Here is a 72,089-nt window from a genome sequence, read left to right on the forward strand (position 1 = left end):
GGTCTCCTGTATGACGGTCCTCTGCCTGCCCCCCTTGCCTGAACTGGTGAGCTTTGCTAGTAAGTCAGTTCGGGCATTTTGTTCTTGAGGGACATGTGCCAACTCGAACACCGCGAAAGTCTCCTTCAGGATCTAGACATACTGCAGGTACGCGGCCATCTGGGGGGTCTTTGCTTTGGTATTCCCCTGTGACCTGCCCTATTACCAACAGGGAGTCACTTTTCGCCATCAAACTATTTTCCCCCATCTTTTTGACTAGCAGCATTCCAGTTATTAGGGCTTCATACTCAGCCTGGTTGTTATTGGCCTTGAAAGCAAACCGCAGGTCTTGTTCGATTAGCAAACCATTTGGTCCTTCCAAAATGACACTAGCTTCGCTACCCTGTTGGTTAGAAGATCCATCTACGGAGAGGACCCACCTAAATCTTCCATCATCTTGGTTTGTGGGTGCCGATGAGAGCTTTACTACGAGGTCAGCATAGACCTGGCCTTTGATAGGTCCTTTGGGTTTGTACTATACATCGAACTCTGATAACTCCACCGCCCAACGCACCATTCGTCCTGCCACATCAGGCTTTTGTAAGACCTTGCGAAAATGGGCAGGTTTGTCATCACAATCACAGTGAAGCTCTGGAAGTAGTGGTGAAGTCTCCACGCTGAAAATTCTACCGCCAAAGCTGCCTTCTCTATGGCCTGGTACCTTACCTCAAGCCCTTACAAAACTTTGCTTACGAAATATATCGGCCTTTGTACTTAATCCTGCTCCTAGATCAGGACCGAACTGATCGCCCAATCTGTGACTGCGAAGTACAAGTGAAGCGGGGTGCCTGGTTGTGGCTTGCACAATACTGGTGGGCTGGCCAAGTACTCCTTTAATTTGAGGAAGGATTCCTTGCACTCCTTGGTCCAGACGAACCTGTTATTTTTCTTTAGGCACTAGAAATAGGGATACCCCTTATCTCCCTCTGCTGACACGAATCTGGACAAAGTGACCATCCCCCTGTCAACTGCTGCACCTCTTTCACCGAGATTGGACTGCGCATAACTATGATGGCAGTGCACTTCTCAGGGTTTGCTTTTATCCCATGCTCAGTGAGTAGGAACCCTAAGAATTTGCCTGCCTCTACCCCAAACACACATTTTTCAGGGTTCAGTTTCAACCTGTACTTTGCTATTGTAGTAAATAGCTCTTCTAAGTCAGTGACGTGTTTGTCCCTCAACTGAGAGGTGACCACCATGTTATCCACGTACGCTTGGACATTTCTCCCTATCATGGGCGCAAGTACTCTGTCCATCAACCGCTGGTAGGTTTCCCATGCATTCTTTAGCCCAAAGGGCATCACTTTGTAACAATAACAAGAAAGCTTTGTCATGAACGCCGTCTTGTATTTGTCCCTGGGATGCATGCGAATCTGGTTGTACTTCGAGAAGGCATCTAGGAAGATAAGGAGTCTACACCCTGAGGCACTGTCTACCAGGGCGTCGATGCTGGGCAACGGGTAGGAGTCCTTTAGACAGGCTTTATTGAGATCTGTGAAGTCCACGCACATCCTCCACTTCTCGCTGGCTTTCTTAACCAACACTACGTTCGCTAGCCACTTTGGTATTGGATCTCCCTGATGTGGTCAGCGCTCAACAGCTTTTGGGTCTCTTCTCTGATGACCTGACACTTATCATCATTGAACTTCCTCCTCCTTTAGCGAACAGGTCGGACCTGTGGGTCCATGGTGAGGTGATGACCTAGGAAATCGGGGTCTATGCCAGGCGTGTCTGAGGCTGACCATGGGAAAGCATCCATGTGTCGTGCTATGACCTCAACAATCTGTTCCTGTGCTCTTTGCTCAAAGAATTGCCAAGTTTGAACTTCTTACCCCCGATCTCCCTCTCCAGCACTTCTTCTGTAGGCTCGGGTCGTCTCTCCCGGGCGATCTCGAGGCGGGTGACCCCTTCTTCCCTTGGAGGTTAGGTGGTGACTTCGCACACTTCTCTTTTGGTTTTGAGGCTATTCTCGTAGCACCTTTTGGCCTCCTTTTGTTCAGACTTCATGGTGATCACTTCTTCTTCAAGGGAAGACAACTTGATGTGAATGTAACTACAAGAACACATGATTCTTGACATTCTTAGGATCAACTTGAGCTGGATTTGAAAGGCACTTTACTTTAGAATTGGATCAATGTTCTAAATTTGGTGCCAAGTTTCCCCCATAAGGTCCGCCAAAAGTGACTTAAGAACTTAGAATCCCTATCAGATACTATACTTCTAGGAAGTCCATGCAAACGAACAACTTCCTTGAAGAAGAGATTTGCAATATGGCATGCATCATCCACTTTGTGGCATGGAATAAAATGAGCCATTTTAGAAAAACGGTCCACTACCACAAAGATGGAATCCTTACCCTTCGATGTCTTGGGTAGTCCTAAGATAAAATCCATAGAAATATCAACCCAAGGCATTGTATGGATAGGAAGAGGGGTATATAAACCATGGGGTTGGACCTTAGATTTAGCCTTCCTACATGCTATACATCTATCACAGAAGGTATGTACGGATTTGCGCATGTGAGGCCAAAAGAAATGTTCATGCAATGTTTCTAAGGTCTTAGCTACCCCAAAATGTCCCATAAGCCCACCCTCATGAGCCTCTCTAACAAGAGATTGTCTAATGGATCCTTGGGGAACACAAAGTCTTTTTCCTTTGAAAAGAAAACCATTATGTAAGAAAAAGTCTTTGTGACCTCCCTTGGAACACTCTTGATAGATTAGAGAGAAATCTAAGTCATCATGATAAAGTTCCTTTATGTGATCAAAACCTAAATATTGAACATTTAAAACATTTAACAAGGTATATCTTCGTGAAAGAGCATCGGCCACTACATTAATTTTACCTTGTTTATGTTTGATCACATAAGGAAATTGCTCAATAAACTCCACCCACTTAGCATGTCTCTTATTAAGCTTGCTTTGGCTTTTCAAATATTTAAGGGACTCATGATCACTATGAATCACAAATTCCTTTGGAAAAAGATAATGTTGCCAATTTTGCAAAGCTCTAACAAGAGCATAAAGTTCTTTATCATAAGTGGAGTAATTGAGATGACTCCCTTTGAGTTTCTCACTAAAATAAGCGATGGGGTGTCCTTCTTGAAGGAGGACGGCCCCAATGCCTATATTAGAGGCATCACACTCTATTTCAAATGTCTTAGCAAAGTTAGGAAGGGCTAGAATGGGGGCTTTAGTTAATTTATCCTTCAAAGTTTGAAAAGCGTTTTCTTGCTCTTGTCCCCACTTAAAAACCACATCCTTCTTTACTATGGCATTTTAAGGTGCGGCAATTGTACTAAAGTCTTCACAAACCGCCTATAAAAACTAGCAAGTCCATGAAAGCTTCGTACTTCATTGACATTGGTGGGTGTAGGCCAATGTTGAATTGCTGCAACTTTTGTTTGATCTACATGCACCCCTTTATGACTAACCACAAACCCTAGGAAGTCTATATGATCTAATGCAAAGAAACATTTAGCATGGTTAGCATACAATTTCTCCTTCCTAAGGGTTTCTAGAACTTGTCTAACATGTGACTCATGATCTTCTAAGGACAAGCTATATATAAGAATATCATCAAAGTAAACCACAACAAACTTGCCAATGAATGCTCTTAAAACATGATGCATGAGTCGCATGAAGGTACTAGGAGCATTAGTCAAGCCAAAAGGCATGACCAACCACTCATATAAACCAAATTTGGTCTTAAAAGCGGTTTTCCATTCATCACCATGTTTAATTCGAATTTGATTGTAACCACTCTTAAGATCAATTTTGGAAAATATTTTAGACCCATGTAATTCATCCAACAAGTCATCTAACCTAGGAATGGGATGCCTATATTTGATGGTGATGTTATTTATAGCGCGACAATCCGTACACATCCTCCATGTCCCATCCTTTTTAGGGACAAGTATGACAGGCATAGCACATGGGCTCATGCTATCTTTTATCCACCCCTTAGCTAATAAATCCTCAACTTGTCTTTGAATTTCTTTGGTCTCTTGGGGATTGGTCCTATATGCAGGGCGATTTGGTAAAGAAACCCCGGGCATGAAGTCTATTTGGTGTTCAATCCCTCTTAGAGGTGGTAAGCCTTTACGAGGATCTTGAAACACATCTTCATATTCCTTTACCAAATGGTCCAAACATGTGGGACTATCCTTAGCCGACTCATATTCAATAGGTCTAGGAATAGCTAAAAAAATAGGCTTGTGAGTAACTATTACCTTTTGAACTTGTTGGGAAGATATGAGAAGGCTTCTCTTGGAATTTTTAATTTCTTTTTCTTTCTCTCTCTTTTCTCTCATTTTGACTTGGTCCTCATGTAGCTCCTTTGGAGAGAGAGACTTGAGAATGACTTTGTGTCCATGGAAGTTAAAAGAAATTTTGTTGGTAAAGCCATCATGAAAAAATTTTCTATCAAATTGCCATGGCCTACCTAAAAGGATATGAGTAGCTTCCATTGGAACAACATCACACAAGACCTCATCTTTATATTTGCCAATGGAAAATGTAATGAGGACTTGTTTGTTCACCACTATCTCACCCACCTCACTCAACCATTGTAACTTGTAGGGCTTGGCATGAGAGATGGTAGGCAATCCAAGTTTGTCTACCACTCTTGTGCTTGCCACATTTGCACAACTCCCCCCATCCACAATCAAAGAGCAAACTCTATCATTAATAAGACACCTTGAATGAAAAATATTTTCTCTTTGAGTTTCATCAAAAGGTTTTAACACTTGTCCAAGCATGCGTCTTATTACTAATAGGTCACCCTCATGTGGGCTTTCACTTTCACTCTCACTTGGGGATCTAGAAGTTGAGGAATGTCTAGAAGATTCGGACCCATGCTCACTACTATCTACCCCATCATGCATATACATAGTTCGTTTATTTGGGCAATTAGAAGCAATATGTCCATAGCTTAAACATTTAAAACACTTCTTACTAGACGATTTTTGTGGTGATTTAGGCCTAGCATTGGAAGTGGAAGGCTTAGACTCTCTAGGTTTGAAAGTAGAGTCCTTAGAAGGGATGTTTGAAAAAGAGTTTTTATTTTTCCAAGAAGAGTGGTAGTAGTTATCTTTAGAAGAATTTTTTAAAGCATTTTTCCTTGCAAGTTGATTTTCAATTTTGCTAGCAAGGTGCACCACATTTTCCAAAGAAGAATATTCTTGTAACTCTACCACGTCTTGAATATCCCTTCGAAGTCCACTCACAAACCTAGCTATCTTAGCCTCCTCACTCTCATCCATATTAACTCGAATTAAAAGCGTGTCTAGTTGTTTAAAATAATCATCCACACTTAGCGTGCCTTGATGAAACCGTTGGAGTTTCAACATAAGGTCTTTCCTAAAGTGTGGTGGTACGAATCTAGCGCGTAAACATGCTTTCAAATCGTTCCAAGAGACCACGGGCGGCCTCTTGTGTAGGTCAATGTCCATGAGGTATTGATGCCACCATTGCATGGCATAGTCCAAAAATTCTAAAGAAGCTGTTCTCGAACTAGGTTGGGGACTGGGAGAACTATTGTCTTCGAGTGTCGCTCGGTCGGTCGTATCTCACTTCCTCCTTCGGCTCTCCTTGCTGGATGACTCCTCAGGCGGGTGGGGTACCTGCAGATGGCACTCCAACGCTCAAGTCAGTGGGGTATCGTATTCGGCTGGCTGGAATACTGTAGATAATGACGTACCTTATTCCTTGGAATGCGTGATATTTATATTACCTTGATGGGCCCTCGCTGTTGGGCCGGATTAGGGGGTTGTTTAGCAATTAGGGTTGGATTAGGCCGTTTCCTAACCATGGGTTAACCTTCGTTAATTGGGTCAACCTTTGACTTGAGCACTCGGTGTCGGTCGGCCACGTGTGACACATGGAAAACCTTGTACCTTAAAGTATGGTCTTGACATGTGGGTTGACCGAGTCCTTGGACCGGTCGGTCATCCCAGTACAGTTGCCTCCCAGGCTCGAGAGGTGGTACAGCTCGAGAGGTGGTACACCTTGGCCGAACCGTTATTGTCGTTCGTTGTATACACTTATATGTGAAACGCCTCGTTAAAACCTCTCCGACCGATGGACAGGCCGGGCGAGGAAAGAGTGCGTATATTTTATTCATGTTTAGCTGAAATAAAATTTTAGGTGCGTGGCATTCCACGTCCTAGGTACAATTTTTCCCGATAGGTGCTCTAAGTGGTAAGCTCCCCCTTCTCCCACTTCTCGGATTCGGAATGGTCCCTCCCAATTTGATGAGAACTTGCCGTCCGACTTCCTAGCGTTGCTGCGCATTCTCCAGACGAGGTCGCCTTGTTGAAAGCTTCTGGGCTGGACCTTCGAGTTGTATCTCCTTGCCGCTCGGAGTTTGCACGCCGCTTCTCGTATCTTGCTCTTATCTCGAAGCTCGTTCAAGAGGTCGAGGCCGACCGCCAGACTTTCCTTGTTGAGGGATAAGTCGAAGAGTTGGCGTCGGATGGATGGCTCCCCGACTTCTACTGGTATCATGGCCTCGGTGCCGTACGTGAGGCTGTAAGGGGTTTCTTGTGTGGTGGATTGTGGGGTGCAGCGGTATGCCCATAAGACCTCGGGCAGTTCCTCCGTCCATCTTCCCTTGGCCGTGCCGAGCCTCTTCCTTAGCTCGTTCAACAGAACCTTGTTGGCCGCTTCAGCTTGTCCATTCGTTTGTGGATGCTCGACTGAGCTTGTAAGGGATTTGATGCCGAGGTCGTCATAGAAAGTTATGAGGCCCTGATCGATGAACTGCCGGCCGTTGTCGGAGACTATTGAGTGTGGTATGCCGAACCGGCATACTATGTTTTTCCATACGAAGTTTTGGACGTTTCGGGCGGTGATTGTGGCTAGCAGCTCGGCTTCGATCCACTTGGTGAAGTAATCCACCGCGACCAGCAGATGCTTCGTCTGGCCTTTGCCTGGTGAGAATGGGCCGATGATGTCCATTCCCCACATAGCGAACGACCAAGGTGACGTCATGCTGTGCAGTTCTTCTGGTTTTCGGTGGTGGAGAGGGCCAAACTCTTGGCATTTTTTGCATTTCTTGACGTAGTCGGCACTATCTCCGTGGACGGTCGGCCAATAGTACCCTGCGCGGATTATTTTGGCTGCCATCGTTCGGGCTCCGGAGTGGCTCCCGCATGCCCCTTCGTGGATCTCTTGCAGCACATATTGGGATTGCTCCTTGGTGAGGCACTTTAGGAGCGGCGTAGAGTACCCCCTTCGGTATAGATCCTGACCGATCATGGTGTACCGGGCGCACTGCCGTCTGATATTCTTCTCTTCCCCCGGTTGGCATGTCCCATGCTCCAAGTACTGAGTGATTGGGGTCATCCATGTGTGGGTCTCGGTGACTGTCATGCACTCGGCGTCACCCACACTCGGTTGTGCTAGTCGCACCTGGACGACCGATCGATGGTGGCTTTGTTTTTTCGTTGATGCCAGGCGAGAGAGTGCATCGGCGCGCTCGTTTTCCTCTCGTGGTATGTGCTGGACCGCCACCGCGTCGAACTTGGCCATGACGTTACGCACGGTGTGCTAATATCGTTGGAGGAGGGGCTCCTTGACTTCGAATTCTCCTTTGATTTGGCCGACGACCAGCTGGGAGTCGCTCTTGCATGCGACCTCTCGCGCGCCCAGGTCGTTCGCCAAGTTGAGGCCGGCCAGTATGGCTTCGTATTCCGCCTGGTTGTTCGTTGCCTTGAAGGAGAACTAGAGGGCTTGCTCAATCAGTAAATCCCCAGGCCCTTCAAGGACGACCCCGGCTCCGCAGGCCGTTTTGTTTGAAGAGCCGTCCACGTAGAGGACCCATTTGGTTGAGACTTCTGTGTTCTTGGGGAGCTCGACTGCAAAATCCGCTAGGCATTGGGATTTGATGGCGCCCCTCGGTTCGTACTTGATGTCGAACTCTGAAAGCTCGACCGACCACCCTATCATTCGTCCTGCAAGATCGGGTTTAGACAAAATTTTATATATGGGATAGTTGGTCTTTACCCTGATTTCGTGGTTCTGGAAGTATGGGCGCATTCTCCTTGCCGTCAGCACTAGGGCCAATGCCACCTTCTCTATCATTTGGTACCTGGTCTCGGCTGCATGGAGCGTCCGGCTGACAAAGTATACTGGGTGTTCTTCGCGGTCTACCTCTTGGACAAGGGCGGCACTGACTGCCTCCTCCGATACTGCCAAGTAGACTACTATGGGTAGGTCTAGGCGGGGCTTTTGGATGACGGTCGGTGAGGACAGGAATTCTTTGAGGTGGCCGAAGATTTGCTCGCACTCCTCGTTCCAGCTAAATTTCGAAGTTTTGCGGAGCATTGCGGCTATCGGCCTGATCCGTTCGGCGAGGCGGGGTACGAATCTGGAAAGCGCTGTCAGTCGGCCAAGCAGCTGTTGAATTTCTTTCAAGTTTTTCGGGCTCCTCATCTCCGTTATGGCCTTGCACTTGTCGGGGTTTGCTTCGATTCCTCTGTGGGTCACCATAAAGCCGAGGAACTTGCCGCCTTCGACGCCGAACGCGCACTTCTCGGGGTTAAGGCGCATGTTGACCTTTCTTAAAGCGTCGAAGACTTCTTGTAGATCTTTGATGTGTTGGCTGCACGAGTCGGACTTCACCACGATGTCGTCCACGTAGACCTCTACGCTTCGGCCAATCATCCCTTTGAAAATTTTGTCCATGAGCCTCTGGTAGGTAGCCCCGACGTTTTTTAGGCCGAACGGCATCACCTTGTAGAAGTAGTTCGCACCGTCCGTCGTGAAGGCCGTTTTACCTCTATCGCTATGGTGCATGCTGATCTGGTTGTAGCCGGAGTAGGCGTCCAGGAAGCTCAATATCTTGTGGCCGGCCGCTCCGTCTACGAGCCGGTCGATGTTGGGAAGGGGATATGAGTCCTTGGGGCACGCCTTGTTGAGGTCCTTGTAGTCTACGCACATTCGCCATTTGCCGCTCGGCTTTTTAACCATCACGACGTTGGCTAGCCAAGTAGAGTATCGCGCCTCGACTATGAAGCCGGCTTTCAAGAGCTTCTCGGCCTCACTTCTGGCGGCCAGCCGCTTGTCCTCTCCATGATTCCTTTTCTTTTGTGCGACCGGTCGGGCTTCTTTATATACCGAGAGGCGATGGGTGATGATGTCCGGGTGGACGCCTGGTACATCGGCCGTCGTCCACGCAAAAAGGTCTACGTTTCTTTTGAGGGTTTGGTGAACGAAGTCCGCATCGGCGGCGGCCATTGCCGTGCCTATGCTTATATACCGATCCTCCCCGTCGAGTTCGGCTTGTCGCAGCTCATCCTTGGCTTCAAGTCTCGGCTCAACTTCTCTGGGATCCAGGTCTGCCATGGTGATGCCCTTCTTGGGTTGGGGTGAGTGTCGGCGGGGGCTTCTTCCACGACCGGCTATCTTTCGCCTGGGCGAGCGGCTGCCGCTGGGCCCCTGTTGTGTGGGCTCGACCCGCAGGCTTTCGGCGTAACATTCTCGGGCGACCTTTTGATCTACATGTATGGTCAGGATGTCGCCCGAGAGGGAAGGGAACTTCATTGCCAGATGGGGTGTGGAGACAATCGCTCCAAGTTTGTTGAGGGACGACCTGCCGAGGAGGATGTTGTAAGACGTGTTGGCGTTTATGACCAGGTATCTGATCTTGAGGGTTTTGCTGGCCCCTTCCAGGCCGAACGTCGTGTACAGCTCTATGTACCCTCTCGTCCCTACGCGCTCCCCTGAGAAGCCGACCACGTGGTCGTTGTAGGGCATCATTTCCTCCTCCGGTATTCTCATGGCTTTGAAGGTCTTCCAGTACAATATGTCGACCCAGCTCCCCTGGTCCACGAGGGTCTTTTTGATCGTGAAGTTATCGATGTCGACCGATATCACCATGGGGTCGTCCTGGGTTGGGTCTATCCCCTTGAAATCTTCATCTGTGAACGTGATTGGTGGCATCCTTGGTCGAACGGAGACAAGATTTACTTGGTGGACGGCGCGGAGGTGCTTCTTGCGTGCGCTGTTGGTACTGCCTCCGCCACCGAACCCTCCGGCTATGGTATTAATCACTTCTCGGCCTCTGCGGGTGTCAGTTTGTGGGGGGTCGTCTCTTCGTCCCCGTCGGTCTCCCCGCCTCTCGCCATCTCGTGGGCCTGGGGGGTTCGGTCTCGTCTCCTGACCGTTTGCTCCTTGCATGGGGAGCGACGCGTTTCTCGGGTTCCGCGCACGGAGCGCCTGAGGTGCCCGGCTTGGATAAGTTCTTCAATTTTGTCCTTCAGGGCTTGGCACTCCTCGGTTGAATGGCAGGTATTCTTATGGTACCGGCATCGTTTGTTGCGGTCGGCGTTTTCTGGGCTCAAGGCCCTTCGGGGCGGTGGTATTAACTCGGCGCTCAGGGCCTCTTGTAAAATTTTGGTCCTCTCCGCGTTCAAAGGTGTGTAGCGGGAGAAACGGGGTCCGCGATTGTCCCTTTTCTGGTCCCAACCGGTTCGGGACCTTCCTGGCTGCTCTCTATCTTCTTTCTTTTCCCCGCTTGCCTCGGCTCGGGCGTTGTTTCTGAATTCACGAAGTTCCTCCAGCTGCATGAACTTGGCCGCTCGGCGTCTAAGGTCATCTAGATTGGTAGCAGGCTGCATGCACAGGCTGTCAGCGAACGGGCCGGGTCTGAGGGCGGTCAGCATGTGGTGCATCGCCACCTCAGGGCTGAGGTTGCGAATGCTCATAGCGGTCTTGCTGAACCGATCGATGAACGTTCGGAGGGACTCTCCCCTCTCTTGACGAATGCCGACCAGGGCTATGGATGTTAGATGGTGGGGGCGGCTGGTTGCGAACTGGATGTCGAACTTAGCTACCAGTGTTTCGAAGCAGTCTATTGAGTGTGCTGGGAGTTTGGTGAACCAGCTCAGAGCGCTGCCCTTCAGTGAGGTTGGAAAGACTCGGCAGAATACTGCGTCGTCCGTGGTGTACAGGCTCATATGGGTCGTGTACGCGTCCACATGCTCATCTGGGTCGGTCGTCCCATCATAACGGTCCCTGTTAAAGCCTTTCCATTTGTCTGGCAAGGGGGTTTCCATGACACAGTCAGTGAAGGGATGGCGTCGGTCCGGGCCCGCTGGAGCGGTGGTGTTGATGGTCTTGCTGGGGTGGGATTCCCCATCCATCTCCAGGGTGAAATCATTCTTGGTGTCTTTCTCGGCCTGGATGCCGGCCCCGGTATAGTGGGACCTGCCGGCCTGATTAGTCACAGCGAGGGATGGCACCCCCTCGACCAATCTTTTCATCCGCTTGTTTTCTTCTTGGAGGTTTTTGATCTCCTCTTCATTCTTCTTAGCCGTCTCCTCATGTGCCTTCTTCATCTCTGCTAGCTCCTTCTGAAGGGCCATCATCATTGTTGTTTGGTCTGCTTCGGTCATGCTTGCCATGCTGCGGGTTGATACCATCTACTGCTGTGGTTGTTGCTGGCTCTCCTCGGCCCCACGGTGGGCGCCAATTGTTCTCGAACTAGGTTGGGGACTGGGAGAACTATTGTCTTCGAGTGTCGCTCGCTCGGTCGTATCTCACTTCCTCCTTCGGCTCTCCTTGCTGGATGACTCCTCAGGCGGGTGGGGTACCTGCAGATGGCACTCCAACGCTCAAGTCAGTGGGGTATCGTATTCGGCTGGCTGGAATACTGTAGATAATGACGTACCTTATTCCTTGGAATGCGTGATATTTATATTACCTTGATGGGCCCTCGCTGTTGGGCCGGATTAGGGGGTTGTTTAGCAATTAGGGTTGGATTAGGTCGTTTCCTAACCATGGGTTAACCTTCGTTAATTGGGTCAACCTTTGACTTGAGCACTCGGTGTCGGTCGGCCACGTGTGACACATGGTCGACCTCGTACCTTAAAGTATGGTCTTGACATGTGGGTTGACCGGGTCCTTGGACCGGTCGGTCATCCCAGTACAGAAGCTAGAAAGAATATGAATGAAAGACAATCAAGAAAAATAAGGAACTCAATGAATAAAGAAGGTACACAAAAAGAGTCCTAAAGAAAAGTGCTAGAGTAGATTAAAGAAAACAGAAAACAGCTACTGGAATTTTTTTTTAAAGCAAACTGTGCTATGTTTACAGATTTAACTGTACCGACTGAAAGCAAACTGGAATGTGAAAAATTAACCACAGAAACTTCAATGTCTTAACTCAAAAATGGCACTGGAATGAGGTAAAAACAGTAAGCCAATTGAGAGAAATAAATTTTTCAAAATTGCTGCCCAATTACCGTATTCTTTTCGGCAGTATTGTATACTTTTCGTATTTTATTTATCATTTTTTTGTGTACTTGGAATTTTTGAGTAATTCTTTTTTCTATGCTTTTGTAACACTTTGAAGTATGTAAATCCAAATTTTCACAAATTTCCTATGAGCCAATTAATTGCAGTAAATTGAAAACTGTAGCACGTTTGTAAGAAAACAGAGGAGCCTATTTAGGAATGAAAAACAGTATGATGAACTAGCAAAGACATAATGGAAATTGTGTAAAGGAACTTGTATAGAATGAAAATACAAGCATGAACTCAAATCTAAAAATGAAAATGCACAAAGGATCAAGCAATAAACTCAAAAAACAGAAAGTAAACCAAAGCAAGAAACAATTAAAGCAATAAAAGTACTACTAGAAGTAATGACAATTATGGAATAACATGACTAAGACAAAACTTGACATGATTACAAAATTAAAAGACATATAACAAGATATAACCACAAGTGAAAGGAAGCTTAAGGTCAGCTCTAGGAAGGAGAATGCCATTCCAAAAGAGCAGCCATACTCATATGAACAATGAGTGCTAGAATCCTTTTCACAAACACATGGTGTAACAAAAGAAAACAGCAAGAAAACTCAAGATAAATCCTAAAACAGAATGCTAAACAACTTGAATTAAAGAGCTCTTGAAATGTAAAGTGCAATACAACTCAAAATTTAAGCAACAACAAGCCTAGACTCTAGATACCACATGATGTGAATGTAACTACAAGAACACATGATTCTTGACATTCTTAGGATCAACTTGAGCTGGATTTGAAAGGCACTTTACTTTAGAATTGGATCAATGTTCTAAATTCAAGAACTCACCAAAACTAAGCACCAACCAAGACTCATATGGAAGTCCATGTATTGTCAAATTGAATCAACACAAAAGGAAAGAAGAACAAGAATTAAACTGGACAGAATTTAAAAGCTAGCTACTGAACCAAAACAGAATTAAGAACACAATGCTGGAAACACAAAAATAAACGGTAGAAAAAGAAGTAAACTCTAGGAATCAAAACTACCGAATGGAAAATTGAAGAAAAGGGAAGAAGAACACTTATAGAAGAAGATGCTTGCTGGATTTTGAGAATTGGAAGAAGCCATTCACACCACTTGGAACCTTGAACCAAGATAAGTGATGGAGTGCCACCACTTGAAGCTCACCATAGCTCACAAGATAAGGCAAAGAAGAGGAAGACTCAAAACTCACAATTTCTCTCCAAATTTGAGTATAGTCTCTCTACTATAAAATTCCAATCTGAATTATACAAGCTAAGCACCTTTATTTATAGCCTAGAGGTGCTGAAAATGCAAGCCAAATGGCACACAAATGAAATGAAATTCGGCGCCAATCTAGACAATGAAGGAAGTGTGACTTTCCTTCCTGGATTGGCACCCCCTAGGCTCCTATCTACACTCCCCCCTAAACTCCCTTACTACTTACACCTTTTTATTACATTCACACCCCTATTCTACAAAAGAAATAAGAAGAGCCATTTTATTATACTCTTGTCCCAAAGCTCTTGCCATGCTCCTAGTAATTCGTTGGGCTTGGCCCCTTGTTGGGCTTGGACCCCTTGATGGGCTTGGGCCCCTTGTTGGGCTTGGGCTTCATGGCCTTGAGCATCCTCTACTTGGTTTCCATCACAACTTCATCTTCATGTGCCTCAAAGAGGCTACCGCTTCAATCTTGTTCAAAGTAGGCCTGCCCAAAAGAATGTTATAGGTTGAGGGAGCGCTAACAACGAGATACCTGATGTTAGCAGTGCGGGACGTTGTGCCGTCAGTAAAGGTTGTCCTCAACTCTATGTGTCCCTGCACCTCTACTTGGTCTCCCGTGAAACCATATAGGTAGCCACCGTAAGGTCTCAGCTGGTCAGGAGACAATTGCAGTTTGTTGAAGGTCAACCAGAATATCACGTTGGTCGAGCTTCCCTGATCTACAAGGACGCGGTGCACCTTTCTGCCCACTGTCACCACTGAGATCACCACTGGGTCGTTGTCGTGTGGGACCACATCCTGCAAATCAGTCTTCGTGAAGACAAGGTCGGGCTCGGGCGTCTGGTCCAACTTCTGTGCTTCTACTGTCATTTTCCCCTTACGTATTTCTTACGTTGGGAGGCGGTGCAGCCTCCTCCTGAGAATCCTCCAGCGATGGTGCTGATCTCTCCATGTAAGGGCACCTCATGCCCCTGATCTCTTGTTGGGGCCGCTGACGTTAGGGCCCCTTGTGGCTCCTGTAGGTAGTCCTTTAAGGCACCGTTCTTTACCAGTTCGTCCAACATGAACACCACTTGGTTCGTTGAACCAAGTGGTGTTCATGTTTTGAAGAATCCAAAATCCTTTGAAGGATGTTGAAGCCTTTGCTATGCTTGATGTTGTTGTGCTGGTTTAAGCTTTGTTTTGGGATAGTTTATATGTTGTAATCCACCCTGTGATTAAATCTAAAGCATTAGCATTCTCAATCTTTGTGAATGTAAAATGTTTTCAAACTAAGTTAAAACGACCGATTGTTTTGTCGAAACAACCGATTGTTTATACTTAGGTGTTTTGAGAAAAAGATTGAAAACTGTTTTGAATGGTTGAACTGTTAAGTACCAAAACAACCGATTGATTCGAGGAAACAACCGATTGTTTGTTTTGGGACCATAACAGAAAAACTTGTTTCTTGTTGACTGAGCTTTAAATGTTTTAACTGCTTACGCTCCAATCATTAAATCATTTGACAAATCTTTTAATGCAATTTAAGAGTTTGTTAAGATTTGATAACAAACTACATCTTTGAATAAATTCAGAAAAACAGATTTGACAATTAAGGATCTTTGACAAAGTTTTTCAAAAGAGTTTTTCAAAGTGCTGAGATTGCTAAGAGTTTGTGGTTAATCAAAGTGTTGGAATAGGATTCTGCTTGTATTGATTTCAGATTATCTTCTGTAACAAGTGTAATCCTTGTACTCTGTTGAACAATTCGTTTCTGTGTTTGCTGAGATTGGTTGTGTGTTCTTGAGGTGTTCAAGATCAGCAATCTTAGTGTTGGCCAAGGAGAGTGTGTTTCTTGAGGTGTTCAAGGTCATTCTCTTGGTTGTTGTGTAAGTGATCAAGTGGTGATTGCTTAGTGGATTTCCTCAGGGTTTCTAAGAAGACTAGATGTAGCTTTGGTTTGGAGTGAACCAGTATAAACAATTGTGTACAATCTCTCTATCTCTAACTCTTTAAATTTAGTTTATTTGTTGTTTGTTGGTATAAACAACCGATTGTTTCTACGAAACAACCGATTGTTTTTCTGGTACTATAGCTTTTGCTTGTTGTTTTGGCTAACTGAATTGCTGAATCAATTGGTTCCTGAGATAAATTCATTCTAGTTTTGAAAAGTTTGCGAAAACCCTCTTTAAACAATTCACCCCCCTCCCCTCTAGTTTAAAGCCATCTTTTCTAACAATTGGCATTAAGAGCTTGGTTCTTGAAAGTTATTCAAGTTGATCCTAAAAATATTTTAAAATGGCTGATAGACTACCTTTTGGGGAAGGTGCTTCAATTAACAGACCACCTTTGTTTTGTGGTTTGAACTACCAGTTTTGGAAAGTAAGAATGAAAATATTTATGGAATCTCTTGACAAAGGAATTTGGGATGCAATTGAAAATGGTCCTTTTATCCCAAAGTTTGAAAAGGATGGATCTGTCATTGAGAAGTCATGGTCTCAATGGACTGATGCAGAAAGCAAAAAGGCCAAATTCGATTGCATTGCCAAAAATATTATAACCTCTGCTTTAAATTCTGATGAGTTTTTCTGGGTCTCGCAATGCAAATCATCAAAAGAAATGTGGGACACTTTGGAAGTCACTCATGAAGGAACAAATGAGGTGAAAAGAGCTAGAAAGCATGCTCTCATCCAAGAGTATGAGATGTTTAGAATGATTAAAGGAGAAACAATTGCTGAAGTGCAAAAAAGGTTTACGCACATCATCAATCACCTTATGAGCCTAAACAAGACCTTTGATAAAGAAGAGCTGAACATCAAGATCTTGAAATGTCTTGATAGAGCATGGCAACCAAAGGTAACTGCTATTTCCGAATCTAAAGATCTAACATCATTAAGTGTTGCTTCTTTGTTTGGAAAGCTTAGGGAACATGAGCTAGAGATGAATAGACTCAATGTTCAAGAGAGTGAAGATAAGCACACAAGGAGCATAGCCTTGAAAGCATCCAAACACAAGGGGAAGCAAGATTCTAGTGATGAGGAAAACCTTAGCTTGCTGTCAAGAAAATTCAACAAATTCCTAAAGAGAAACCGCAACAAAGACAACAACAATGATAGGTATGGAAACAAGAAACCCAATGAATTCAATTCAAATAACTATACTTGTTTTGGTTGTGGTGAGCAAGGTCATATAAAGGCAGATTGTCCCAACAAGAGCAAAGAGAAAAAGACTAGTTACAAGGAGAAGAAAGGCAAGACAAAAAGAGCCTACATAGCTTGGGATGAAAATGAGGTGTCATCGTCAAGTTCTTCATCAAGTGAAGATGAAAAAGCAAACATATGTTTGGTAGCTGAAAATGATGATGAATCTTGCATCTCAAGTGAGGTAAGTTCATGTGCTTCCTTAAATGAACAAAATTATAGTGAATTACTTGAAGCTTTTCAAGAAACACATGATGAAGCTAATAGATTGGTTCTTTCAAACAACCGATTGAAAGATCTTAACAGTTGGCTTGAAAAGAAAGTTAAAACACTTGAAGAGGATCTGGAAAAAGGAAAAAGTGATTTTGAAAAATTGGAAAATCATTTCAAAAATGCCTCTTGCAAGTGTGATACTCTCATTTGCACAAATTGTGAAAATCTTGAGAAAAAGGTTCACTATCTTGTTGAAACTGTGGACAAGCTTTCAAAGGGGAAATCAAACTTTGAGAATGTCTTGGCATCTCAAAGCTGTGTTTTTGGAAAGGCTGGTTTAGGCTTTAATCCACAGAACAAGCAAGATAGGTTTTCAAAAAGTTTTTCAAGAAAATCAGAAAAACAACCGATTGTTAAGACGAAACAACCGGTTGTTACATGCTTTTACTGCATGAAGAAAGGCCACTCTGTTAGGTTCTGTAAAATTAGAAAATATTTTGTTCCAAAGGTTTTATGAAATGGATTCCTAAGGGATGTGATATTTCTAACTGCAAAGAAAAGACAAACGGACCCAAATTTGTAAGGGGACCAAATCTTGCTACTTGAAATTGTTTATGCAAGAAAAATAAAGAGAAAAAGAATAACTGAGTCATCTGATCAAGCTGCTGAAGAAAAACATTGAAGCTGAATCAATACTATGCAAAAGACCTCAACAGTGAAAAGAAGCTTCTTGATCAAAAAGCACATGGCTCATTGAAAAATCAACATAAGGATAAGACTTTCCTTTATTTGTTCTCAATTTCTGTTTCAAAGTTCTTTCTTATGGTTAAATTTTTTTTTAATCAATGTCATCTGCTTTAAACTGCTTCTGCTCATGGTTAAAATTCAAAATCAAGTTTTTAACTGCTGCAGAAAAACAACCGATTGTTTCTTCGAAACAACCGATTGTTTTGAGTCTGACAACACTATGAAGAAATTGTTTTAATTGCTATTTTAAATTTCTATCCATTGCAGATCAATTTAAAAGAGAGAATCTTGGTCAAAGGATCTGTGTTGAAAGCTGATTATGTTCAGAAAGAAGTTACAACCATTATAAAGGAATATATTCCAAAATCTTAGAAATTCAAGAGCCTTAATGACTAGTCAAAGATCACATGCGAAGACCATGTGATTTTCAGCTTTTTCTGACATTTTCTGTGCAGAGCAGAGTCATGTCCTCTCTCTCTGAAAACCAGGTACCCTTTAATGAAATTAAGTTCATATTGATTCTCTTACTGCTATAAAATCTAGTGCAGATTTCTTCCACAAGAACAACCAATTGCAACATCTCTTGCAATATCTCTTGCAACATCTCTTGCAAAAATCTGTGAAGTGTGCTCTCCTCTGTTTTCGTCTCTGCTGTCATGGAATCAACTCCTCCCACCTCAAAGAGAGTCAAAACCAGGGCTGTAAGCTTTGGAGGAAGGCTAGAAGGCTGGTTTTCTGGAGACAATGATCTCATTGAGAAGTATAGGTATGAAACAAGTATCAAGAAGATAAACAACCCCAAGGTTGTATGTTTTGATTGGCTGAAAAGTCAAAAGCTTGATCATGTGAGAAGGCTGCTCAAGGATTAATCTCTCAGAAAGTTCCTGGAGATGAAGGGAAACATTTATCCAGATTTGGTGAGGGTGTTCTACACAAACTTGAAGTTTGAGGGAAACAATCTAGTTTCTCATGTGAAAGGTGTAGAAATGGAGATAACTCATGAAGTATGGACTGTTGTTGCTGGACTTAAGTTCTCTGGTCTAAGAATCAACAAGGGAAACCTTGGTGTGGTGGAGGATTTTAACAAAATCCAATTCTACAAAAGTTGCTTGAAGAATAATCATGCTCAAGTTAGTACATGCTCGGTTGGAGGTTTGAAACTTGATGAGAGATTGCTTGCTCTCATTATAACTTGGATTCTAACTCCAAGGGGGAGTAATCATTTTGTGCTAACTGAAGAAGATCTGGTTTATATCTTCTGCATCACCAAGAAAATCAAGATCAATTGGATTCGTATAATCAAAGAACACATGCAAAAAGCCATGAGGTTAGGTGATTATAATTATCCATATGTTGTTTTGATATCTAAATTTCTACTCTATTTTGAAGTTAATCTTGAAGATGAAACTTCTGAGCTGGTCAAGTCAACTCAAGAGTTGAACAATGGATCACTCAGCAAGATGGGTTTTACAAAAGTAGGTGGAAAATGGATAAGCAAGGATGGTGATCATGGTGCCTCATCTAGTGGTGCTGCTAATCTTGAACAAGATGAAGCTGCTGATATGGATGTTCAACATCAAAATCCACCTGAAGATTTTCAAGATGCTGGACCAAGTGTTGATGATGAACATCAAGGAGAAAGGATGCAAACCATGTCATCTTTTGAAAGACTCATGGTGAATAGGCTTGATAGCTTTGCTGAAAATCAAAGGAGCCTCCATGATCTCTGTGTTAGTAATTTCCAAAGGATTGACACCAGGTTTGACAACATGGATGCAAGGTTTATGACTCTGGATGAACAGATTGAAGCTGTTCAGAATCAAATCTTTGATCTTCAGTTTGCTGATGAAGAAGAATGAAGGAAAAACAACCGATTGTTTCGATAACCAATCGATTGTTTTTGGCTGATATTTCTGGTTTTTTAAAATTTCCTTCCTTCTGCTGTTGTTGCTTTAATTCTGATGTAATAAAAACAATATCCTATTTTATCACTTATCTTTATCTATTTGTGAAGACAAATAGGGGGAGATATATGCTGTGTTTTAAGTTTTTGTTTTTAGTTGATAAAACAGTTTGGGTTATGTAATATGTTTCTGATATTAGGTGTTTTTGAACTTTAACTGTTTATCTGTATGCTAACAAAATATCAGAAGTTCAATGTTTTGCTCAAAGTTTTATTGCAGGAACTGCTTCAGATTTAATCAGGTACAACACAAGCATCAGGGATTTGTCTTCATCAAATAGGGGGAGATTGTTGAACCAAGTGGTGTTCATGTTTTGAAGAATCCAAAATCCTTTGAAGGATGTTGAAGCCTCTGCTATGCTTGATGTTGTTGTGCTGGTTTAAGCTTTGTTCTGGGATAGTTTATATGTTGTAATCCACCCTGTGATTAAATCTAAAGCATTAGCATTCTCAATCTTTGTGAAAGTAAAATGTTTTCAAACTAAGTTAAAACAACCGATTGTTTTGTCGAAACAACCGATTGTTTATACTTAGGTGTTTTGAGAAAAAGATTGAAAACTGTTTTGAATTGTTGAACTGTTAAGTACCAAAACATTCGATTGATTCGAGGAAACAACCGATTGTTTGTTTTGGGACCATAACAGAAAAACTTGTTTCTTGTTTACTGAGCTTTAAATGTTTTAACTGCTTACGCTCCAGTCAATAAATGCTTTGACCAATCTTTTAATGCAATTTAAGAGTTTGTTAAGATTTGATAACAAACTACACCTTTGAATAAATTCAGAAAAACAAATTTGACAATTAAGGATCTTTGACAAAGTTTTTCAAAAGAGTTTTTCAAAGTGCTGAGATTGTTAAGAGTTTGTGGTTAATGAAAGTGTTGGACTAGGATTCTGCTTGTATTAATTTCAGATTATCTTCTGTAACAAGTGTAATCCTTGTACTCTGTTGAACAATTCGTTTCTGTGTTTGCTGAGATTGGTTGTGTGTTCTTGAGGTGTTCAAGATCAGCAATCTTAGTGTTAGCCAAGGAGAGTGTGTTTCTTGAGGTGTTCAAGGTCATTCTCTTGGTTGTTGTGTAAGTGATCAAGTGGTTATTGCTTAGTGGATTTCCTCAGGGTTTCTGAGAAGACTAGATGTAGCTTTGGTTTGGAGTGAACCAGTATAAACAATTGTGTACAATCTCTCTATCTCTAACTCTTTAAATTTAGTTTATTTGTTGTTTGCTGGTATAAACAACCGATTGTTTCTACGAAACAACCGATTGTTTTTCTGGTACTATAACTTTTGCTTGCTGTTTTGGCTAACTGAATTGCTAAATCAATTGGTTCCTGAGATAAATTCATTCTAGTTTTGAAAAGTTTGCGAAAACCCTCTTTAAACAATTCACCCCCCCTCTAGTTTAAAGCCATCTTTTCTAACACTCCACACCCGTGAAGGTGACCTTCAGACCTATGAAGGTGGATGGTATCACAATGTCCATGATCACTTGAGAGAACGGCATGGGGCAAAACCTAACTGGTGCAGGTGGGGCTTGCTCATCGATTGTACGTTCCTCCATTTGTTGTAAATTCCTGCGCAGTTCCTCATTGGTCCTGCGTAACTCCCTGTTGCTTGCTTGCGACGCCATTAGGTCAACCTGGAAACGGTCTTGATCGACCCTGGACGCCGCTACTGCCTCCTGAAGGGCACGTATGGTCTCCATGAGTTGTTGCATGGTGACGTTGTCCCCTCCCTATAGTGCAGCTAAACCTTGCCTCGTGTTTCTCATGTTGCTGGTTGGATCTCAACATGATTGTGAATGAGACCTCGTTTTATGGGGCCCCACGGTGGGCGCCAAATATTCTCGCCGGTTGACTCAGCCGCAGTTGACTTCAAAGGCAGATGGTGGCTCCTCCTATCTCCTTAGTGGTTTACGCTCTCTCCTTGGGTAGCTAAGAGTGGCTCTGTTGAGACAGAGGGGGCCCTACCTGTTGATTGCACTCTGACGATCAGGTCAGTACTGGGCTAGAAACAATAAGTATGTAAAGGAGTTTCAATCTTAGAATCGATGTACCTTTTCTAGGGTTCTTACCACCCTTTATATAGGTTGTAATTATTTCAACTTCCCTATCCCTCAAAGATCTTTCCTTAAGTGGAATTAGGATTTACTGGTGAGGCATCTTGTGACACGTTGCACAAGCTTAGCGCAACCGCGACACAAGATTTGCCTCTTCTGGAGTGCAATCTTTCTAACAGCATGGCGGTCAGGGTACCAACTCATGTACCAGTGTTGTGGCACCATCTGTTTTGTGGGTGCCCTAATTATTCACGTGCCATGCATGCAATCTTTCCCTGGAAACCCTAACCCTAACGGGCTTTAGCGCCTCCAAGGAACATTTGCTTGTGTTGTACCCGAATGTACTATACACACCCCATGCATGATCCTCTCATGATTTAGGTCTTTCTGGTATCTGGGTGTTAACTCATACTGTCTATGGGACCCAACTTACGTGGTCCATTATTACTATCAGACCATTGATTTCTGATGTCCAATGTCTTTCTCTGGCGTCGATGATCGAGGTCTGGCCAGTACAATAGTCAATATACTCATTGACATACACACCATTTTTTTAATTTAATAATTATAAGTTAATTATTTTAAAATCAAATGAAGATGTAAAAAAGTTATATAATTGAATTTTCATAATCATTATAGGATACTTGAATTTCTAACAGTAATCAGATTTAGTTAAATTTAATTGATCTAATTGTATTAAAGGAGAAATTGTATTGTTCACAATATTCATGTTTATTTAGTTAGAATATGTTTTTTTTGTCTTTTGTCCTTTTACTGAAATTCTTTGAGAAGGAAAAAATAAACCTTAGGTTTGTTACATTTGAATATCTATACCTATATATAAAGGGGATTCCCCTCTTAACTGCTCTTCATTTATTTTCCCATTTTATCCTTATATTAATATTTAATTTTATTATTGTATTATGGTCATTGTGTCATTTCTTATTTTTTCTACAATATTTGGTATACGTAGTGGGGGCGGTTTTGAATTGAAATAGAGGTTGGGGAAGTTTTGAATTGAAAGAGTGGTTACTTTTTAAAAATAGTTGCATAGAAAGAGGAATGTCTCTTCAAATTTGAGAGAAAGAAAAATATTAGTGGAAATAATGGAGAAGATGGGCGGTTTTGAATTGAGAGAGTGGTTAATTTTAAAAAACAGTTGCATAGAAAGAGGGAATGTCTCTTCAAATTTGAGAGTGAGAAAAATATTAGGGAAATATTGTAGAAGATACAAGGGAGTGCTGCTAAAAAGATATTATAGGTTCAATTTCTCTTTCTTGATTTCCGTTCAGTTTTAGATTTTCCTTCATATCTTCATTTTCACCCCCTTTTAAAGAAATTAAATTGTTAGGGGTTGTTTGCCATGTCTACGATGAATGCTCACATTTTTTAACCGGAGGCCTTTGCTATTTGTCGTTAATGTCTTTTTATGGTGAAAACTGACTTTTGTTTAGTTTTCGTATCTCTTTCAGTGTATTTATCAATAGTTCAATGTTTGGTAAGCATCACCAGGTTTCGTCCACTACCAACACGGTTTCGGTTGTTGAGTTTAAACTAAAAGGTGATTGTTGTTACTCAAATACTGACTTCCATTACTTGATTTCTAGGCAGAGTTAACTCCAAGCGATTTCTATTCCAACAAGCGTCCTCTTAGTGAAAGGGTATAAAATGACAAATGTAATTGGTTTATGACTATTTCAGTGAAAGTTTTCTTTACCACGATCCAAAATTGAGCACCCTTTTTAAAATGGTCATGAGAATGACAATGAGGATTCTATTTCTAAAATTGAGGTTGAAAATATTGTTGGTTGGATCAAGCGCAGAGTTAGAGGTCCTATGTTATGAGAAATGCACTGTTTACTTATACCTATAATTGGTGTTGTAATCTTAGGCACTTTATTTAATATCATGGTTTTAAATTGTTTGCATTGTGGGTACCAAATTATGGACAAATACATTAGATGTGGCCACAATTGAGGTTCTCAAACCTCTCGATAATCGATAATGAACGTTGTATTCTGTCTATCATTCTTTTCCTTGATGATATTGGTACGGATTCGTTTACTTCTTCTAAGTTTAATTTTATTCATTTTTAATTCTTCCATTTTACTAAATCTTTTGGCTTAAGAGAATGTAAAGCTTACGACCATTCATAGCATATCTCAATCTGATTACTACCGATGCAAGAAGCAAACTATTAGCTTTGTCTATACTCAAAGTTGTGGAAAAATTGTTATGCTTTGGTTCTGTGGCAGCACTTTTTGTGGTCCGGGTGTTTACTGGGAAAGAATGTGAAACAGTGCAGTGCTTCAACTTCATAAATGGGAAGAAACTGAACTCATTGAGGAGACAGTGTTGGTTATGGTGTTTGAATATATCAAATTTATTGGTGTGAATTCAATGATTCTATGTTAAGGGAGGGAGGGTGTTTATCACCATTTGGATAAAAGAAAAGAAAAAAAAAAAACAAAAGTCTCTTTGAAGCTGATATCATTATTATATCAGGAAAATAAATGACAACATAGATATAGATATAAGAAAAAATATATATATACCAGAAGCCGTTAAAAAAGAATTATAGATAGATATAGATTTATAGGTATAGATATAAATATAGATATAGATATAAATATAAATATAGATATAAATATAAATATAGATAAAAGAAAAAAAATAATCTATAAAATAATAAAATAAAATATTTTTCTAAGAATAAATATATATATATATATATATACCAGAATAAGTTACAAAAGAATAATATAAAAAAAATAAAAAAAATATTTTTCTAAGAATAAATATATACATACCACAGTTACAAAAGAGGAATCCGTTTATAGGTATAGATAGAAGATGACATTATTTATAAAATATCTCAAATTTACTTGCCCTTTATTTTCAACTATATTATTTTTAATATCAAATTTTAGTAAAGGATAATTATAAAAGGTAGAAACATTATTTAATTATTTTTCTTTAAAAAAATTTCAATTTGACTTTACATATAAAAAATATAAATCAGTTTTATTAATTTGGTCGCCGTTATTTATACATTTTTTAAATATGATTATTATCTATACCTCTATACCTATATATAAAGAGGGTTTCTCTTTTAACTACCATCTTATTTTATTTTAAATTTATCTTTATCTTTATATCTTATTATTTTGTTTAAATTTTATATCTCAAAGAGTTTAAACATTCTACAATTGCATTTTTTTTTTCAGTTCATTTTCCACTTTTATCCCATCAAACTTTCTATTATCTTTTTCTCCTTTTCATTCAAATTTATATCATATTTTTCTCCCGATCATCTTCACTTTTATCCCATCAAACTTTCTATCATCTTTTTCTCCCGATCATCTTCACTTTTATCCCATCAAACTTTCTGTTTTCAAATTCAGATTACCAGAAGTCGCAAGTTCCATAACCACTTCCGTTCCAGAACCACGAAATCAATCCGTAAGTGTTGTTTGAATTTTTATTGATTATTCATTTATGAATGTCTTTGGCATTATATGATGACAATATTATAATTATTGTGCTCACAATAATTGAAAGAGAAATTAAGTACCAGAAAAAATTGCACCAATGAGAGGGGTTACTATATGAGAAAACATATAGGAAGTTTCCATCCAAAGGATCGTGATTGAGAGGCATTGCAGTGATGGGTGAGTTGCAGGGATTATGGTTTGTTCCTTAGAATTTGAAAATTGTTTATTAGGGGTGTACCGCCCAGGTAGTCGGAAGTGATGACGTGGCAGCAAGCTATAATATAGGCGTGTTGAACGGGACACCTGGCTGGTAGAAGGGAAGGAAGTCGGGGGGCTCGTGTAGTCGCCAGTCGTTAAGTTGGCGTGCCCCGATCTCTAGCATACCTAAACCGGCGGTCACCAGGTTTGTGTCGTAGTCGCCGGATGCGAACCCAGACGACCAAGTGATCAGAGATCGCCGAAAGGAGGACATCGCTGAAAGATCAGGAAAGCTTGTTCAAGGCTTTCGAAGCGAAGGATGAAGTTGTCAGATGGTCATTCCCTAGCTGGCCAGAGGTTGAGGTCAGGGGACAGCTTACCCGAACATGCACGGTGAAGCAAGTGAAGCAAATCATGATGGCGGCCGGCGAGACCACAGGGAAGGTGTGTATGATGACACCCGTACTCGCAACACAGAAGAGATCGCGCTCCAAGGCAGCTATACACCGAGTTACTCCTTGTATGGATAACTTAGTCGAATAAGCCTGAAGAGTAAGAAGTGACGCTCAAGCAGAGGACGCTCCAGATGGTGACACGTGTACAGCTGGATGCGAGCCACGTGTCCAGATGTGTAACTGTCAGGAGAGAGAAAGTGCACAGGTATATAAGGGATTCTAACGAACTTCTGAGGTACGCGCGTTTTAGAATACTTCTTTTACGCTTGCGAAAACTTGAGTACACTGAGAGGGAACATTGCACGGTTCCTGAAGTTCTTAGTTTTCTCTTAGTATTTTGGTGGTTCAGTCGCTGACTTGAGCGTCGGAGCGCGATCGGCCGCAGCGGTGCCGTTCTGTCTTTTGCAGGTTCTTGAGGTGAATCAAGGTGAAGGACGGAAGCTAACACGGTGCAAAGCCGATCCAGAGGAAGCTACCTTTGACGAGGCAAGGCTCTTGCGTTCTAGTCAACAGGCAGGATCATCAGGCGCCCACCGTGGGGCCGTGTAAAACTTGTCCCCATCTACAACGTGAGTTCTTGGAGTTTCTGCAGTTTCTGTGTGGTTGTGTGCTGGTGCAACCATTTTCCGCCGTTCATTCAAGCTTTTGTTCGGCGATTTCAAGTTTTCTACCGTTCATTCAAGTTTTGTTCGGTGAATTCGAGGTTTCTACCGTTCGTTTGGGTTTTAATCGGTAGTGTGAGGTTTTCCACCATTCGTTCAAGCTTTCGATCGGTTTTCTTGGAGTTTGTTGCTGTTCGCGCGGGTTTCAATCGATTGTTCGGTGTGTTTTCCGTTCGACTGCGTTTCTGGTTAGGGAATCGGGGGCTTGCTGGAGAAGCGGTGGTTTTGTAGTGAAGTTGCAAGTTTATGTGAAGGTTTCGACGTCTGAATCTATCGGCGTGCTGTTGCAGTTGCGTTTGCGGAGGTTTTAGGGAGTTTGAGAATTTCTAACCGGTTGATTGCTGGATCGATCGTTGCTGAAGGAGGTTTTGTTCGTCGAACTTTGGTTTGCTGAGTTTTCATGAGAAAGATGAGAAGCAACCGTTCAAGTCCAGTTGTGCAGTTGCTGCTGAAGGCGCCATGACCATGGCGCAGATGATGGAGATCATGCGTGCGCTGCAGGCGAATGTGGAGGCCTCGCGCATAGAGCAGGCAAAGATGCATGAGGACCTAGTCGCCTCTCAGGCCAGGAATGAAGAGCTCGGCAAAGTGACTGAGGAGTTGCGCCAAGCTCTTCAGGAGCAGAGAGGACGCCCGGTCGCTGAAGAGGTCGCACCGTCGTCGCCACCTCGCGTTTTCCCTATGCCGTTTGCTCAGGCGATCACAGACACGCCTATCCCTGCGAGCGTGGTACCTGTGAAGGCTACTTTCACCGGCGTGGAGGACCCTGAGGCACATCTCACCACGTTCCACACGCAGATGATGCTGTCAGGAGGCTCAGATGCTGTGTATTGCAAAATGTTTGTGAGCACGCTCCGGGGAACAGCGCTGGAATGGTTTGTGAGCTTGCCTACAGGTCACATAACCAATTTCCAGCAATTTTCGAAGCTTTTCGTCGAGCAGTACATTGTGAACAAGGCGCCACCTAGGGTGTCTTACGACCTGTTTGACATAAGGCAATACCAGGGAGAGTCCCTCAGGGACTATCTGAATCGTTTTGGAGCACAGATGGTCCGCTCGCCTGGGAAAGACGAGGAGATGCTGGTATACGCCTTCAAAAAGGGCGTGTTGCCGGGACCTTTCTGTGAGGCGCTGATCAGGGCTCACCCCGCCACGTTTGCTGAGGTTAGGCGACTTGCGGTGGCCCACATCGCCGACGAAAGTGAAGTCGCCGAGAAGAGAGGGAGCGTGGCCCCTGCTAGACCACGTGCCCAGACCAGGATCCAGCCACAGAGGGTGCTGGAGACAGCGGCGACCAAGAGGGATCAAAGGACTCGCCATCCTTATGATCCAAGGAAACACAAGGGAAGGGGCCCAGGGCGCCCCAGGGAGTACAATCGCCCGCCAAAGCATAAGTTTGTCATGGGGTTGGCAGATCTGATCGCCATCCCCAACATAGCAGCCAGGCTCAAGGCACCTTAGAAGGTGGGCGACAAGGTGTTGCGACCAAAACCAGACGCCTGGTGCGAGTTCCACCAGAGTTTTGGTCACACCGTTGATTCGTGTTTAGCACTGGGATACCAGCTCGACGACCTAGTCAAGAGCGGTTTTGATGGAGATCAAGATCAAGAGAACATAGAGGCCAATCAGCAAGATCAAGAAGAGGTGGAGGCACAAATGGAGGACGCCCATGGAGGTCAAAGCCCACCTCAAAGGATTACAAGAAGCATGTTCAAAGCTTTGGGAGCTAGAGGACATTTATTTTCTCTTTTTGTAATTTCTTTAGTTGAAGGTGCTTAGAGGGAAACTTTAGAAACCTCTATTGTTATAGCATCTTTTAGGCTTTAGTTAGGAGCTTTAGGGGGGGTGTGTTAGTAGATAGGTGTAGAAGTAGAATAGGAGGTGCCAAAGTGAAGGAAGGAGTCACACCTTCCTCATGACTTGAAATAGGCGCCGGTTTTAGCTTGCTTTAGGAGGGAAATTTGAATTGTTTTAGCTTGCATTTTCAGCACCTTAGGCTATAAATAGAGGTGCTCTCTTTGTAAAATTCAGATTTGAATTTATCTAAAGAAACTATACTCAAAATTGGAGTGAGCATTGGAGAGCTTTTGAGCCTTCTTCTCTAGTCTTATCTTGAAGGATCCATGGAGTCCTCAAGTGGCGGCATCACTCTCATCTAGGAGCATCCACACTTCTAGTGGCGAGATCATCCATCATTCATCCATCTTCATGAGCAATTCTTCTCTCCTTCCTTTCTTCTTTGTTAATTCCTTGTTCTAAGCTTGTTGTCTTGTTGTTTTGGTTCGGCTGTTCTTGTTTTCCAGCACCTATTTTCTGTTCTTTGCCTTTTAATTTCACTTTGTTCGGTTCAGTTTGCTTATCATCCTTTTCTGTTCGGTGTGTTTTAATTTTACCTCTCTTTGTTGATTCAATTTGACAATATGTGGAACATTCAAACGAGTTTGGGATTTGGTACTAGTTTTTGGTGAGTTCTTGTCTTAGAACAATGATCCAACTCTAAGAAAAGTGCCTCAATAATGTCCAGCTCAAGGTGATTCCTAAGAATGTCAAGAATCATTCTCTATATGGCTAGTGGAATTACATCATGTGGTATCATGAATCTTAGGTTCATTCTTGTTAATTGTTGAGTTGTGTGCACTTTAATTTCAAGAGCTCTTTAATTTTTTTTTCTTGCAATTTAAGTTTCTGTTTTAGATTTTTTTTACTTGAGTATTCTTGCTGTTTTTCTTTTATACCAAGTGTTTGTGAAAAGGTTTATGGCACTCATTCTTCTTATGAGTATGGTTGCTCTTTTGGAATGGCATTATCCTTCCTAGAGTTTACCTTAAGCTTCCTTTCACTTGTTGTTAAAATTTGTGATGTGTCTTTTAATTTTGTAATCATGTCAAGTTTTGTCTTAGTCATGTTATTCCATAATTGTCATTACTTCTAGTAGTACTTTTATTGCTTTGATTGTTTCTTGCTTTGGTGTCATATAATTTTCTGAATTGATATTGATCCTTTGTGCATTTTCTGTTTTAGTTTGAGTTCATGCTTGTATTCTAGACCTATACAAGTTCCTTTTACACAATTTTCATTATGTCTTTGCTAGTTCATCATACTGTTTTTCATTCCTAAATAGGTTCCTCTGTTTTCTTACAAACGTGCTACTGTTTTCAATTTACTGCAATTAATTGGTTCACTGAAAAATTGTAAAAATTTGGATTTACATTCCTCAGAGTGTTAGAAAAGCAGAGCAAAAAGAAATACAAAAAAATTCCAAGTACACAAAAAATGATAAATAAAATACGAAAAGTGTACAAAACTGCCAGAAAAAAAATACGGTAATTCGGCAGCAATTTTGAAAAATTTATTTCTCTCAATTGGCTTACTTTTTTAACATGATTCCAGTGCCATTTTTGAGTTAAGACATTGAAGTTTCTGTGGTTAATTTTTCACATTCCAATTCGCTTTCAGTCGTTCCAGTTAAATCTGTAAACATAGCACAGTTTGCATACAACATTGTTCTCTTGTAGTTCTGTTTTTGTTTTTGGAATCTACTCTAGTACTTTTCTCTAGGACTCTTTTGGTGTGCCTTCTTTCTTCATTGAGTTCTTTATTTTCTTGTTTGTCTTTCATTCCTTAATTTTTGAGTTTGTCTTACATATAGTATTCCTTTTGCAATTACCTTTCTTTGCTTATACCTTTTCTTGTTTGTCTTTATTAGTTCTTTGGTTTTGTGGTGGTTGCTCTTGAGATTTGTGTGCTTGCTTTGACATCTTTCATTTGAGGATTCCAAGGCCTCAAGATCAGATTGGTGCAAGAACATTATTTCTTTGAGAGTGACCTCTTTTTCTGCCTCATTTCACTTCGGCAGTTTCATTGCCAAGCTCACTGTTTTTGCTAATTTTTAACTTGTTTGCTGTTTTTGTGTGTTTGCTGTTTTTAATTACAAATGGCTGGATTTTCAAGTGATGCATCCTACAAGCAGAATTCTCCTTCCAAAGCTTCAATCCTTGGTGAATTACATGAAGCTCAAAGAACAATTAGACGGTTGGAGGAGAAATTGCAAAAGTTGGAGGTGCAACAAACTAGACCATCTCCTTCAATCCATGATGAGCATCTTGCACATAGACCTTCAACAAGAGCATCTTCAAATGATTTTGGCCGTGAAGATGAGCATAGGAGAAGGAGAACTCCACCTCAAGTCCGTGGACAAAGACATCATCATCAAGGGGAAAGAACTCACTACGGCAATGGCTTCTATCATGATGCAAAGTCTAGGCTTCCTTCGGTCAAGCTACCTTGTTTTAATGGCTCTAGTGATCCAAATGTATATTTAGATTGGGAGGCTAAGTGTGAACAAATTTTTGAGATCCAAGAGATCCAAGATGAGCATAAGCTTAAGCTAGCCACCCTAGAGTTTAGTGATTATGCCATGAAATGGTGGCATGGAATTGTAAAGGACATTATCTATCACAAGGATCCTCCCGTGGACTCTTGGAACTCTTTGAAGGATCATATGCGCGCTAGGTTTGTGCCCCCACATTTTAGGAAAGACCTCATGTTGAGACTCCAACGGTTTCAACAAGGCACGCTAAATGTGGATGAATATTATAAGGAGCTTGAGACGCTTGTGCTTAAAATTGAATTAGAAGAAAGTGAAGAAGCCATGGTTGCTAGGTTTGTGAGTGGTCTTAGGAAGGATATTCAAGACATTGTTGAGTTACAAGAGTATTCATCATTGGGCTCTTTAGTTCATCTTGCAATGAAGGTGGAAGCCCAACTTGCTAAGAAAAACTCTTTTAAAAATGCTTCCAATGATGGATACTACTCCAAGTCTTGGAGAAACAAAACTTCTTTTTCTAAACATCCTTCCAAAGATTCTTCTTTCAAACCCAAGGAATCTAAGCCATCTACTTCTAGGCCTAAATCTCCCACTAGAACGTCTAATACTAAATGCTTTAAATGTATGGGTTATGGTCATATTGCTGCAAATTTTCCTTCCAAACGAAGTATGTACATGCATGAGGGCATTGTAGTTAGTGAGCATGATTCGGATTCTCCTAAGCATTCATTGCATTCTCATACATCTAGTGAGGAAGAGAGCGAATGTCCACTTGAAGGAGACTTGTTAGTTGTGAGAAGACTTCTTGGCCAAGTTTCACAACCTTTTGATGAAAGTCAAAGGGAAAACATTTTCCATACAAGATGTCTTATTCAAAACAACATTTTCTCTTTGATAGTGGATGGGGGTAGTTGTGCAAATGTGGCTAGTACAAGAGTGGTAGACAAGCTTGGATTGCCTACTATCTCTCATACAAAGCCCTACAAATTACAATGGCTTAGTGAGGTAGGAGAAATAGTTGTCAATAAACAAGTCCTCATCCATTTCTCCATTGGAAAATATCAAGATGAGGTATTATGTGATGTTGTGCCCATGGAAGCCACTCATGTTCTTTTGGGAAGGCCTTGGCAATTTGATAGAAAAGTTTTACATGATGGCTTTACCAATAAACTATCTTTTGAATTCCATGGTCACAAGGTTACTTTAAAATCTCTCTCTCCAAGAGAAGTCCATGAGGACCAAGTTATCATGAAGAAAAAGAGGGAGAGTGAAAAAGATAAAAAAGATAAGAGTTATAAGCCTACACTTCTTGTGTCTAGGCGTGACATTGAAAGGGAAATAGTGGCTCATCACCCTCTTTTTTTAGCCATCCATAGAACTCTTAGAGTAGAATCACTTGTTGATAGTCCTCATTGCTTGGAAAATTTGGTAGAAGAGTTCCAAGATGTGTTTCAAGATCCTCCAAATGGACTTCCACCTTTGAGAGGGATTGAGCACCAAATTGATTTGATATCGGGCTCTTCTTTACCAAACCGTCCAGCATATAGGACCAATCCAAGTGAAACCAAGGAAATTCGCCAACAAGTTGAGGCTTTGATTGAGAAAGGGTGGGTGCAAGATAGCATGAGTCCTTGTGCTATGCCTATCATCTTAGTGCCAAAAAAGGATGGCACATGGCGAATGTGTTCGGATTGTAGGGCCATAAATAACATAACCATTAAGTATAGGCATCCCATACCTAGACTAGATGATTTGTTGGATGAATTATATGGTTCTAAAATCTTTTCAAAGATTGATCTTAAAAGCGGCTACAATCAAATCCGTATCAAACCGGGTGATGAATGGAAGACGGCTTTTAAGACCAACTTTGGTTTATATGAGTGGTTAGTTATGCCTTTTGGTTTAACTAATGCACCAAATACCTTCATGCGCCTCATGCATCATGTTCTTAGACCTTTCATTGGTAAGTTTGTTGTGGTTTACTTTGATGACATTCTCATTTATAGCTTATCTTTGAATGACCATAGGTTGCATGTTAGGCAAGTTTTAGAAATCCTTAGGAAGGAACATTTGTATGCTAATCTTGCTAAATGTATGTTTGCTCTTGATCATATAGAATTCCTAGGGTTTGTGAGTTGCAAAGGGGTGCATGTGGACAAAACAAAGGTGATGGCCATTCAAAATTGGCCTACACCAAAATCTTTGAATGAGGTCCGAAGTTTTCATGGACTTGCTTCTTTCTATAGAAGATTTGTCCCAAACTTTGGTACCATTGCCGCACCACTCAATGACATAGTGAAGAAGGATGTGGTCTTTCAATGGGGAGAAGCACAACAAAATGCTTTTAACACTTTGAAAGAAAAATTGACTAATGCTCCCATCTTGGCCCTTCCTAATTTCACTAAGACATTTGAGATTGAGTGTGATGCTTCAAGAATAGGTATTGGGGTTGTTCTCCTTCAAGAGGGCCACCCCATAGCCTATTTTAGTGAGAAATTGAAGGGGAGTCATCTCAATTATTCCACCTATGATAAGGAATTATATGCAATTGTTAGGGCTTTGTTTACTTGGCAACACTATCTTTTTCCCAAAGAGTTTGTGATCCATAGTGATCACGAATCTCTTAAATATTTGAAAAGTCAAAACAAACTTAACAAGAGGCATGCTAAGTGGGTGGAATTCATTGAGCAATTTCCTTATGTGATCAAACACAAGCAAGGCAAAGTAAATATTGTGGCGGATGCTCTTTCTAGAAGATACACTTTGCTAAATCTTTTAAGCTCTCAATATCTTGGTTTTGATCACATTAAGGAACTTTATCATGATGACCTTGATTTTTCTCTCATCTATCAAGAGTGTCTTAAGGGAGGACACAAAGATTTTTTTATACAAGATGGCTTTCTTTTTAAAGGAAAACGTCTTTGTGTTCCTCAAAGCTCTGTTAGATTATCTCTTGTTAGAGAAGCTCATGAGGGGGGTTTGATGGGACATTTTGGGGTTGCTAAAACTTTGGATGTGTTGCATGAACATTTCTTTTGGCCTCATATGCATAAACATGTTCATAGTTTGTGTGATAAATGCATAGCTTGCCGCAAAGCTAAATCTAAAATGCATCCCCATGGTCTATATACTCCTCTTCCTATCCCTTCAATGCCTTGGGTAGATATATCTATGGATTTCATCTTAGGCTTACCCAAGACATCAAAGGGAAAGGACTCCATTTTTGTGGTAGTGGATCGTTTTTCAAAGATGGCTCACTTTATTCCTTGCCACAAAGTGGATGATGCATGCCACATTGCAAACCTCTTCTTCCAAGAAGTGGTTCGCTTGCATGGGATCCCTAGATCTATAGTGTCCGATAGAGATCCCAAGTTCTTGAGTCACTTTTGGATGACCTTGTGGGGCAAGCTTGGGACTAAGCTTTTATTTTCTACCCCTTGCCACCCACAAACTGATGGTCAAACCGAAGTGGTGAATAGAACTTTGGGACAACTATTGAGATGTTTTATTTCGGGGAATCCTAGAGTGTGGGAGAATTTACTACCCCATGTTGAGTTTGCATATAATCATGTAGTAAATTCTACCACCTCACATTCTCCTTTTGAGGTTGTCTATGGGTTTAACCCCCTAACACCTCTTGATCTTCTTCCTATTCCCCTTCTTGGAGATGTCTTGTGCAAAGATGGGGATGAAAAAGCTTCTTTTGTGAAAACTTTGCATAAAGACATCAAGAAGAGAATTGAGAAGAAGGTTGGCAAGTATGTTGAACTTGCCAATAAAAGGAGAAAAGCATTGTTGTTTGATGAGGGCGATTGGGTTTGGCTTCACTTGAGGAAGGATCGCTTTCCTACTCAAAGGAAGTCCAAACTAATGCCTCGAGGGGATGGACCTTTCCAAATCCTCAAGAAAATTAATGACAATGCTTATGAGTTAGATATGCCTGATACATTCTTAGGTAGTCATACTTTTAATCTCAGCGATCTAACTCCTTTTTCTGTAGGTCTCCAGAATTCGTGGTCGAATTCTCTCCAACTCGGGGAGTATGATGGAGATCAAGCTCAAGAGGACATGGAGACCAACCAACAAGATCAAGAAGAGGTGGAGGCACAAATGGAGGACGCCCATGGAGGTCAAAGCCCACCTCAAAGGATTACAAGAAGCATGTTCAAAGCTTTGGGAGCTAGAGGACATTTATTTTCTCTTTTTGTAATTTCTTTAGTTGAAGGTGCTTAGAGGGAAACTTTAGAAACCTTTATTGTTATAGCATCTTTTAGGCTTTAGTTGGGAGCTTTAAGGGGGGTGTGTTAGTAGATAGGTGTAGAAGTAGAATAGGAGGTGCCAAAGTGAAGGAAGGAGTCACACCTTCCTCATGACTTGAAATAGGCGCCGGTTTTAGCTTGCTTTAGGAGGGAAATTTGAATTGTTTTAGCTTGCATTTTCAGCACCTTAGGCTATAAATAGAGGTGCTCTCTTTGTAAAATTCAGATTTGAATTTATCTAAAGAAACTATACATAAAATTGGAGTGAGCATTGGAGAGCTTTTGAGCCTTCTTCTCTAGTCTTATCTTGAAGGATCCATGGAGTCCTCAAGTGGCGGCATCACTCTCATCTAGGAGCATCCACACTTCTAGTGGCGAGATCATCCATCATTCATCAATCTTCATGAGCAATTCTTCTCTCCTTCCTTTCTTCTTTGTTAATTCCTTGTTCTAAGCTTGTTGTCTTGTTGTTTTGGTTCGGCTGTTCTTGTTTTCCAGCACCTATTTTCTGTTCTTTGCCTTTTAATTTCACTTTGTTCGGTTCATTTTGCTTATCATCCTTTTCTGTTCGGTGTGTTTTAATTTTACCTCTCTTTGTTGATTCAATTTGACAATATGTGGAACATTCAAACGAGTTTGGGATTTGGTACTAGTTTTTGGTGAGTTCTTGTCTTAGAACAATGATCCAACTCTAAGAAAAGTGCCTCAATAATGTCCAGCTCAAGGTGATTCCTAAGAATGTCAAGAATCATTCTCTATATGGCTAGTGGAATCACATCAGGTTTCTTCAATGATTACTTGCTGGACAGGAGGACGGGGGGCGCGTCGAGCTCCCAGTCAGCGGGTGGTGAGGCTCAGCAGCATGAGATGCCCACTCACGGAGAGATCCACACCATCGCTGGGGGTTTTTCGGGTGGTGGATGCACCGCGTCACAGAGGAAGAAATATGCAAGGTCTGTGATGACGGTGGACATGTTCGAGGACCACTCGCCAGATGTGGACATTACGTTCACAAGAGAAGATCTCAGGGACGTTGTGCCTCATGACAATGATCCCATAGTTATCTCGCTTGTCACAGCGGGAAGGAAGGTCCACAGGGTACTGGTGGACCAAGGAAGCTCGGCAGATGTGATGTTCTGGCCGACTTTCACGCAGCTGCAACTGCCCCTTGACCAGCTGAGACCCTATGGAGGGTGCTTGTATGGGTTTGCTGGCGATCAGGTGGAGGTCAGGGGGTACATCGAGTTAAGAACTACATTCACGGATGAGGCGGGCTCGAGGACGGAGAAAATCAAGTACCTCGTCGTGAATGCTCCCTCAGCATATAACATTCTGTTGGGAAGACCAACACTCAACAGAATAGGAGTCGTGCCCTCGACCAGGCACATGAAGGTGAAGTTGCCGTCGATGGAGGGGGTGGTGATCACCATCAAATCTGACCAGAAGGAAGCGAAGAAATGCTATGAGAATAGCCTCAAGAATAAGAGGTCAGTAAGTTACATCACAACGACGCCGCCTCCCGGTATGAAGCCCAAGCCAACAGAATGGCGAGTTGTTGATGCGGCGATGGAGGTGGCCGCCGGAGGCGATGTCACCATGCGGGATGCTGAGGTCGAGGGAGAGAACGCCGATCGGGAAGAAGAGGCGAGAAACCGCCCAGAGGAAGCGAGGGAGCTGGGAATCGCCAGGGCGGTGGTCGCCAAGGAAGCTAAACCCAAACCCGTCGAGGAGTGGCTCGAAAGGGAGATCGGGGGAAAGGTCTTCAAGCTGGGAAGATCTTTGGAGGCTGAGCTCCAAGACCAAATCGCCAAGGTGATAGAGCGGCATCTGGATGCTTTTGCATGGTCTGCTTCAGACATGCCGGGAATCGACCCCGACTTCTTGTGCCACCATCTAGCAATGGACAACCAGGTCAGACCAGTGCGGCAGAGAAGAAGGAAGTTTAACGAGGAGAGGAGGTAGGCGATCAGGGATGAAACACAGAAGCTCCTCGCCGCAGGCCATATCAGGGAAGTCCAGTACCCTGAGTGGTTAGCCAATGTCGTGCTGGTGAAGAAAAGCAATGGGAAGTGGCGCATGTGCGTCGACTTCACTGACCTGAACAAGGCTTGCCCAAAGGACTCGTATCCTTTGCCAAGCATAGACGCCCTGGTCGACAGTGCTGCAGGGTGTAAGTTGTTGAGTTTCCTGGACGCCTTCTCGGGGTACAACTAGATAAAAATGCATCCTATGGATGAAGAGAAGACTGCCTTCATGACCGAGAGATCGTGCTACTGCTACAAGGTAATGCCCTTTGGGCTGAAGAACGCGGGGCCACGTACCAAAGATTGATGGATAGGGTACTTGCACCAATGCTGGGAAGGAATGTGCAAGCGTACGTGGATGATATGGTCGTGACCTCGCCGGAAAAGTGCAAGCACGTTGCGGACCTGGAGGAGTTGTTCACCACAATCGCCAAGTTCAGGTTAAAGCTGAACCCCGAGAAGTGCATTTTTGGCGTGGAGGCAGGGACGTTCTTGGGATTCCTCTTAACTGAAAGAGGAATAGAGGCAAATCATGATAAGTGTGCTGCCATCTTGGCGATGAGGAGCCCGGCTACCGTGAAGGAGGTGCAGCAACTTACAGGTTGGATGACCGCCCTGTCTCGTTTCGTATCAGCTAGCGGAGAGAAAGGCCATCCATACTTCCAGTGTTTAAGGCGGAACAACAAGTTTGTCTGGACGAAGGAGTGTGAAGAGGCCTTCGTCAAGCTTAAAGAGTACCTGGCGAGCCCGCCGGTTTTGTGCAAACCGTTGGTGGGAACCCCTCTCAGGTTGTATTTTGCTGTGACTGAGAGGGCGGTGAGTGCGGTGCTCGCCCAAGACCAAGACCAGGCTCAGAAGCCTATTTATTTCGTCAGCAAGGTGTTGCAAGGCCCGGAGGTGAGGTATCAGGCCTTGGAGAAAGCTGCACTGGCTGTGGTATTTTCGGCGAGGAGGTTGCGCCACTATTTTCACAGTTTTACAATACTGGTGATGACCGACTTGCCCATCCAGAAAGTCCTGAAGAAGCCCGATGTAGCTGGGAGGATGGTGAAATGGGCGGTGGAGCTGTCGGAGTTCGACATCAAGTATGAGCCCCGAGGTCCAATCAAGGGGCAGATTTTCGCCGATTTTGTGGTCGAACTCTCGTCAGAAGCAGCACGAGTTGAAGGGGATGATTTTCGTTGGGTGCTCTCGGCGTACGGATCGTCGAACCAGCAGGGTAGCGGTGTTGGAGTCATTCTGGAAGGGCCCAACGGCGTGCTGATAGAACAGTCCCTGAGGTTTGCCTTCAAAGCCAGCAACAATCAAGCAGAGTACGAGCCGTTGATCGCGGGAATCTTGCTGGCCAAGGAGATGGGAGCTAGGGTGCTGATGGCTAAGAGTGACTCGTTATTAGTCACGGGACAAGTAACAGGCGAGTTCCAGGCTAAGGATCCACAAATGGCGGCTTACTTAGAGTATGTGCAGGAATTGAAGGGTTTCTTTGTCTCGTTTAAAGTAGTGCATGTGCCCAGAGAGCAGAATGCCCGAGCAGACTTGCTAGCTAAGCTCGCTAGTTCGGGCAAGGGGGGTAGGCAGAGGACGGTGATCCAAGAAACTCTGAAGACGCCTAGAGCATTTGTGGCAGACCACCTGGTTCTTCAAATAAGCAAGTCGACAGAGAAAGCGGCGAGGAGTCACGGGTCTTTGACTCAGGAGACCTTGAGATCGCCGAGAATAAGAGCATGTCGGGGGGAGAGGGTGAACATGACGCAGGTCTGCGCTACGCATGAGCCAGACACGTGGATAACACAGTACCAGCGATGCCTGGCAGATGGCCTTCTCCCGCTGGATCCGACGGAGGCTAGGAAGATAAAGAAGAACTCCAGCAAGTTCATAATGATTGATGGCGAGTTGTATAGATTTGGGTTCACACACCCACTCGTGGAATGTGTGCACGGAGAAAAATGTACAAGAATTATGGCCGAGCTTCATGAAGGGATATGTGGAAGTCACGTCGGGGGTCGAGCTCTGGCTGCAAGAACCCTCCGTGCAGGTTACTACTGGCCAACAATGAGGGAGGACTGCAAGAAGTATGCACAGTGTTGCAAGCAATGTCAGCAGCACGCCGATTGGCACAAAGCGCCTCCAGAAGAGTTAAAGTCGATTTACAGCCCTTGGCCGTTTCATACGTGGGGAATCGACATTCTAGGACCTTTCCCATTGGCGATCAGGCAAATGAAGTACTTGGTGGTGGCGATTGAATATTTCACCAAGTGGATCGAAGCAGAACCAGTAGCCCAGATCACCGCACACAAGATCGAGAGCTTTGTATGGAAGAACATCGTGTGCCAGTTTGGTGTGCCTAAGCGCCTGGTGTCAGACAACGGGACTCAGTTTGCAAGTCACCTGCTGAAGAACCTGTGCGAAGAGGTGGGAATTCAGCAGGTGTTTGCATCCGTCGAGCACCCTCAGATAAACGGCCAAGTAGAGTCCGTCAATCGGGTGTTGCTAAGAGGCTTGAAGAGAAGGTTAGAGAAAGCCAAGGGATCGTGGGCTGAGGAGGTACCCCGCATAGTCTGGGCGTACCACACCACCGAGCAGTCAGGAACCCATGAGACCCCGTTTAGCCTGGTCTATGGATGCGACGCAATGATTCCAGTGGAAATCCAGGAGAGCTTGCCGAGATTCCAGCACTTCGTAGCGGAACACTCGAATGAAGAAAGAAGGTTGAATCTAGATTTGCTAGATGAGGTCAGGGAGGAGGCGAGAGTAAAAGCCGAGGCAGTGAAAAGGAGGATCGAACGAAGATACAACTCGAAGGTGATGCCAAGGCAGTTCAAAGAGGGCGACTTGGTGATGAGGAAGGCCCACCAGCACGAGATGGAAAACAAGTTATCGCCTAAGTGGACAGGACCGTTCAGAATAACCGAGGCGCTCGGGAACGGTGCCTACCGCTTAAAGACGTTGGAAGGAGGGGCGATTCCTCACACTTGGAACGCCACACACCTCAAGTTATATTACAGTTAAAGCTTTGTAAGTAAAAACCAACACGAAGAGATTTGCAAGCTTTCTGTTAAAACAGTTTGAAGGGGGCACTCTTTTTTCCCTAAGGAGGGTTTTTAATGAGGCCACCCAATAAAGAAGAGTTTTCAAAGTTTAAAGTTTCTAAGATTGCATGCTTGTTGTTTCGAAAGTTTTAGAAAAAGACCTTATCACTCGTACGTGATTTAAGGCGAGTTTGAAGTTATGTTGCATGCTTTCTAAAAGTTTTAAAGTCCCCATCGCTTTTCGGCGATTGGCGGCATCAGTGAAAAGTTTAAAGTCCCCATCGCTTTTCGGCGATCGGCGACATCAGTTAAAGTTTTAAAGTCCCCATCGCCTTTCGGCGATCGGCGGCAGTAGTTAAAGTTTTAAAGTCCTCATCGTCTTTCGGCGATCGGAGGCACCAGCGACGACTAAAGACCTCAACGCTCTCGTGCGTCTTGAGGCGAGAAAAGTAAAAGACCTCCTCGCCCTCGAGCGAGTGCAGGCGAGAAAGAGAAAAAGTCCTCAGTGCATCCAGGGGGGAGGAGATGTACACCCTGGGCAAGTTGAGGCACCAGATAAAGTCCTTCTCGCCGTCGAGCGAGTTCAGGCGAGAAAAAGTCCTTCTCACCTCAGAGTGAGTTCAGGCCAGATGAACTGAAAAGTCAGGGGTGTTTGTGACCTTAAACGGCGGGAAGGGAAGGAAAATGCCTTTTCCCTTTTAAGCGAAACATCAATATTGATCCAGTAAGACCAGATCATTGTTCTAAAACTCAGGGCGGTAGAGAAGGATCCGAAAGGCGCCTCTACCCCCAGATGAGGGAGCAATGATCAAGTTATGAAGGCAAGAAAAGTCCTCCTCGTCGTTGAGCGAGCGCAGGCGAGAGAAAGTCCTTCTCGCCGTCGAGTGAGTTCAGGCCAGATAAAGTCCTTCTCGTCATCGAGCGAGTTCAGGCAAGATAAAATCCTTCTCGTCTTGAACGAGTTCATGTATGGTGTAAAGGGTGGAAGAAGTTTAAAGGACGGCTAAGGTAGGTTCAAAGAGAACACCTCGCTATTCGGCTTATTGTTCTGAAACTCAGGGAGGTAGAGAAGGATCCGAAAGGCGCCTCTACCCAGACGAGGGAACAATAGCCAAGTTATGGAGGCAAGAGGAAGCTTACATCGCCAGGACCCCATGGCGATCAGAAGAAGTCCAGGCGATGACAGGAGTAAGGGCTAACCTTGCCAGGCAGATCAGGTAAACTGTATTGTAATACCGGTTTGAGTTGAAACCTGCTGCCTAGTAAGTAGCTAATTGCCTTAAAGTTTGCAAGTTATACTAAATGTCATCGCTTGAAGGTTAATGAGTTGCTCAAGTTTTTACTTTGAGTTAACAGTTGATGAATTGATATAAGATTGACAGTTTGCTCGAGTTTGAAGCAGTGAGTAAACGGTTGAGCCTGAGGAATCGCTAAGTTAATTTGTTTAAAGTGATTTCTACAAGATAAGTTGAACCATTCGGCGAGGGAGAAAAGCAGATGAAGGTTAAAAAGGAAAAGCGAAGTAAACAGAGAGACGAGGTGCAAAAGCGGAAGAAGTTATAATAGAAGTTGTACCAGTTTGAATACAAAGGAAAGAAAATTACAAGTAAAGATCGTGCAAAAAGAAATAGGCACTAAATCTCAAGAAATAAGTGATGGAGGGAAGCGATTAATCTTCAGAAGGCACGATCTTCCCGTCCACCACTTCGTTGCATATCGACACCATGGAGAGGTCGAGCTCGGGGTACTGGCAAGCGACTTGCTCCAGGGCGACGTCGAACCCAGCGGCAAGGACTTGGGCGGAGCTTTGCTCAAGCTCTTCGGTTTGCTGCTTGAGCTCCTCGGTTTGTTGCTTCAGCTCGTCAGCTCGTTTCTTTAGTTCTTCAGTTTCCCCACGAGCTTGAGCAAGGTCTTCAGCAACCTTTTTGCCTTCGTCCCGCGCCTGGGCCAGCTCAGCAGCAATTTTCTTGTTTTCCTCTCGAGCCTTGGCGAGCTCATCCACGACGTCGTCCCTCTCCTTCTCGACCTTTCCGAGGAGAACCTCCCGATCAGCCGACCTTTTTTCAAGGTTCTCTACCTTGGCTGCATCCGCTTTTATTGATGCCTCCAAGTTGGCCACCTTGAGCCTGTAGGGAACCAGCTTACTCTCCAGCTCGATTTTCTCTTGAGCTAGGAGGTGCAATTTCTGGCGTAGATCGGAGGCCTCCTTGCGTGCAACCCTCAGCTCAGCACTCATGGCATCCTCCACCCTTGAGTGATCGATCTCTGCCATCATCAGATTGCAAGACAATTTTTCTGCCTCAATCCTTATCAGGCGATTCTCCTCCTGGAGTGTTGAGATCTCGTCCTGAAGCTTTTTGTTTGAGCTCTTCACAGCCTTTGTTATGATTGAGGGGAGGTCCTCTACCATCATCTTGAGTTTAGCTGTGAAGGGCCCCCAGACTTCTTCGATCGAGGGGGGAAGGCTTGCAGCTGCTGTTGGTGGGGGTGCTGAAGGAGCCTGATGCTGACTTTCACCACCACCCTCTTGAGTTGGTAGAGCGAGGGGGGCGTCCTGGCGTGGTGGTGAAGTGGGGGACTCGGTTATAAGTATCGGCGAGTTGTGGGCACCTTCATCCCCACCTGGTGCGTCCCCAACAATAGAAGTGGTTGAAGGAGGACCTTCTCCAGCAGATACGAAAGGCGTGGAGGCGCTTAGAGGGTTCTCTATAAAGTTAGGCTCGCTGCCTTCAACCATGGGGAGCGCGACCGCCAAGGGTGTTGCTTGGACTGGCAGTGTTGGAGCTGGGGGAGAGGGCGGTGTTGGTGTTGGAAGAGCGGGTGGTGAAGAGGGTGCCACCCTTGTTCTTTTGGTGACAAGGCCGTCCTCAGTTTCCTCATCATCCTCATCCTCATCCTCTTGAACCACTTGAGGGGTTTTCCTTTTTGGCTTCCTCAAGATGAGCTTTCTTCGTTGAGGGGCGGGCAGTGTCTCTGGAGGAGCTGGACCTTGAGGAGGCGATCTGCCCTAGGCAGCGGCGATCTCCACCACCGAGTTGGGCACGGTTTGGGAACCCGTCGCCAACTTATGAGTGTGGGCGAGCGCCCTCAGTTCAGCTAATTTGCCTTTGCCCAACATGAGGTCTGCACAGGGTAAAAATATACAAGTAAGCACAAAAGCAAAAGCAAGATATACGAGTATGTGTGTGAATAATGCAAACAAATGGCGCATGAATTAAAAACCAAGTCCAGTGCACAACAAGCAGGATGCCCGATGGTAGATAACAGAGATGCGAAATCAGTCCCAACGCAAAACGAAAACCTAAGTGTCGAGGTAAAGGCTAACCTATATGAGCTTCGAGTTGGTCCTCGAGGAACTCGAAAGAGATTATTGCGGAGGTGGGAAAGGTGATGTTGGCGGCTGCTACTTTCTTCCAGAAAAGGCATAGATCTTTGTCTAGCTCGCCCATGTTGTCGGGACTTCTGGGCCTCCTAAAGCTCTCTTTGGCGTCTTTGTTCCCCTTGTGTACCCAGTACAAGGGGAAGCCGTCGAGCAGGGAAGGATCTTGGTCGTTGGCGCACACCTTCACGAATTTTCCTTTCCAATCTTTGTAAGATTGCTGGAAGATGGAGAGGATTGATCTCCCCGCAATCCCGTTCAGGCTAATCCAGAGGCGGTCTCCTGGATTCTTAGCTTCAAAGAGGAAGAGGAAAACGTCAACCGAAGCTGGCAGTCCCAGGTGTGTGCACATGATCTGAAACGCCCTTACGAACGCCCAGCTGTTGGGATGAAGCTGGGCGGGGGCGACATCGAGCTCGGTTAATAGCTCCCTCTCGAAGTGAGTGAAGGGAAGTCGGAGTTTCACCTTCTTGAAGAACGTCGCGTAGAGGAAGCAGAACAGCTCGCCGTTGTTCGCTTTATTGTCGGCACAGATCGGCTCATCCGGGTGGCAAGGCAGCACGGCCATTTTGCTGTCATGCTCCTTATGGAATGAGAGATCGGATTGGTCCCCTTTCCTTAGTCGGTGCACGCCCAACTCTGTGTTTATGGAAGAGGTTTCTTTCAACAAAGCTGAGGTGGCCCACGGGTAGAGCTTCTTGTAGTCTTGTGTGGAAATGGAGGCTCCTCCGGCAACTGGTGGAGTTGCCTGAGCGAGATTGGAGTGAGAAGTTGCAGGCCTCTCAGCCTGGGTAGAAGGAGCACCAGATGCTCGTGGTAGGTTATGCGCTTGGGGTGGAGGGTTTCGCGATGGAGGAGGAGGGTTCGCGGTGGTTTTCGTGCGAGCCATCGCAGGAACTGCAAAGGAAAAAGGATGAACAAAGGTTACAGAGAACGACTCGATTGTGGACGAAGAATGGAGAACGAACGAATGGGAGTTCGTTGTGACGAATGTAATGGAAGACGAAGCCCTAAGTTACGAGAGGGAAGAAAAGGAGAAAACAACCCACAACGTATGCACCAGACAGATAATGGATGATGCGAATCGGTTAAAATGCAGCAAATATCAACCGAAGAAGTAAAAGAGGTACCTTTCGATGATCAGATGAGCGTTGAAGGGAGTTGGAGATTGAGAGAGTTGAGGAGCGTCGTGGGTTCGCAGAGAAAACTCAGAGCGTTTGAGAATGCAGAGAGATGATGAAACAGTGGAAATGAAAGGGTTTAAGGGTTTTTCAAACGTTTTTGGAAGCGCAAACGACAGCTGAAGACGACCGTTGATGAAGCCACGTGTCGAGCGATTGGAAAAAGGGGTTTGGTGGAGCGTCAGAAAAGCAGAGGGTACGAACGTTTGGAATTCCGTTCCAGCGCCACGTAGATCGGCAGTGATGTGACCTCTTAGTCTTTTCGCTGGACAAGTCTTCGCTTAAGAATGGGGGGCTTGTGTACCGCCCAAGTAGTCGGAAGTGATGACGTGGCAGCAAGCTATAATATAGGCGTGTTGAACGGGACACCTGGCTGGCAGAAGGGAAGGAAGTCGGGGGGCTCGTGTAGTCGTCAGTCGTTAAGTTGGCGTGCCCCGATCTCTAGCATACCTAAACCGGCGGTCACCAGGTTTGTGTCGTAGTCGCTGGATGCGAACCCAGACGACCAAGTGATCAGAGATCGCCGAAAGGAGGACATCGCCGAAAGATCAGGAAAGCTTGTTCAAGGCTTTCGAAGCGAAGGATGAAGTTGTCAGATGGTCATTCCCTAGCTGGCCAGAGGTTGAGGTCAGGGAACAGCTTACCCGAACATGCACGGTGAAGCAAGTGAAGCAGATCATGATGGCGGTCGGCGAGACCACAGGGAAGGTGTGTATGATGACACCCGTACTCGTCTCACAGAAGAGATCGCGCTCCAAGGCAGCTATACACCGAGTTACTCCTTATATGGATAACTTAGTCGAATAAGCCTGAAGAGTAAGAAGTGACGCTCAAGTAGAGGACGCTCCAGATGGTGACATGTGTACAGCTGGATGCGAGCCACGTGTCCAGATGTGTAACTGTCAGGAGAGAGAAAGTGCACAGGTATATAAGGGATTCTAACGAACTTCTGAGGTACGTGCGTTTTAGAATACTTCTTTTACGCTTGCGAAAACTTGAGTACGCTGAGAGGGAACATTGCACGGTTCCTGAAGTTCTTAGTTTTCTCTTAGTATTTTGGTGGTTCAGTCGCTGGCGTCAGAGCGCGATCGGCCGCAGCGGCGCCGTTCTGTCTTTTGCAGGTTCTTGAGGTGAATCAAGGTGAAGGACGGAAGCTAACACGGTGCAAAGCCGATCCAGAGGAAGCTACCTTTGACAAGGCAAGGCTCTTGCATTCTGGTCAACAGGCAGGATCAAGGGGTTTAGGGATTACGATGATTTTCTTAACCCCTGTTTGGTGAGTTATTATATTAATTAATATATTAGTATCTTTTATGTATTTATTTTCACATTTCGTAAAATATTTTCTGAAAATATTTTTAATTTAGCTATCTATTTTCTGTCACATACTTTTTTTTCTTGCTATATGTGTGTTTGCATTGCAATAGTGTTTTTATAATTTGTTGTGCTTTGAGTATTGATTTATATTTTTGATTTTTTTAAATAATTATTCTAATGTTTATTATAATTTTTTTACATTTTAATACATTACATAACCAAATGGAAAATATAAGTGATTTTTATACATTTATTTTCACATTTTTAAAAATATTTTCTAAAGATATTTTTTTATGCTACTTTTTTAAATAATATATTGATGAAAATGTTTTTTAAAATATTATCATATTTTATATATTTATTTTTACATTTTGCGAATTCTTTTATGAAGATATTTTTTAATTATATTTTTTAATTTATATAAGCAATATTTAATATATAGATCAAAGTGTTTTTTAAATATTATCATATTTTATATATTTATTTTCACATTTTTTAAAATATTTTCTGAAAATATTTTTAATTTAGCTATCTATTTTCTGTCACATACTAATTTTTTTTTCTTGCTGTATGTATGTTTGCATTGCATTACTGATTCTTAGTTTTCTTTATTTGTTTGCTACAGTGTTTTTATAATTTGTTTTGCTTTTAGTTTTGATTTATATTTAAGAATTTTTTTAATAATTTTTCTAATGTTTATTATTTTTCTACATTTTAATACATTACACAACAAAATCGAAAAGGGTGATGATTATTAAGGTAGTGTTAAAAAGGGTATTCATTATTAATGTTTTAAAATAAATAATATTTTGATGTCTTAGATGAAAATCTTTTATTGTTAAAGATCCACTTTTTTTTTTTAGTATCATTTGGAAGTAAAATATTTTATTTTGTTATCACTTAACTGGTAGGATAGTAGAGAGATTGGTTACTTTTCTGTTTTAAACTGATATTATTCTTTATTAAATAAGCATATTTTTAATTTTAAAATTTGATGTGTTCTCACTTATTGGTCCCTTTTATTAGGGAAGAGTGGAGAGAGAGGGGTGAAATGTGAATTTATGGACGGTTACTTTTTCTAGGCAAAAAAAAAAAAAGTGATATATAAGAAAACTATGAGAGAGAAATAATATAAAAACATCTTAATGTCTCCAAAATCCTCCCAAATCTTAATTTTCAGATTCTGAAAGAGTGATATATAAGAAAACTCCAAAATCCTAATTTGGAGATTCTAAAACTCTATTGTTGTTCTTCTTCACATTTCATCATCGCCACTTCACCAGGTTTCCGTCTCTTCAATGCTTCAAAAACCCTAATGTTGAAATTCTGAAATTATGTAATGCTAATTTATTTCATTTTTTTTATTTATCTTATTTTGCTTTTCCTATTTCTCTAATGTATATATTTTATTTTATATTTTTATATATAAAGATGTTTAGTTTTTTTATAATTAAATTAATAACTTCAATTTCTTTAGTTAAGAATCACATTCTTAAAATATTAAATTCTTCAATAATATTACATTTCATTTCATTTATAATTATTTTAAACATATTTAATTAAAAATAAATATAAATGTAAGTAATAAAAAATTAACATAAATAATAATATATTGTTTAATTTGATTAAATTTTGTATTTAATTATATAAAAATAAAAAAAATAAAAAATGCTGATAGCGACCGCTAGTTTCTATAAGGATTTTATAGTTTTGGTAAGAGTTGTAGTCTTAGAGCACTCTTCTTTCACCGATATTCAGCCACCAACTGACCTTAGCCCTCTCTTTTTTTTTTTGAATTAAATGATGAAATTATGTAAAATTTGAATTGAGTTGTGATATAGAAGAGGAAGTAGTAGCACATTACATTTCATGGCTTGCGATTCTTCCCCTCACGGCCGCGTGCATCAGTTTGTGTCAGAGGGCACAGAATCAAAGCCTTGTGACGCGAAATCAGCAGAATCGGTGACCCTTTTGATTAAGCACCTACCAGAAGCCATTCCTCATGACACCCTTTCTCGAATCTTCGCAAATTTCGGTGCTTTCTTGGTGCGCCCTTGCTCTAGTGCCAGGTATGTAACTGCCAAAGGTTTCTATTTTCCCACTGCTTTTGCAATTTGAAGGTCTTGGGTGTTTGAATATGACCATGGTTAACTCTTTAATGAATATTGTGCTGCCATGTCAATTTTGCAGTTTGCTTACAGTGTTAAAAGTATTTCCCATATTTATTTGTTTCTTTTAAATTAGACTTAACTAGATGGAAAGAATAAATATACACTTAACTCTTGCAATCTTTTGAATGTTCCTTCAATTATCAAGAATCTGATTAGTGTAAGCAAGTTTGCACACGATAATAATATTTATTTTGAATTCTTTCCTCACCATTGTTTTGTAAAATCTCAGGAATCCAATTACATTCTTCTTCATGGATGTGTTGGTTCTGATGGCCTGTTACAGTTTTCAAGTCTCCTGTTTACGCCTAAACATTTTTATGTTTGTTCTATTAACTCTTGTAATAATGCTACAGTTTCCAATATTTGTACTACTAGCAGTGCTTATATTTGGCATCTTAATTAGGACATCCTAATATCAATGTTATACGCATGCTCTTCAAAATTGTAATATACCCTTTTCTAATAATAGTTTTATTCCTGTCTGTACATATACAGAGAGAAGAAAGCAGGAAAGTCACGCTAAGTATGTACTTTTAGTTTGGGAGTCTAAAAGAAGGACCATTTCTTCTCTGAAGAGCCTTTTCTCTTCGGATTAGAAGGGTTTTTATTTTGTAATGATTGGTACATTTTCAATCAATAAGATATTGTCAGCTTATCTTAAACTGGGTTCCTATCACAAACTTACTGTGCTACTTGAATCTCGGTTTTGTCATTGGTGATGTTTTTTTCAAGTCATCCATACACGTTCTTTATTTAATGACATGGAAGAATTGAATGATATTTGGCTATTTTATTACTTTTGTTCCAATTTATTTGTGCTTATGACATTGCCAAATGATGCTTTATCTTAATTTGATATAATCATATAATGCAGGTTGAACAATTGTGCTTTTGTGGATTTTAAAAATGAGATGGTGGCATCTCAAGCACAACGTCAACTAAATGGGTATTATTAATTTAACCTTTTGCATTTTTTTTCATATTTGAAGAGACAGCCTTGGCATATATTTTTCTTGTTTGGTTTTACATTGTTGTAATCTATTTTTATATCTTTTGGAATTGGTTCCTGATTTTGAAACACTATGAAGAAAACTTGATATTTGTTTTAAATAATTGTATCTGTTTACTTTGGGTTGATCAGGTTGAGATTTCTTGGTAAAGTCTTGTCAGCAGAGAGAGCGAGTAAGTTAACTAGTAATGGTGAAAATAGTAGCGGTGATCTGCTGGGTAAGGACTCTAAAACATCAATGCAGAGGAATGCAAATGTAAGCAAACTTGTTGATGGAGATACAAAATCAAGAGGCCTCCCTATTCCCGAGCCAATTGCTGATAGACTTGGTGTCCATTATCCCTTTCCTCCTCTACTTGAGTATGCTGCTTCTTCTTATTTGATGCTCTTGTTAGTATTTGTTGCTTTATCGCAAAAAGGGATGCCAGGTGCCAACCGGCACACAAATATGATAAATAATTTAACAAAATTGAATGAATGGATTAATGAGAATAAAATGAAAGAAAACTACGGTTATATGCTACCGAGGTTGATGTAGTATAGTCTAGAATCAATTTGAAAGATTTATTGTGAGAATTTTGTCCAACTGAGATTTATTGGTGTAATCTCATTGTAACCCATTTTACTTCACAACGATCTTCTTTCAAGCATAAATTTCTTGAATATAGAACATTTTTAAGAATAAGCAGTTTATCTATATGTTCTCCATTTTCCTCTGAATTTGTCTGCTCTACCTTTATTTCACTTAGAATTGTTATGTCTGAGTGTTTTTTTTATTGCATGGGATTCAATAATAACTTACTAGGAAAAACAAAATGTCATTGTAAACTGCAATACTTTCAATGTGTACAATTCTTCTTTTCTTTTGTTTATGATATCAAAGATCTAGATTCTGTGATTATCTTGCCTTTTCATTTTCATAGCTTTTGGAATTGACCATTTGGAGTGAAATAAAGTTAGTTTTTAGTGGTATGCTGCTAAATAAATAAAGAAATAAATGAAATACATTTGAGATTGTTAAATATCTTAACTAATACTATTATGTGTCCTAATATTAATCAAGGATGGTATGGTATTTTGCATGATGATAAGTTTGTATGTAATCTAACTCAACTTGTTTCCCAGGTATGCTTACCCTCCACCTGATGGAAATATATTAACGAATATTGTGAATGCTCTAATTGCTGTTCCCCGCTTTTACACTCAGGTTGTTCCAGCACTGGTTGAGACCTCTATGATTGATTGGTTCCTATTTCAATCATCTGTAACCTTTTTCTGTCAGCTTGTTTTGTACGGATCTGACCTCAAATAGTAATCATATTGATTGTACCTCTCTAATGCAGGTTCTACACTTGATGAACAAAATGAACATCCCTGCTCCATTTCGTATGGCACTGCCCACACCTCCATTACCTCCAGAGGTACCAGTACCACCTCCTCCTACTGTAACTATAAATCCTCAGTGTGCAGATCTGTCCAGTGGTGAATCGGAGATGGAATCTTCGGATGAGGTAACTTCTTCACTGCTTTCAGTATTGCTAACATCCTTTATAATTGCACGTACAGGTTGCCTAAATATTTCAGAATTGGTATAAAACATTTATGTTCTTTTTTGTTTTCATCCCTTCTCAAGTTTAATGTATCTTTTAAGGTAATATTTCATAGAAATTTCCTTTTGTACCACTTCGCAATGTTCTTATGCTGTAGTTTCCTGTTGTCGTTCAGTTTGAAAACGCTTTTTTAAACATAAATGATTTTAATTGAATATCAAACTATAAAATATGAAGCGATTAGGGGATATCTTTTTCCTATCTCTTTAGTCATTTAAAAAAAAATTAATAACAAGCTTATAGGAGTACGAAGCAAGCACAAAAAAGTCTGGACAAAAGCGTGCCAGGCGTAGGACCATTGTTGGCCCTGCTATTGATAAAGGTGTGGCTCATGAGTCCGTTGGAGTAAAACCATCCACCTTGGTTCCAAAAGAATTCCCTGTGATAAAAAAGAACCATGTGTTAAAGGTATTTCTTTCTTAGAGTTTGGTTTCTGGAAAACTATTAACAATGATTTTATCATTTTATTTTAGGTTTTCATTTTGATTTACAGATCAACATTGTCCCCAAAGCAAAACTAAATAAACATACAGATGATGAGACAACACAAGAGTTACAAGAGCCAGAAAAAGATGCTCCAGATCCTAACAAATTTTTGACTCCAGATGAATTAGAGAGAGGAAAGTTGCCTCCTGAGGAAATCTTATCCCTTCCAATGTTTAAGGTACTGATAAAAATATCTGTGTTTACTGTTCCATTCCAGTACTACATGTGCAACAGAAAGAAGCAAGCTTTACACCACTTTGGAAATCTAACATTTACCATGTAGTCCAAGTTATTTCCCAATTTAGTCTCTGCTGGGTGATTTAAGAACAATTGTGTGACTGAGGACTAACTGTGGGATATAAATAAGAACAATTTGCTTCAAAGATCTTGAAACAGAACACAATATACTTGTCTTAAGGAATTTGTTCTGTTGCTGGATATGTAATATATATCACAAGTTCACTATGTCTTTTCTTGCACATAAGTTGAATTTTTTAATTTTGACTAGTTATTCACCAAAATATTTGCAGAGCATGAGTTGGTCTAATAGAAGGCTAGATGTAGTTATATCTAATTAAATGTACGGCTTGTTTGGATTGGAATAGTTCGTTTCCACTGCATGTCTTCACAAACAATTATAAAAGAATTTAATGACCATACAGTGACAACATAAAACTGTTTTAGATATTCATGTAATCACAAATCACCGTTGGTGTTACTTTTAAGGTAATTATTGTTAAAGTCAACAAACTTACCATATATGGCTTGTGATTGGAATGACAGTGTAAAACTATTTTGCATTGTTGGTGCATATGCCTTTTTTTTCTAAATAAAAAGGCCATCTTGCTCTCATTTTGTTTCACTGTTTCCACCACTTCCTGTACAAATATTAGAAAAAAAGAAACAAAATTAGAAAAAAGGTGACAATTTTGTAATTGTATGCGAAAACAGGGAATATAAACAGAAAGTCCCAAAATATGTTATCGGATTATTTTTAATTAGTTGATTACCTGAAACCAAAGGCAATTTGAAATTACTTTGCACTTGCTTGGTTGAGCAGGTGAGCAAAGATTTAGATATTGTTTAGCTTTGAAAAGTATCCTATCTCACCAATTTAGAGAGCTTGCACTTTTGACAAATAAATTTAGGAGTAGCTTGGATTTCCCAGTCGTGATCTTTTAGAAGCTCCTTTTAGCTAGTTTTTGTGTGCAATAAACTTGTATTGGTTTAATCTTAAGTGAGGAGCCTTACTGCTAGGCTGTTATCCTTTTACATAATCTTAAGTCTCATCACAGCCCATGGTCAATCATAAGATTTTCATCATCAGTGGGTACTGATACTGAATTTTGGATGATGAAGTGATTAAACTAAGGGAACGTTGACTCTACTATTCTCTAAATGCCCGTGTTGTCCAACGGTTCCTCTTTCCTTAAGAGCAACTACTTTGTATGGTAATATTTATGCATATAAATATTTTATATAAGCTACAGAACTGATATCATTCCAGAGACCATGAACAGACTCCTGAAAAAAAAAGAGAAAAGAAAGAAAAAACAATACTGGAGGAACTTTGAGGGCCTGCTTCCTTCCACTCCAAAACTAACCTTACTTTTTTCTTCTCCTTTCTCAACCACCACTACCCTTTAAACTACCCTCCCTGCTGAATTCTCATTCTCTTTCTACCACCAATCCATTTCATTAAGCTGCACGCTCGAATGATCTTCTTGATTTCCTCCTGACCCTTGAGGCACAATTCTCTGGTTCTCACCTTATTTCTACTACAGTATAATGACTTCTGAAAGATTGATCTAGAAATAATTTATTAGAGCTTCCATGGTGTACACATGCCTCTTTATGGGACTTTTTTTAACTGATGGATTGTGTTGTACAGAACTATACAGCTGGAAATCCTGCTCCTGTGTTGTATGTTAAGAATTTGGCAAAAGATGTGACTGCTGATGATTTCTATTATATATTTGGTAAGCTCCCAAGACTTTTACTGGATTCAGGTCTTGTTTAATACTTGTCACATGCAATTTGAATGTTTTACAATCCAAAAAAGAAACATAATGAATTAATAAAATTAAATATTTTGAGATTTTCATAATATATTGTATGGATGTTACCTCCACAGTTTACCTTATTTTACCTTTATTGCTACAGGGTCCTTGTTTGGAAGTGTTGAGGCTGCTAAGTCTGGTCTTCAAGTCAAACTAATGCAGGTAGGACATTCACATTCCATAACCAACTTTAATCTGTTGAGGCTATGCAAATATAGCTCCAAAATAAATATTTTCTATTTGTTATATCATCCAGTTGATTAACATGCCAGTTTGGGGTTACATGATTGAGTGCTGACTCAACTAACTTTCATTTATATCCCCATGAAATTCTTGTAGTAGCATATCTGTGAGACTGAAATTAATAGCAAGTTTTCAATTTCAGGAAGGACGAATGAGGGGTCAAGCATTTCTGACATTCCCCTCTATTGAATTGGCTCATCTTGCTCTGGTATGTTTCTCACAGGAGATTGGTTGTGTTCTTTTTAATTGTTTTAATCAAGACGATTTTGGTTTCAGATTTTTATTTCCTTTAGAATTGCAGTTTCGTTTCTCTTTGTTACAAAATTCTTGCAGTTTTTTTTGTTGATTGTTACTGTAGTATGTAGAGTTTGACATGCTAATAATATTGGTAATTTTGAATAACTGTCTCAAGTTTTTCATCAAGTTATCTTCTTGTTTGTATTAGTAATGGTTTATATTTCATATTACCATTTTGCAGAATCGGGTGAATGGATATGTATTAAAAGGAAAGCCAATGATTATACAATTTGGTCGAAATCCCGCTGCTGCTAAGGCTTGATTTAGTGCATTTATTGTATAACAGATGACTAATTACGCATTGTTAATTCACTCATGGGGAGTGGACTCTGCACTAAGCACTGAGACCACAGCATTCAGCAATGCTAGTGATATGAATGCTAGCATGTATATTCTCCTTGGGTTTATGGAAACTATGTGAATGAAGACTTCGCATTGTTGTCAATAGGGGTTGTAAAAGGCAGACCAACGTCATTGTATATGCAGACCAAAGTTGGCAATGGTTTATTAAATATATAATTTATTGGTTCATTTTTTTGCTCCAGAAGCAAAAGTATTGGGAGCTTGGATCTAGAAAATGTTGCAGAATTATGGTTGACAACGATATGACATGGCTCTGAAAACGTGGATATGCATCAGGTCTGTAAAAAATTTAGTTATGCAGCTTGCCATTGCCAAATACCATCATTCCTATAAGGGGATATATACATGTATCACATTGTTTTTTGTAATGTCTAAAAGAAACAATGGACTAAAATATCTAATTGAATGGTTTGATTTTTATTTACTCAAACAAAATCAGTTACAATAATTTATTTATAGCTACTCTATAACAGAGAAGGTTAGTCTTGGCTAACTGCTCTAACAGGGTTAATATACCCTTCCTCAATTCTAATCGGATAGAAGAATAGTTTTGGTGTTTTCTTCTTGCACCTGACAATAGGGTATTTCTTGATCCTCTTGGAAACAAAAACAAAATTTACTTCGGAATTTGTATGTCTAATAGCTTTAACAACATTGAACAAAGAACGAATAATGGTTGAACCACCAAGGATGGATCTTTATGCTTAAGATTGTGAAATCAATAAATTTTATCAGCACCAACAATTCCTTAAAAAGGACTTTATTTGTTCCTTAAGATTTAACAAAACACATATGAGGGTGAAACTCAAAGAAAATGGAGTTATCTTTGGCAAATTGACTAGTTTTCAGTAATAGAAAGAAAATGTAACAAAATGTTAAGTTTAAAAGTTATATCTGTAGCAATATGTGATGTAAATGAGAGGAAACAACACTAATATGTGTAGCAAACCTGTACCATTTTTTATGAAAGTTTGATCCGGATTAACAAAATGACTTAATTGTTGAATATTGTGGGGTTCCCCCACTCATATGTGCTAAAACGCTCTCAAAAACTTTTTCTGACCCTAAAGCTTTGTAGAAGAATATTACTGTATACATATAGCAAACTACAAAAGAGTACTTATATTTGTATATGTCATAAGACGTTAACACTCTTAAGTGAGCAAACACTTGTGATCTCTATGATCGCATCTTTAATCAAACTTTGTTTAATTAGGAGTGGTTGATGTCCAAACAATACTTAGTGAGCTTAGCCGTGATTGGTTATTGATTCAACCCAATTAGATAACCAAGGACACAACAGACACTTCACAATTAAGTCAATCATCTCAGCATCCAAGACAAGTGATAACCAAAATTAAAAGACAAGCATGATATCATAAAGAGGAATGGAATGGATGATGCAAAAAGAAAGATAAAAAGAGGAAGGGATGAATAAAGCTTATGAAAGAAGGTTGTCACGCCACTTGGAGAATGAGGTACTCCAAGATGAGTGGTGAAGGAGCCGCCACATAAGGTGTTGCACACTCAAGATAAGACTCAAGAACTTTAGGAGACAAAACTCACTAATAACTCAAGCAGAACTTATTTTCTATTCAATTTCAATTGTATGAAATACATGAGACAAGACACTCTATTTATAAGAGAGTGTCTTGGAGAACAAGATAAAGGGGTAGGAGCGTCATTCGTGAGAAACCTTCTAGAAGGTAGGTCAAAGAAACCCTAAACTTAGAAGCACTTGTCATGAAAGATGGGCTTGGCACAAGCCCAATTTATGCTAAGTACACCCCAATTTATGCTAAGTGAACCCTATTCTAGCTTATTCTTCTATTTGGACCCCCAAAGTGAGCCCAATTTATTTACATAAACTTGTCTTTTAAAAAGACTAGAAAGAAAAACATGTGATGCTCTAGCCTATGTCTAGTTCTTCTTATGGTGAGGTCCTTCTGAAGTTTGATGGTGCCTTGTCTTGGATGCTGAGATGAATGACTTAATTGTGAAGTGTCTGTTGTGTCCTTGGTTTTCTCCTTATCTAATTGAGTTGTATCATGCCCCCCCAAGTTGGAAAGAATTTGACCTCGAATTTAGAATTCTTGTAAATAACATAGTTAGTTTGTTCACAAAGAAGATAAAAACATTTCTAGAAATGGTTTGTGAATCAAACTTATGTTCATGAAGCTTTGGGAGTTTGCATGGATGAGTTCTAGATACAAGCCATGTTTGTAGAGAATGTTTAGGGAAGATTTGATTGGTTTGTCAAAATCCTCTTAGAAGGTAAGAACCTTTAGGAGGTTTTTGAATGTCATCCTAAACTTCTTTATCAAAGATGTCAAGTATTTAGAATGAATTGGTAATGAAAAAGATAATGAAGAAGAATACCTTAGAGGTGCAGTTTGTGTTTCTGTACGGGTCCACCATGTAAAATCTTTCTATCATATTGCCAAGGCCTTCCCAAAAGCACATGTGTGGCTTCCATTGGCACAACATCACATAAAACTTTATCTTTATATTTTCCAATGGCAAATGTTATGAGGACTTGTTTATTAACCATCATTTCACCCTCTTCACTAAACCATTGTAATTTGTAGGGCTTTGTATGAAAGATGGTGGGTAATCCAAGTTTTTCCACCACTCTTGTACTTGTCACATTTGTACAACCACCCTCATCAATTATCAAGGAACATAATTTGTCATTAATAAGGCACCCGGTATGGAAAATATTTTCCCTTTGACTTTCATCAAAAGGTTTTTGAAGTTACCCAAACATACATCTTATTACTAACAAATTACCTTCACATGGTATTTCACACTCGTCCTCACTACGGGTTTTTAAAGAGGAAGGGGAGCTAGCTCAAGATGATTGGGAACTATGGTCACTCACGACTACCCCCTTTAACCATCATTGTTCTTTTACTTGGGCAATTAGCAACAATGTGCCCAAAATCTAAACATTTAAAGCATTTTTTACTTGAAGTTTTGGTGGGTGATTTAGGAGTAGAAGGTTTATCTCAATAATTTTTATATTGTGGGGTGGTTTCTTTTGAGAAATTGGAAGAAGAGTCTTGGTTTTAAAATTTGTGTTTGTCCTTCCAAGATGATTAAAAGCCATCATTATGAGTATTTTTAAAAGAATTTCTCTTCAAAACACGTGATTCAACCTTGATGGCTAGGTGAACCAATTTTTCCAAAGAAGTATACTCATATAATTCCACAACATCTTGTATTTCTCGCCGTAACCTACTCTAAAATCTAACAACATTTGACTCTTTACTTTCATGCATATTAATTTTTAGTCAATGTTAATTCTAAATCTTTGAAATACTCGTCTACACTCCTGGATCCTTGATGAAGTCGTTGGATCTTCAACAAAAGTTCCTTCCTATAATGAGGAGGAATAAATCGTGTGCGCACGTATAATTTTAAATCATTCCAAGAGACCATGACTGCCCTCTTGTTTAGCCCAATATCCATTATAGTTTGATCTCACCATTGCATGGCATAATCCTCAAATTCTAGGAAAGCTAACTTAACCTTTTGGTCCTCTTCAATGTCATACACATTAAATATTTGTTCTACTTTAGCTTCCCATCCTAGATAAACGTTTGGGTCACTATCCCCATTAAAACTAGGTAATTTTACCAAAGGAATGGACTTCTTTTGTTGATGTTGGTGTTGATGACGCCTAGCTTCAAAATTTTCACTCTCCAATCTTCTTCTTCTTGACTTCCATACTGTATGTAATGTCTAGTAGCTCTTCTAGGCTCACATCTCCTTTCCCTGACTTGTCTCTCATGGGTGTCTTCAAGGCATTGCATCATTTCTACCAATTGTCTCATGTCTTCCTCCTTTTGAACCAAGCTCCTCTTGGCCTCTTCAAGTTCCACCAAAAGGTGTGCCTTTTGAGGAGAAAGTGGTTTGGAAGATTCCCCTGAGGATAAATGATGCATATTTGCGTATAAAAAAAAATTAAACAATTAGTTTTAAACAACAAATAATACACTCATTCACGTGTATTAATTGGCTATTTAGTAAAGGATGGATAAAAGGTACTCAAAAAAGGTTTTCAAATTTTTTTGGCCAAAAGGTCTACACTTGGTAGCAACACTAAAGTGAAAGAGGTTAAAACTTTTATAACTTACTCATACAAAGAATCCCCAACAAAACTTAAAGAGACTTTAAAGATAAGCAAGAAAAGTTGACAGAAAGAAAGCTAAACCAAAAAGGAAGTAAGATGATGACAAAACTTAAACAAGACAAACAAGAAAAGCACTTTTAAAGACTCAAAGAAACTTACTTAAACTTTTAACTATGAAGTTTTTAATTTTCTTAAAAAATATAAAAGTAAGAAGGATTAAGTTCAACGAATGTGAAAACTATTAGAATATATGGCCTTAAACAAGAGGGAGATGAATTGTTCATAAAAGATTTTCGCAATCTTTGAAGGTATAATGAACTCCAATGCAAAATCACAGAGAAAGAAATCAAGGAAACAAAACTGTTTAAGTTGATTTCCAGAAAAACAACCGGTTGTTTTTATCAGCAGTAATTAAAACAACATAAAAGCATAATGTAAATGAGTTCAGGGCAAGAGAAAAGCACACAAGCAATTTATACTAGTTCACTCTTATCCCAAGAGCTACATCCAGTCCCCAAAAACCACTAGGTATCTACTATGCAATCAAAATCCAAATTACAAACAACCACACTAAAGAAGTGACCTTGAACACATCAAGCCACACACTTCCTTTGGCACACAACACCACAGAATTCAAAACAACCTCTGATTCTGCACACACCAAAGAAGTGATCTTGAACACATCAAGAACACACATTTATCTTGGTAAACACACCACAAAATTCAGAACAACCTTTGATTCTGCACACACCACAAGTATTTCATAAATACAAGAGAGAAAGAGGAATGATTACACTTAGATCAATATAAAAAACGAAAGATTACAACAATCCTATTCCACTCCTTTGGGAAATCCAAAAGCTTGATGCAAATCTTGAAAACTTAAATATGTTTTCTCAATCTAAAAACTGTGTAAACGGTTTCAATCCTTCAGGAGTGTAAAACAACCTTTATATACTCCAAAGGTTTGTTAAAAACATTTAAAGCATGAGTCAAAACAGTTAGAAAACATTTAAAGCTGATTTACCAAAATTAATAAAAATTTTGTTATGGATTTTCAAAAAACAATCGGTTGAATTTTTGAAACAACCGATTGAATTGGTTTGACAGCAAAGTCAACCAACTCAAAAAGCTTTAAACCCTTTTCAAAAACCACTAAGGGTCAAGCAATCGATTGAAATGATAAAACAACTGGTTATTTTTCCACTTCTTTAGAAAACAATCTTTTTAAAAAAGGTTTTGATTCAATTTAGTTTTAGATTCAAACAAAGAGTGGATTACACTTCAATCTACCCAGAACCCACCCACACAAGCAACAACACCAACCTTCCACCAAACACCATGGATTTGGAGACACCAAAGCACAAGATCATCCTTGATCAACAAAAACAATTTGTCACTTTAAAAGAATCCTCTTAATATTTTAATCTTGAAAAATGAATGCCTCAAATTGTTTCTTTTGTCCTTGTTTTTTATGGACTAAATAATTCCACATTCTTGACATGCATATTTTATTTTTACTTCACTTTCAAATTTTCACAAAGAGAATGAGATTCAATTCATATGATCACTTGAGTTCTTTGTTTGGAACTAAATCAACTACCACTTAAACAGTTTCTAGTTGCTTTTTAGTTCTTCACAATTATAGCAAAAATAAGTAGAATGGATAAGAACATAAGACTCAAGCAAAAGAGGTAAGGGAAGAAAAAAATTTGAAAAAAATAATAATTCAAAAGCATAATTTAAAGTGTTTAATGAATAAAAAGGTGAAATTGTAATTGACAAGAATTTACGTGACACCAAGCAAGCTAATGCCCAATCATCTTACAGTGAGAGAAAAATGGAGGGAGTCATTCATATTCCACGTCGACTATAAAAGCAAAGTCTGAACGTTCAACCAAGAGGTGATCGGGAAGAGGGGACAACATATCAATATCTACCAGCACTCTAGCAAACAAACCCCAATTCTTTCTCGTGGTATGAACATCCAAAGACAAAGGACTACCAATGTCTCTGGTAATGGAAAATATTGCCCTTAGTCTCCATTATTCCAAAGGCAAATGGTAGATTCTAACCCAAGCCTGGGTTTTATAGATGGAATAAAGTCTTTTGTCCAAGCAAACAATCTCAAGAAACCAGGAAATAACTGTAATGAACCCCTCCCAAGAGCCCATCGCATGTCTTCAAAAGAAGAGAACTCTAATTCATAGAAACCCTTCCCAAGAGGGATTGCTTTCCACGGTCCAATAACCTTCCACACAAGCTGCACCATTTTAGTTAAATCAAGGTATTTGAGAGGTTTATCCCCCTTAGATAGAATAATCCAACCATGTAGATGGGTCTTGCAATCCTCAAGACCAGCCAAGTAATCTTCCTTATCAACCCGGACAACAACTATATCTCCCTTAATACAAGGAGTAGGTAGCTGGGACAAAAGAATGTCACATGTATTTCCCAAAGCTTAAGAAAAAATCTTCCTTTGGCTTGGCATAACAGATGCTTTCTTATTAGGAAACATTTCTCGATCCATCAAACAAGCCCATGGGATGAGGAAACTCGTAAAGTCGTCCGCCATTCACAAAAGCTAACAAGCTGCCGACCAGCTCACCCCATCCGCCACCGTCCCACTAGCCGCACCACGCTGCGCACCAACCGCACCAGAGCAGGCACAAAAGGTGGCAACTTTTGTTGTTGATACAATCTAAATAGCCAAGAAGATGACCAAGTTCTCAAGAAACAATTCACACTATGAGCAGTCATCTCAGCAATCAAGTCAAGGCCCCACCAAATATCAAATGGAACACACTAGAAGAAGAACTTGGCATAGACCAGGACATCAACTACTCTTTCTTCTGGTCTTCTTAAAAGACAAAAACATGTTTGTAAATAATTTGGGCTCACTTTTGGGGTCCAAATAGGAAAATAGGCTAGAGTAGGTTCGTGTCCAGTGGGAATCTTCTTAGGGTTCTTACCTTAAATTGCTAATCTCAAAATCATAAACTAGAGCAACCAATTAAAATGTGCAATCCTAAAATCAACTTAAATCATGTGGTATTCAAAACAAGGTTATTTTGTACTTATTTGCTTTGAGTTGATTTCGACCCTTTACTTTCTAGCACCTTTTAAATTCTTGCTTTTACCTTTAAGCAATTTCATTTTCGCCTTTAAATTCTTGTCATCTACAATTACGCAATTCTATTCATTAAGCACTTTAAATTCCGCCTTTGAATATTATTTCGTGTCAATTTTTTTTCCTTACATCTTTTGCTTGAGGCTTATGTTCTTAGTATTTTAGGAGTCTTATTTCCTTTCTACTTATTTTGATTTTAATTGTGATGTGTTAAAAACAAATAAGAAGTTGTTTGAGTAGTGGTTGATTTCATTCCGAACATAGAATGCAAGTGTTCATATGATTTTTGAATCCAAAACCAACATTTTTTTCGGAAAAGTGAAAAGTGGAATGACAAAAAAAAAATATGCATGCAGAAAAAAGAATATGGAAATTTTGAATCCACAAATATAAAGACAAAAAGAAAAAGTTTTGAAAAGCATTCACATTTCAACTTTCACTTTGCAAATTACTAAAGAGGATTCTATGTATATGGTAAATTGTGTTCATACTTGTGGAATTTAATCCTTTTTACTTTCACAATTTCTAAAAATCATGCAAACCTTCATAATTAAAGTTTAAGTAAGTTTCTTTGAGTCTTTTTTTTAAACTTCTTTTATTGCTTGTCTTCTCAAAGTTTTGTCATTATCTTATTTCCAATTTGGTTTAACTTTCTTTCTTTTAAGCTTTTCTTGCTTGTCTTTTTGGTATGTCGCCCCCACATTCTTGAGGCTGAAAGGAATCACTTTATAGCAATAATTGGTCACTTCAGACATGAAAGCAATTTTGTCTTCGTCAGATGGATGCATGCGTATTTGGTTGTACCTGGAGAAAGCGTCCATGAAGCTCAGATAACCGTGGCCCGACACATTGTCCACAGTACATCGATGTTCGACAGAGGGTAAGAGTCTTTTGGGCATGCGTTATTAAGGTCGGTGAAATCAACGGACATCCTCCATTTTCCGTTGGCCTTTTTCACCATTACCACGTTAGACAACCATGTCGGGTATTGAATCTCTTTGACGTGATTTGCTTATACTAGTGTGGTAGTTTCTTCCTGAATCGCCAACTTCTTTTCTTCGTTGTACTTCCTCCTTCTTTGGGAGACCGGGCTCGTCTGTGGGTCAATCATCAATCGGTGACATAAGAAATCGGGATCAATACCTGGCATGTCGATGGTCAACCAGGCAAAGGCGCTCATGTTTTTTGACAATACTTCTTGCAGATCTTTCTCGAAAGCTCCCTCTACCGATACCCCAAGTTTGAATTTCCTGTCGTTTAAATCGATCTCTTTTACCTCCCCGACTGGCTAGTCACCCCTCCCGTTGTTCCATCCTTGGGTCCGCTTCTAGGTCCGAAACCCTTTTTGAGGTTACGATAGTGTATGACCCCTTCTGAGTTTTTAAGTTGTTTTCGTAGCACTTTTTGGCCGCCTTTTGGTCCACCCTCAGGGTGATCACTAACCCAGATGGTGAGGGTAGCTTCATCTTAAGGTGAGTGATGGAAGGTACTGCCCCCAAGCTTATTAAGCGAGGGTCGTCCTAGAAGCAAGTTGTAAGACGATGGGGTGTTCACTACGATGTACTTGATGGTAATGGTGCTCGCATCTATTTCGTCAGCAAAAGTCGTTCAGATCTCTACGTAGCCCCGTACTTCCACTTGCCCCCCATTGAAACCAACTAAGGTTTCGTTAAAAGGCTTCAGCTAGTCCCTCAGAATTTGTAGGCTTTCGAAAGTGTTCAGGAACATTACATCAGCTGAGTTTCCTTGGTCAACAAGCACTCGATGTACGTTTCGCCCCAATATTATTACTGCGATTATGACGAGGTCGTTTTCATGAAGGGAGACATCCTCCTTGTTTGCGCTTGAAAAATATATGATCAGTTCGAGTACTAGTTTCAACTCTAAGATCTCGTGTACTAGCTGCCCCCGAGAGTAGCATTTTCAGCCTGCGGCCGATGTTCCTCGCCCCGAAAATCTGCCGACAATAGTGTTGAAATCTCCCAGCACAGGGGTGATGTGGTCGTTGTCTTTTGAAGTTGTTCCATGGGGTGGTACTTCTTTCTCTTTGGTCTGTATATACTGCTTGAGGTGACCGGCGTCTACTAACCCTACTAGTTGGAACATCAGGACCTGACATCTTTCCGTGTCGTGGCCCTGCGTTTGATGGAATGCACACCAGGCGGACCAGTTATATCCCAAGACACGGTTGGTCTTCCTGGGTTGCTCTAGCCTAGCAGAGACAGCCAGATTGTCCAATAGACGCCTCGATGGGACGGTGAAAACTGGTAGGGCTGGAGGTGCTTGCGTATGAGGGACACTTTTTTTCTCTACTTCTTTATGTGCCACATAAGGTACGTACCTTCTGCCTGTGCGTTTGACGATTGTATTCTTGGCTACCCTTGATTGGGCTTCCCGGGGGCGCTCCTTGTACTTCGCTTCGGCGCTCCTATGCTTTCTTTCGACGGATAGCCTCTTCGGTAGCTATGTGCACTGAGGCGCGTTCTCGGACTTCCGTCATTGACACCGCCCTATTCCTGAGCAGTGAATCGTTGAATGGGTTCGCCCGTAACCCTTTCACAAAGGCGTCTATTACCATCTCGTCTTGCGGATTCTGAATGCATACTGATATTTCGCAAAAACGATTGAGATATTCTTTAAGCAGCTTGCCTTCCCTTTGCCTGACATCGAAGAGGTCGACCATTCGTGGTGGTTTCACCACGTTGGTCGCAAATTGTTCACCAAACAGTTGGAAGAACTCTTGAAATGAGTGGATGGTTCCACCCGGAAGGACGCTGAACCATTTAAGGTTGTCCCAGCGAAGGTGCCTTGAAGCATTTTGCTTCTGATGGCGTCCGAGCCCCCTGAGATCAGCATCTGGGCTTGAAAAGCCTTAAGGTGTGTCGCGGGGTCATCAAGGCCTGAGAAAGCGACATTTTTGGCATCATGTAGTGAGGGGGAATTGGTTCTTCCATAATGGCCTAAGAGAACGGACGGGGATCCCTCCGCCATCTTCCTTGAATTCAGTCTGTAGGTCCTGCATCCGTCCTCCCTCGGGATTTCCTTCTTGGATCCTCATTTACTCTTTGCAGCTCCTCATGTGCCCGGATGGCATCCTCCATTAGTCGTCTGGAGGCTTCGGCCTCGTCCCTTAACCTTTGTTGCTCTGCCGCAGATTCTTCCCGGAGGAGTTCCTGAGCGACTTGGAATTGCTCAACTTGTCTTCTCGACTCCTCGTTTTCGCATTGTAATGTACGCATTGTCTCCATTACCTTTTATAATGTGACAACCTCTTCGGCTTCAGGGGTTGGCATCTGTCTGGTCCTCATGATTTGTATCTTTCTAATATAATGGGAATGGTTGTGGGAACCGTTTTACCGAGGGCCCACGGTGGGCGCCAAATGTTCTCGTCGGCTCGAGGTTGGTCGAAATTCGGATGAGCTCCTGGTGGCCTCTCTTCAAGCTTTAGTGGATAAGCTTCCAGAGAACGAGTGGGGGCTCCTCCTGTGATTACACTCCGACGCTCAAGTCAGTAAGAGCATAAAATTCTGTGTATATAGTGAATATAATGTAAAAAAGCGAGTTGAGATACTCCCTGTGTGATGGAAGAGGCCCCAACACCAATCCATTGAAAGACCACCAAAATGTCAAATTGAGGCAACCACTAGAGTTCTGGTCAAAGAGGGGTCAAGAAGACGCATTCTACATGTCATAAACTCTAGTGTAAAATAGTTTTTAAATTTCTTGTCAAAATTAGCATAGGAACTTTATTTGTAATTTTTCTTAGAATTACTTTTGGCACCTAAAACACCAACCTAGGTAAACTTAGAGTTTCTAAAAACCTCTAAATTTACCTAGGCCGGTCTAGAAAGCCCATGGAGGGGGTGAGCATACAAACTAGACACACCCCTCCCCATGTGCTCATTTAGGCTCCACTTTTGGGAGGGAATTCATTTGAATTTCCCTCCACTTTCTTTTGAATTTCCAGCCCTCTAAACACTATAAATTGAGGTGCTTGGCTCTCATTTTGTAAGATTAATATACTTAGTGAATTGCTGCCAAATTGCGCCAATTTCACTTCTTGCCCAAAACCTCCTGGGTTAGGCTTTTAATCTTCACAAATTTCCCCTTTCCAAGTAGAGTTGGCCTCACCACTCTCAATCCCTACCTCTCATGCACCTTCAAGGTCACCACAACTCTTAGGAGGACCTTGCTTCATCTTCAATCCATGATGCTTCCGCCATTCACCAACAAAAACCGAAACTATGAAGGCACATCTTCATCACTGTGGGTGGTCGTCTATTTATAAGCCTTCATGAGCTTGGATTTTTGACCCTGGTTTCTCCAAACTTTAGTATGACATATTATAGTATTTTTTTTCATAAAATCTAAACATCATGTATTAAGAAAGGAATATTTCTGTCATATAATCATTTATGCGACATAATCAGGGATATTTGTGCAGTCAAATCAAAGTATTTATGCAATATAATCAAGGATATTTGTGCAAGTAAATAAGAGCATTTACGCAATATAATCAAGGATATTTGTGCAAACAAATCAGAGCATTTACGCGATATAATCAGGGATATTTGTGCAAGCAAATCAAGGCATTCATTAACCTTGGCAAGGCGGTTTATTTATGATGTTATTTTGTGAAGACAGTCGGATCGGGCTTAGGCCTGCTTTTCGTTCTTAGTAGACCTCATCGGCCTAATTCCTAGCTAGCCTCCTCAGCCCAATTCCTGGAAGTATCGGGACGGTACACAGCCCCCCAGCCTTGAGCAGAGTTCACGAAGCGTAAAGACTTAGAACCTCTTAACAGATCGTCGTCATCGACCTAATACCTACCAGATTTCGTCGGCCAAATTCCTGACAGTATCAGAACGGTACAATAATTTTCCTAAGGTGTGGGCATTTTGGTAAACTGGGTTCACAATGTTGCGATGTACCTATAGTCAAAAAAGTATAATCTTTGATGTGGACCAATTCCAAGTAAATCACTTTCAAAGTGATAACTCAATGACTGAAATCAAATAGTGAAATTTATCAGTGAGTTTAGGTTAATCTTTTTAAGGTATGTGTTTTAAATTTTTTACTACAATAGAAGAATGGAAAAACTATAGAGTAATTTTTTGGCTCAACATGGATTTAAAGATAATTAACCAAACACACACTATATACCCTTAAATTAAAAAAAATGATTATGTGGTTAAAAGTTACTTTATCTCTACCAAAAAGGAAAATTACTTTTATGGCTCTCCTCTGCACATGTGCTCACGTCCTTATGAGAACAAAGACGAGGCTTAGTTCATTGGGTTTGAGACGTGACCCTTTGTATCCCTTTTAGATGGCAGTTTAACGAGTTGAGACATGAGAATTAACTAGCACTAACATAATTGCTTAATAAGAAACAAAAATAAGTTGGACACATTTTATCGCAGTCCAGTTGTAGTTAGCTTATCCATATCTTTTAACCTAAAAAGTATGGTACCAAAATATAGGCTATCTAATGGAATCATGTGGTACACTATGAAGAATGCCTCAAATGAATTAACTAACACAATTCACAATTCTTATAGTAATGCCCTTTCTAATGCTCCTTCTCACTTGGAGAATAAAAACATGTTTCACACTAAAACCTAATTCTACACTTTAATATTTTGGATTCAAACTGGTTTTTATCAGTGTTTTAAGATTAAGAAGCAAATACAAGACCAATACAACTACAAATTAAAAATTAATATATAACACGATCTTGATGGTGATTTCTGCAAGCTCCACAATCCACAATGTTGTAATTGCATTTTCTTCAAAATATGTGATGCAATAGTGTTTCTTCAGTTTTAATAACACAAATTGCAACAATGTATTCTCTCATTTCTCACATTAAATTTTTGCATAGTAATTTCTCAAGATCATGGACACAGTAAAATCAATCAAACCTTGAACGATGAATACATCAATATATAAACATAAACATGTTTGTGCACATTTCATTAAAAAAAATAAGGAAAAATAAGAGAAACAACAATGGTTGTACCTTGTACTTAACAACCACTTCTGACCTCCTTTAGATCATCTACGGTAAAAATCGACCCCACATAAATCAGATAGTTCTTTTAGTAAAGACCAACCCGAGAAACGAAGGGTGGTTTGATTTCAAAGTAAAAATATACAGAGAAACTAAACGGAAAAAATGAAAATAGGAAAAAGTATAGATGGACTGACAGAGAGATGAAGAGCTTGCAGCAGAGAGATAAAGAGCTTTCTAGGATTGGAGCTTGCAAAGCTTTTGAAAATGCATTAGGGCTCCTCCATGAAAAAAAGCGATGGATACTTTTCTATAGCCTACAAAAAAATTATTAGGACTCATCTCCTGAAAATATAAAAAGGAATAAAAAATTTCCTGCAGTTCCTTAAAAAACCGCGGAAACTTCTAAAAAAATTTAAACCTCGAGTAAGTATATGTTTAGTGGATATTATTATAACCCGTAATAAAAAAACTTCTCTTAATGTGTAAGAAATTATATTGTGATGGTAAGTTTCTATATTGATTTATATCAGAAAGAATATATTGCAAGATAAACTAGATATTACGACAAATATTACTCTTTGAATCTGAATTTAATACTAATGTTTTAGAAAATATTAATCGTTATATTTCTTTGATTAATGCAACTGACAATCATTACAACATATTTTATTTTCTAATCTTAATGTTTGTATACATATTACAATAGTAAGTTCACCTTTTATATATATATATACACACACGATCTTTTATAACTTATCCCTCTATTTGTATGTAATAACTTCATATAGTATGAAACTAAAAGAATATGTTACTTCAAGTATGAAATAGTACGGGTGTTACAAATATATTTAAATAATTTTCCAACAAAAAAACTAAAATTAGTTTTCTACAAGTTCAAATAATTTATACATAATTCTATGCTGGAGTAAATATGATTAATTCTTATTTCTAATTAATGAACTCAAAATCATACGTAGATTCCGAACCTAATACATGATATCATCACATATGTTGGAACCACATTTATTTGATTTTGCTTAAATTAAATTAATCTTCCAAAAATTAGTTTACAGAAATGTTAATAAGGATACATTTAACAGCGCTATCTAGCTAGCATCTTTGAAAAATATTTACGAATTATTTTATACTTGTAAATATTTTTTATTTATATTTTTAAAATTTTAAATAAGATTATTAAAATTTATTCTTTAAAATAAAATTTTAATAAAAAATTAATCTTAAAATAAAATTCAAATAAAATTGTATCAAGAAATATTGATGTAAATAAAATTAGTCTTTATGAGAAAAAAAATTAAAATAAGTTGTACCATAAATATATGTTTAAATAAAGTATTATCTTTAAAAATAAATTTAATTTCATAAATTTAAATAAAAAACATGAATTTATAAAATCAAATTTTAAATAATTTTTTAATTATTAATATCAATTTCATCAATAATTTTACTTTAGTGACTTGATTTCAAATAAAAAATAGTTAGATAATAAGTCTATACCGTATCAATACTAGATATTCATGAACACTTTTTGATAAATTAAGATTTCTGTTAATAAAAAATGAGAGTTTTTGCTTTTTTGAGATTTTATTAGTTTGCTACGTATTTTGTTTTTAGAGTTCTATATTATTAAAAGGTGTTAAAAATTTATGTTCTAATTGACATTTGAAGAAGTTTTTTCTTATATGAAAGTTTTGACCTCATTCTATATTGTTTGTTTTCTTTTAATTTTTAATAATCTTTTTTCTGTAATGGTAAATATGTAACTAAAATATCTATATTTCTTACTAATAAATATGTATTAAAAATTTAATTTTTATATCATTGTGAATTTTATAGTAAACATCTACAAATATAATTTTTTTTTCATCCTTGAATTATTGTTATGGCCATTACACTCATAAGAATTCAGCTTTTTACACATAAAAAATATCTTGGATTATTCTATTTATTTTGAATGAACTTCTAGTACTCTAAAAAGTTGATTCCAAAAAGTCCATTATTAAATGAATAAAAGGGTACTAAAAAAATATTAGTTGTAGAAAAAATTACCCTCAAACATAATTTTCCAACGTAGTAATATGCATAATATGAGATTTTAGACTGAATAACCATCACAAATAGATGAATTCACCTTCAAAGCACCTCTCATATCTACACTGCAGCAAATTTAAGAATAATTTAGAGTTAAAGTAGAAAAAACAGCACCAGTTAAGGTAAATAGATTGATTATAGCACTTTGGTTCTTCAAACCATAGCATTATATGTTCCTTTGATTATATAGCTACAGAAGAATGCTGTAATCTTTCAACATTTTTTTCTATTATCAATTTTATCTATATAGTGTCATATTACAGATTGAAGCAGGGGGCAAGAAAAAACAGAATAGAACATAACTTATTGTATAATCTTAAATCAAATGGATGCTAACTTTTGGCTCTTGCAGAATCTTCTCCCCCATTATATCCTCCAACCCAATGTCTAGATCATTCTCTCTTAGCTTTTTCCATCCCACGTGCCAATCTGATGTGTCTTGGTTAATATCTGAAGAGGAATCAGCAACAATGGAAACTTGGCTTATATTCTTTGGACGCACAAACAAAGAGAGAAGAAGTAGAATAGAAGCCATGGCATGGAGAATGAAACCCAAGTTTTTAAAGTTCAATTTAACATAGCAACTAACCACTGTGAAACCATTTGTTTATATAATAAGTAGAGAGATGTTGTTGATCACTCACCAAGAATTGCTGCAAAGTTTGATTTTTTTATTACAACAAATTTCTGCATTTGGAAATGGAAGCTACAGAAGTTGGTTGGGAGTTGTTGCTTTATGGGTGCTCTTTTCAACACCTGTTTTTTGGGACTAATTATGGGATGTCACAAACTCACCAGTAGAAGAAGATGACCACCACCCTTTCAACCATGCATTCTTATAATATATACTTTACAAAATTATAATATTGAGCTGTCATGTTGCCTGCATGGACTCATTTAAATCAGTATTGTCCCACTTTTTTCTGATAAATTAATGGCATCCCTTTGAATGATATGAATGTTGTGTTGTGTCACATGATAATTTCCTATGGCGTCCTAAATTCCAACCAACTAAATTACTTTGTGGAAAATTTAATGTAGAAAGACATAATTTTTTTTAATAAATGATGTGCAAAACATAATTATATAAATAGAAATTCTAATTAGGTACACAACCTCCATTTATATTAATTACTTGCATCATATCTACTTTATAAAAAAATATACAATACTATTAGAGGCACCAAATCAAACCTCCTAGAAAAATTAATAGAGATAAACCAAAATCTATTTTATAACTCAACCATTTATCTGTTACCATCTGCCAAAAGGAATTTTCAAAGACTTCATTTTATGTAATACACCTCTCACCCCCGGCCACACTAAAGACCACCCTATCACCTTTCAAAATTTCCAAAATTATTAAAAATCTGAAATTCAAAAAATATAATTCAAAATTCAAAATCTTATATTAGAAAAAGTAAATTCAAAATGCAAAAGATATATTTCGGTAAAAAAATATACAGAACACAAAATCTAGAAATGCATCATGAAAAAGAATTTTCAAAATATAAAAATATGTTTCGAAAATCCATATCCAAAAATATATTTCGAAAAAAAAATTCCAAAAGTATTTTTTATTCACACCATTTTTTATTTAAGATCATTTTCGTCATTTTGTAGGATTAATTTTGTTATTTTACTTAGAAATCGAATGCATCTTCAAATTGATATTATATGGTGTAGGAAGAATTTGCCCTCTATCTTTCATAATAGCAGCCCAATCACATTTTGATGCAACCAATTCTCTTTCTAATTTTAGTTAAGTAGCATTGTTTAAATCTTCACATGAACTAATGACAATGCCACATCCATATTTAACAGGAGCACACATTTTCCACCAAGCCAGAGTGACCAATTTTACATTACTAATAGATCCAGTCCAAAGAAAATTATTGATGCAAGCATCCAAATGCTTAAGAATTTTAGGCAAAGCGTATACTCGAAAACTATGATACAAAATGCTCTGAGAAACCCATGCTTGAGAGCAAAATTGCCTACAATGTGCCAAAGAAACTGATAAAATTTGGCCCCAAGTTCATCTAGATCAGGTGAACCATCAGAATTCATCTTAAAAACAACCTCCTTTACTTCCTCCCTAGAAGGAATCTTCATCAAATCGTTATTCTCTTCTTCAGAAACCAGATTAGGAATCACCTTACTGACCAAACCATTTTCCACACATTCATTACTCATATCAAACAGATTTCTATAGTAGGAAACTCATGTTGTTCTAACTGCGCTCCACTAATTAGTTCTTCACCAACTTTAAGAACCGAGATATGCTTTGTAACCTGTCTAACCTTTGAAATTTGATGAAAAAATTTAGTATTTTTATCACCCTCATGATGCCATTTAATCCTTGACTTTTCCTTCCAATGCTCCTTTTGCGCATGTAATGCCTTCTCTAATTCAATCATTGCCTCTTTTTTCCTTT

At 40.2% G+C, this 72,089-nt stretch overlaps 3 protein-coding genes across 3 annotated transcripts; 1 reads left to right on the forward strand and 2 right to left on the reverse strand.

Annotated features, from left to right (window-relative positions):
• Positions 1-10,090: 10,090 nt before the first annotated feature.
• LOC137815657 (uncharacterized) lies at positions 10,091-11,446 on the reverse strand. Its single transcript, XM_068618768.1, has one exon. The coding sequence runs from the start codon at positions 11,444-11,446 to the stop codon at positions 10,091-10,093; it is 1,356 nt and encodes a 451-aa protein (XP_068474869.1).
• Positions 11,447-13,960: 2,514 nt separating this feature from the next.
• On the reverse strand, positions 13,961-14,407 carry LOC137815658 (uncharacterized). Its single transcript, XM_068618770.1, has one exon. The coding sequence runs from the start codon at positions 14,405-14,407 to the stop codon at positions 13,961-13,963; it is 447 nt and encodes a 148-aa protein (XP_068474871.1).
• Positions 14,408-47,702: 33,295 nt separating this feature from the next.
• LOC137813755 (U11/U12 small nuclear ribonucleoprotein 65 kDa protein) lies at positions 47,703-54,430 on the forward strand. Its single transcript, XM_068616170.1, has 11 exons — positions 47,703-48,092; positions 49,069-49,140; positions 49,336-49,563; positions 50,329-50,410; positions 50,547-50,714; positions 51,057-51,221; positions 51,307-51,477; positions 53,191-53,278; positions 53,463-53,521; positions 53,745-53,810; positions 54,081-54,430. The coding sequence occupies exons 1-11, from the start codon at positions 47,893-47,895 to the stop codon at positions 54,159-54,161; spliced, it is 1,380 nt and encodes a 459-aa protein (XP_068472271.1). The 5' UTR covers positions 47,703-47,892; the 3' UTR covers positions 54,162-54,430.
• Positions 54,431-72,089: the final 17,659 nt, after the last annotated feature.

Source organism: Phaseolus vulgaris, chromosome 1 (genome assembly GCF_000499845.2).
Source record: "Phaseolus vulgaris cultivar G19833 chromosome 1, P. vulgaris v2.0, whole genome shotgun sequence".
Classification (NCBI taxonomy): Eukaryota; Viridiplantae; Streptophyta; class Magnoliopsida; order Fabales; family Fabaceae; genus Phaseolus; species Phaseolus vulgaris.

Coding starts and splice junctions, on each gene's coding strand:
- LOC137815658 (XM_068618770.1), bottom strand. CDS start 14,407: ATGACAGTAGAAGCACAGAAGTTGGACCAGACGCCCGAGCCCGACCTT.
- LOC137813755 (XM_068616170.1), top strand. CDS start 47,893: ATGGCTTGCGATTCTTCCCCTCACGGCCGCGTGCATCAGTTTGTGTCA. Junction 49,564..50,328: donor CCCTTTCCTCCTCTACTTGA/GTATGCTGCTTC, acceptor CTTGTTTCCCAG/GTATGCTTACCCTCCACCTG. Junction 51,222..51,306: donor AAAAGAACCATGTGTTAAAG/GTATTTCTTTCT, acceptor TTTGATTTACAG/ATCAACATTGTCCCCAAAGC.
- LOC137815657 (XM_068618768.1), bottom strand. CDS start 11,446: ATGGCAAGCATGACCGAAGCAGACCAAACAACAATGATGATGGCCCTT.